This window comes from Dromiciops gliroides, chromosome 5, assembly GCF_019393635.1.
Source record: "Dromiciops gliroides isolate mDroGli1 chromosome 5, mDroGli1.pri, whole genome shotgun sequence".
Classification (NCBI taxonomy): Eukaryota; Metazoa; Chordata; class Mammalia; order Microbiotheria; family Microbiotheriidae; genus Dromiciops; species Dromiciops gliroides.
In genome coordinates, this window is record NC_057865.1 from 197,714,671 (window position 1) to 197,786,759 (window position 72,089).

The window sequence follows — 72,089 nt, forward strand, 5'->3', positions numbered from 1 at the left end:
AGGTAGATGCCTGGGTCAAGGGACAAGGAAAGAGCACCCTGATGAGTTCAAGTAACAAAGTTAAAAAAAAAAACACCAAAAAATCCTACATCACAGTGTACTGAAAGAACTGGCAGATATGGTTAATGAGTCACTGACAGTGATTTTTGAAAGGTCTTGGAAAGTGAGAGAAGTCCTGCAGATCTGGAGAAAGGCAATTATTGCCCCAATATTCAAAGGGATGAGGGTGGAGTGTGCAAATTTTAGGCCAGTGAACTTGGCTTCAACTCCTGGCAAAATTCTAATACATATCATTAAAGGGTTGATGAATTAGCATCTAGAAAAAGAAATGGGACATACGAGCCTAACTTTATTTCCTTATTTATTTAATTTTTTGGACACCAGGGAGCTAATGGATGTGTATAAAGCCCATCCCCTTCTTATTCATGGGCTTTCAGTGAAGTTAACTCATGTTTGAGGAACTCCGTGTATCAGTATCCACTCAAAACCATAGTTCATAAGATCTGATCAACATATTAACATTTATCAGCAAGACATAGGAAACATTAGTTTAAAATAAGACATTTAAGGGGCAGCTAGATGGCGCAGTGGATAGAGCACTGGCCCTGGAGTCAGGAGGACCTGAGTTCAAATCCGGCCTCAGACACTTGACACTTACTAGCTGTGTGACCCTGGGCAAGTCACTTAACCCCAATTGCCTCACTAAAAAAAAAAAAATAAATAAATAAATAAATAAGACATTTAATCAAAGAGCCAAGCAAATAAAGACAATCAGTCACAAACATTTATTAAGCACTTTATGCCAGTGGCAAAAAAGACTATCCCCCCCCCATGCATACATGTGTACATTCTCCCATAAGTTATCACAATGGAGAAAATCACACATGCAGAAAACACATGACTGAGAAACACACATGGAAGACATGTGTAATAAACATTTTCAATAAGTATGCCCAAAGAACATGATGCAGGACCACAAGATAGAAAGCCATTTGGCTAGAACATATGCATGGTTAAAGCCACTCACACCTCTGATGCTCTGAGTTGCTGACAATTTCTAGAAATTGTCTTGCACTGCTCTCTGCTGCTCTCTACTGGATGTCATGCCTCCGCTCTCCAACAAGCATCACATCATCTTCATCTGTTCTTGGAGTAATTGTGTCAGGAGCTCTGAGCACTTCCTGCCTTTCCTCCACCATCTTGGCTCTGCCAAGCACTATTCTTGATATTCAATCTCTGCCCCCCCCCTGCCCCCCCCACCCCCACCTCCGTATCATTTTTTTTTTTTTTTTTTTTTTTTTTTTTGCTGGTTTCATGATCATTGAGTTTCTGAATTATGTCTCTTCAGACTATTTTTCATTCAGCTTCCATCTGCAAAGACAAAGTGGCTAGAAAGCCTACTCCGGACAAGAACAGGTTGATCTCATTCATTTATTCATTCATTTGTTTCTTTATTTGGGGGCATAGATAAGAGCCCCTACACCTATCCTGGGAGTTAATAAAAGCCAGTAGGTTGCACCAAGTTAAGACTAAGTCTGGTGTTTTGACTACTTTTTGACTGGTGCAACTTTTATCGGAACAATATTCTCCTAAAGAGATCTCTTCTTTTTTATTGCTTTTTGTTATTTGAATATTCATTTTAAGAAAATAATTTAATCCATCTGTTTTGTCTCCTATAATTTCATCCCTTTATTAAGCAGCTAAAAATGTCCATTTCCCAAGAAGTGCTTTAAAAATAATTTGTCCCAAAGTAATTTAATATGTTAATCAAGTCATGCAAAGGTGGAGAGAATTGGACCAGATGATCCCCAAATTCCCTTATAGATCTAAATCCTACAATTCTATTCTGTACATGGTGTGTAGGGGTAGAAGGGGAGTGGGGATGATAATAGTGAAGTAAGTAGGTGGGCCTAGACCGAATTCCTAGAATGCGGGAGCCTCAGGGATACAATCCTGACTTTTGCTTATAGTACTACCCCCAAAGCAGATCATGAATGAAAAAGGTTTCCCTGAGATCAGGCTGTCTGGAGGCATCTTTAAATATGTTATGTCCTCTGATGTATCAAAATGGGTAATAGCATAGGATAGGGAGTCAGGAGTCCTGGGTTCTAGATCCTTTTTCCAACTTTTAACCTTCCTTCCCTCCTAATCTCCTTTCCCTCTTATTATATGGTTCACTTTCATAAGAAGTACCACAGAACTTGGAATCAGATTTACAGCATTAAAGATGAATTGCTGAGGTTTATACAGGTAACAGACAGTCAGGTGGTACAGTGGATAGTTATCTTCCTAAGTTCAAATCTCATCTTAGACACTTACTAGCAGTGTGACCTTGGGCAAGTCACTTGACCCTGGTTTTTTTATTTTTCAGTTTCCTCATCTATAAAATGAGCAGGAGAAGGAAATGACAAACCACTACAGTTATATTTGCCAAGATAATTCCAAACCACAGAGTTGGACAAGAGTGAAAAATGACTAACAGCAGCAGCATGCATGTACTAATAAAAATAAAATAATAATAATAATAACTAACACCTAGATAGTACTTTCAGGTTTGTGAAGTATTTTATATATACTATCTCATTTGATAAATATTAAGGAACAGGACTGGGATGCCAAATATGGGTACCCTGACCACAAATGCAATGCTTTCTCCTGGATTTGAGTCCCAAATCTGACACTTACTAATACAATTATGAGTATGTGATCTGTGGGGCTTTTTGTGTGTTTTTTAAAATGCCCTGACCTTTGATTTTTTCTGGGTCATTTAATCATTTTATTAACAAAGCCAGTAGGTTATTAATAAGAGGATGGTCATTTGGCCATCTCTCTTAGAGCAAAGACCCCTAATGGCAGTGGAATCATAGTTTATATGTCCATCTAAGAAGGGGTATTCCTGAGGGGTGCCTACACAACTCTGATTGATTAAGCAAGTGGGAGGTGGGCTATCTTGGGGTACATGACTTAGGTCACTCAGATCTTGCTGACCTTTGATGTTTACTCAATACTTTTCTCATAGCAACCCTGTGAAGTGGTTAATATAAGTATTATTATTTTTACTCACATTTCACAGATAAGGAACCTAAGACTCAGAAAAATAGTCACTAAGGCCACATAGCTAGTAAATGTTGGGAGTGAAAAGTGAATTCAGGTTTAATGTTTCTGAGTCTTCTATATGTTGTAGTCTATAGGATTCTTCCTTGTTATTTTTGTAACTGAAGGCCAGGTATGCTACTCTCTCATTCTTCTCCTCCTAGAGTTCTCCAGCACCCTGAAGGATGTTTGGAGTGTTGATGCTCTCTGTCAATGGCTCCAGCCCTCACTGATGGTTTTTCCCAGATTGTAAGTCTCCACCACCCCAGATCTTTTTATCTGCTAACAGTCAATTTAGGTTTTGCAAAGGAATATTTATCTCAAAAGGTAGAATCACAAGCTTACTCCCCCAACACATGGAAGGAATAATCCCCCTCTGCCCTAGCACCATCTCGGTCTGGGGAAGGGCAGGTTCATAGCTTAGATGTGAATTTAGAGTATGAATGATATTGGTAAATGACCAATGCAAGGTCATACAGGCAATAAGAAGCAGAAGCAGACCCTCTTAACAAGGGTGACAGGGAAGAGGCCAACTAGACATAGGTATCTTTTTTTTTTTTTTTTTGGTGAGGCAATTGGGGTTAAGTGACTTGCCCAGAGTCATACAGCTAGTAAGTGTCAAGGGTCTGAGGCTGGATTTGAACTCAGTTCCTCCTGTATCCAGGGCCGGTGCTCTATCCACTGTGCCACCTAGCTGTCCCTAGACATAGGTATCTTTGAGAATAAGCTAGGTAGCTATCTTGCTGGGGAGAGGCCTAACTAAAGGCAAGAGGTACATGGCATGATTCCCACACCTGGAAAAACTTACATGAACAAAATGAAGTGAACAGAACCAGGAGAATGTTGCACATGGTAACAGCAATATTGTACCATGAAGAACTGTGAACAACTTAGTTATTCTCAACCATGACGATGATCCAAGATAATCCCAAAGGACTAATGATGAAGGAAGCTATCCTTCTCCAGAGAAAGAACTGATACTGTCTGAAGACAAATTGAAGCATGCTACTTTTCACTTTCATTCTTTTGTTTTAAATTTGAGTCTTCTTGTACAAAATGACTAATATAGAAATATTTTACATGATTGCACATGTATAAAAATATATTGGATCACTTACTATTTCAGGGAGGGGAGAAAGGAAAGAGGAGAGATAGAATTTGGAACTCAGAGTTTTCAAAAATGTTTAAAAATGGGTTTGATGTGTAATTGAGGGAAAAATACAATATTATATTAAAAGGGAAAAAAAAGAACCTAAACAGAGGGTTCTGTCATCCAAAGCCTTGTTCCTATCTCCTGAGGGTTTCTCCCTCTCTGGGAAGGGCATCCTGCTTTCTTGCTCCTAGATGGAATAAGGACCCAGGAAAAAAATCCCCATGTGTTTGACGGCAAGCCTGGGAAAACACAAGTATGAACTGCTAAATGTGATTGGTTTTGTTAGCTTCTCATTCAGCAACTAGAGAGAAGGGCAGCACCCCCGGTCCTGTAATTGCTAGAAGACATAGACTCCCCACTCCCCAACCGCAGTGGTATTTGGCTTGTACTCTAACAGGCTCCCTCTGTGCCAAACCCACACCATCCTCCGCCCCCTCACCCCACTCTGCCTCAAGCCTAGCTCACTAGCTGAAGTGCTCAGAAACACCCCACAGGCCTTGCCACAGGGGGAGAAAGACACAATTTTGACACGACAAGGGGCCAAGGGTATGTATGACGTGTGCTGCTGGGGAGTAAGCAAGGCAGATTCCAAGAAACACCAGACGGCTCGCCGCTCCAGGAAGACAGTAAAGAAAAACCGGCCGATGAGCAGGGCAGGCAACTCCTCCCAGACCACAGTGGCTGACTGTTCACCTCTCTTTGGTGCTAGCTGGGACCAGGGGCTGCGTGGAGGAGGGAGGCGACTGAGGCCGGGGCCCCGGGGGAGTGTACAAAGACAAGTTGCAGGCAGCAGGAAGGCAGAGAGGGTGAGGGGCGTAGATGGCTGTTATACCAGTGGCCAATCATGCCCAAACCTAAACCAGAGCAAAGAGGAAGCCTTTTAGAGAATGAGACTCAAGGCAATCAGCCTAGACCCATGGAACTGCTTCTGACCCCAGTAAAGTGACCTCTCCTTCCTCCCTCATCCCCGAGCCCCCATCACCTTCAATTCACTTGATAGGAAAGGGCAAATGATAAAACAAGTCTGTCTGGTTATTTTTCCCCCCTTGTTCCTATGGTCCCTCTCATACCCATATGCCTTTCTTTAATCAAGCTACATCTCTCCCAACACTCTTTACTCTTTACATTAATCAGGACCTGTTTTTTTTGTTTTTTGTTTTTTACCCAAGAGCAGATTTTCTCATGACTCCATCTTTCCACTTTCCACCCCTCCCCTTTCCACCGAGATGCACACACTCCTCTTAAATAAGACACATACAAGGTGATGTCAAAACGCAGTAGGCCAGTGACCAAAATTGGCCCCAGAGAAGAGATGAGAACACTCACGTGCCTCCCTTCATTGTAGAAGAGGGGCACTATGGGTGTGAAACATTGCATTGTGTCGTTTGGTTAGTTTTGTTGAACTGTCTTTTTTTCCTCTATCTTTAAGGAAGTAGCTACATGACTGGCTGGCCCTGGAGTGGAGAAGACTTGAGTTCATATTCATTTTCAGACACTAACTGTGACCCTTGGGCAAGTCACTTACCTTCTGCTTGCCTCAGTTTCCTCATTCGCAAGATGGGGAAAATAGTAGCACCTACCTCCCAGGGTTGTTTTGAGGATCAAATGAGATAATATTTGATGAGCGCTTCACAAACCTCAAAGCTCTATTAAAAATGCTAGCTATTATTATGATCGGTTGGGTAGAGAATGGGGGAGAAATATATTAGGAAATGAAGGTGATAGAAAAATGAAAGGTATTTTAAAAATACTTTTTAAAAGGGTAATAGGTCTTTCTCCAAGGAACATAAACACTCCATTTGTTCTTTTCCTACGAAATAAGAGGGGATTTATGGATATCTGCCCTCCTGGTCCAGACATTAATAGGGAGGTGCTCAGAATTCTTTGTAGAGTTCCTCTGAAGGAACACAATGTGGTGGAAGGAACACTGGGCTTGGATTCTAGATAGCTGGGTTTGAATCTCACCTTGTCATCTTGGTCAAGTCACTTTCCCTTTGGGGTTTCAATTTTCTCATTTGTAAAATGAATAAAAATTGGAGTAGTTGATAAAGAGGATGCCTTTGATCACTAATGACTTATGAGAATGGGGAGGGAGGGGGAAAGGAGCAAGGGTCTTAGTATGCTGTCTCCCATCGGATCTAAAGTAAAGAATCCTTTTCCTTTCAGAGCTCTACCACTCCTATGGAAAGAATTCCTGAATTTCATCACTTCTTCCCAGCTCCTACCTTCTTCCCCTACCTTTCTTTATGTCACAGGGGACTGCCTACTGAGAGCCAAGTTCTGGGACCACATGAGACTGCTTCCAGGATCTGGCTCTTATTGGCCAATCTCCTCTAATACCTATCTCTCCCCCTCAACCCTTTCAGCCATTCAATAAGGGTCTCTCTGAATTGCTATTCTGTAGGTCTACCCTCCAAATCTATGTCCCCCATAAGGAATGAATGAATGAATGAAAAAGCATTTATTAAGCAAAGAGCATGCTAACTGCTGGGGATATGGGAAGCAGACAGCCCCTGTGTTCAAGAAGCTTCCATTATAACAGGGGAAGACAACACATATGGGGTGGCAGCTGCAAGTATTTTAGTTTAGAAAGTTATAGCAATAGTGAGTAGAGCTGCAGGGAAGGAGAGAGAGACTGATATGTCCTTCCCAGTTGAAAAAAAAGTATCGATTGGATTATGGTTCCAAAACTGGAAAGGGGAGGGAGAGAAAGAGGCAGAGTTAAGAAGATGGACGGGGAATAAAGTGAAGCCTGGCCTAGATAGAGAGGCCATTTGAGGCCATATCATCAGCCATGATGGGGATGGGGTGCCTATGGTTAGACACCTAATGTAACAGTTTTCAAGACTTCAAGGCATGCCATCCACCCACCCCCTACCTGTGGAGTGGGTGTGAAGCTTTGGGGAGCAGGGCAGAAGTAATGACCAACATCCACTTTTCTAAATGACAAGTTCAAATCCAACTTAAGGTTAAAATGATGTCTACAACATATGAGGAATGGCAGAAGGGGAGCAGCAGAAGGAAAGCAATGAACCCAGGTTTGGGTGCTGGAGGCACAGGTGCCATTACTGCCTAACCTCTCCTTACCCATAAAAGTACCAATATCTGGCATTTGTCTCCTTTTCCCACTCTTGGCAGAGGCCACAGCAGCATAGGGGAAAGGATTCCATTTCTCTGCTAAAAGGGAGGGAGTGGGTGCTTATGGCAGCAAAGCACTCTATGACAACTCGATGCTGATGCTAGCCCTGCCCTGTGACGGGTGGGGTGGAGACAATGTCAACCTTGGTGAACATGAAGATTTTCTCCCTGCTTCCAGATTGCGGCTTTCTCTCTACTTCCAAAATATGGACTTTCCACTGCACTAAGCTGCCAGGAGAAAATCTATGAATAAAATTTACCACTACCACCCCACCCCCCTTGCAAAGGTTTTCTCCTTAGCATTTTGAATTAGCCCACAGACTCCTAACTCATAATTTGAGGGACCTTTGAGCATGCTCAGTTTGCCCAGCTTGGAGCTCACTATGTGAGTAGGGATAGCCTCCTTTGATTGACCACTTGTACCTCTAAAACTTCCGCCATCTTTCAGCTTGGCACTTTTTGTCAGTTCCTATCTGCTGCACTCCATATGTAAACCATGTAACTGAAACAGTAAGAATTGAGGGATTTCCCTTCCCCTGCTTACCTTTCTCTTACCCCAGCTCTGAGAAATGGGTGTGGGGACTTTTGTTTCTGTTCAGCGTCATTTGTCCTCAGTTTTAGTTACCCAAGGTGAACGTCATGGGACAGGTTTCGAGCTATGGTGATCTTGGAGCCAAGATTGCAAGTGGAGTGGTAGAGCTAGCCAGATTCTGAGCTAAGGTATGAACCTAATTCCTTTCCCTTCCCCAGAAATAGGTGGGAAGGAAGATTATTGTTCCCATGCCTTGGGATAGTGAGTTATATATTTGTGATTAGTGTTACACATATTTATAGGAAGAGCCAGAATTTGGTCAGTAAAATGACTTGTCAATAGTCCAAGTGATTAATAAGCCAGACATAGATTGACCAGTAAGTGTCTGAGGCTGGATTTGAACTTAGGTCTTCCTGACTGTGGCTCCAGCACTCTATTCATTGAGTCACTTAGCTGGCTCAGTGGTATGATTCATCAGTAGCAAGCATGGCCAGTAAGCCAAATACAGACCGACAAAGATCAATAAATAGAGAATCACTTATTGCAAACGCACTAGACTTCATTACCTTTACTTGGAAGATAACATCTTTTCACACACCCCACCAAAACCCTGAAGGATAAATTAATTGTTCATATTTACATTGTGATAGCCTCACCATAAGTCTATTGGGGTAATGCAGTGGAAGTAAGATTATTCCCATTTCACAGATGGGGAAGCAGAGGCTCAGGGAGGGAAAGTGATTTGTTCATGGTCACACAACTGGAGCAGGAACTAGAACTGGAACCCAGAATTTCTGTCAACAAAATCCAGTGTTCTCCAAACTAGGTGCTGAGAATTATACTAAGTGCTAGATATACAAATATAATTCTCACTCTCAAAGATTTTACTTTACATTCTACTCAGTGGATTTCCAAATTACATCCAAATGCTTGTAATTATCCAATATTTCTGTAAGTGGAAGGAAGAAAGGAAGGAAGAAAGGAAAGAAAGAAGAAAACAAAGGAGGAAGGATGGAAGGGAAAAATAAAGAATGGAAGGAAGGAAGGAAGGGAGAAAGGAAGAAAGGAAGGTAGGAAAGGGAAAAAGAAAGAATGAAAGTGTCATGAGGGAAATGGGTTGTTAGTGGGGGTCCTTAGGTATTCCTTTTTTAAAGAATTACACCCTCACACACACAAATCCAATTAGAATAAAATAATATTTTATTTGGGTGCTAGAGAAAGGAACCAAAAGAGAAATCAAACTTCTCTCAAGGGAGATAGCACAGAGACACATGATTCTCTGAGATACCTAGCTCCTCCAACAGGAGAAAGGCCATAGCTTTTAGAGATGGTCATGGGGTGATCACCTGAGCCCTTATTGTGGGCTGGGAGAAGTCAGGTGAGAGGTGGTTGCTCCAATCTCTGGAGCCATCTCAGTCCCCCCCCCCCCCCCCCCCCCCCCCCCCCCCCCCCGCACCACTCAGGCAGATGATACGCCTAATGGGCTTATCTCTCTTGCTTCTCAAGGTGTGTTTGTCTTCTCAAGGAAAGTTACTCCAAACCTGTGTCCTTTAGTTTAGCTTGGCCCATTTAAACTTTAACAGTCCTAATCCCATAACAAAAAGACAAAATAAGAAAAGAAAGGAGGAAGGATGGAAGGGAGAAAGAAAGAAAGAAAAAGGGAATAAAGAAAGAAGAAAAAAAGAAAGAGAAAAAGAAGGAAAGAAAAGAGAAAGCTGGGAAACCAAACAGACTTACTCCATTTTAAGTTGATATCCAACTTAAGTTTGCTTGTAATACAGAAGAAAATTGCTTTCTTCAGAGGTTTATGGGGCTAGAAAGGCGTTTGCATGCTTCTCTTTGGATCTGCTCCCTTCTACTTTCCTAGAGCCTACTTTCCATTCTTTCTAGAAAAAATATTGTTTATTCTTATTGTGCTTAGTTTACCTCAATATTTAGAAAATGTCAGTTTCTTGGGTGACCCCAAGGTGTGAACCTTCCTTTCCAGGCACCCAGTCACTTCCTGAGTATTCTTTCACACCTTGTCTATTAGTTGAGAGATGATGGGGAGTGGGGCCTGTGGGCTAAGAAGTATTTAATCTATTTGTAAAGTTCTTTCACTTCATTCATCTCTGTAGTCTAGCCTCTGAGCTTTTACAGATTTAATCCCCAGGGTACTCCCTAGCACAGTTTCAATTGTGCCCACACAGAAAGTAGGGAGGGAGAGAGAAGCAAGTCCATTCCTCCATCTGGTATAACAGGAAGTCCTTTCTTGTCCACTGTGTATTTTGGTCACTTTGTGCAAAATATGTTAAGATTAAAGAAGAAAAGCCGCCTTTACTCCCAGTCCTAGGGTACAAGGGATGGATGGCTGGGAAACTGAATCAACACATTAGTTACTGGTCCACAGAAAAGAGTGAACTTCCTCAGTATCAATCCTCATTTCTTTCCTCCCCACTTATACTGACTCCTCCTATCCCCTATTAAGGTGCCACGGGGCTATGGCAATAAACAGGGCAAGTACAAGGTTCCTTGGAAATTTCAAATCTTGGCTAACTTTCTGTTGGCATGGAAATGGCTTGGGTCAAAGATTTTCAATTAAGGCAAATTCTGGCCTTTGGATTTCTCTTTAAGCAGAGATGATTGGTTAGTTTGGATAATTAATACCTTTGTTTGACAGGCAGACACCTGTCAGATGAGAAGAGTACTGTGTTTTTCTTCCATGAAGGGAGCACAAAGTTCATTTGGGCTGACTGGTCCATCATGAATGCATCAATTCCACTGCTTGAATTCCACTTGAAGATTCCGAAAAATTTAACCCTTTTGTTTCTTTTCTTGCTTACAACGTTATTCCTCCCATTAGACTGTGAGCTCCATGAAAGCAAAGGTTTTCTTTTAACTTTCTTTATATCCCCATAGTGCCTGGCACAAAATTGATGCTGCATAAATGGTTATTGACTAATTGACTAATTGACAATGAAGGTGAGCTCATTACTTTCAGAGATGGCACCTTACATGTTCCATAGTTCTGTTTGGAAATTGTTTTTTTTTTTTTTCCTGTATTTGAATTCAGAATCTACCTCTTTGTGACTTTCATTCTGGGACCAATCAGCACATGTCTTTTTATTCCTCTTCCACATGGAAGTCCTTTAAATATTTAGTGAAACTGAGCAAGTTCCCCCTTGAAAAGTTCTCTCTTATTTAAGGGAGTTCTTACTTAACTTCTTAATTTTATTTGGCTCTTTCGACCAAATCTTTCAAACAACAGATTGCAGTCCCCTCATCATCAACCTTTTAAAAGAATTTGTCAGGGGCAGTTAGGTGGCTCAGTGGATGAAGCACTGGCCCTGGATTCAGGAGGACCTGAGTTCAAATCTGGCCTCAGACACTCAACACTTATGAAGCTGGGCAAATGACTTAATCCTCATTGGCCTTCCCCCCCAATAATAATAATAATTAATAATAATAATTTGTCAACAATGAGCCTGTGAATTCTTCCTTGTAAGTACCTCCAATAACAGTGCAGACCAAGCTTTCTCCTTGGAGCCACAAGCCAGATTGCCCCACTGGCACTGTGAACAAGGGAAGAGCCTTCCAGATAGTTCCAGGACTCTTCATTTGGCAGACAAGCACACAGAATGTTTCTCTCTGATTTTTACTAGTGATAGCATGGCACACAGATCAAAGAAAAGAGATGCTCCAAAAAGGGGGGAAGTGTGTCTGCCTCCGGCTCAAATCATATGAAAAGTAACATAATCAACTTTTTTAAAAAAGCTTTAAGAGGCAGCAGGATGTCGTGGGAAGAACTTGGATTCTAGCTAGCTCTGTAATTTGGGCAAGTAGTTTAATTTCTTGTTCTCTGTTTCTCCATCTGAAAAAAATGGGAGCGGGGCAGGGATGGGATGAGATGATTTCTAAATTTCCTCCCAGATTGGAGAATTGGTGAATCAAAGATTCAACTACTCATCTGGAGAAGTCTGTGGAGGCCCTGAGAGAGGGGATGAGCTTTTCTCAATCTCTGCTTAAAAACAAGTACTAAAAAATGCACTAAATTTTTTTTTTAAATGCACTAGATTCAGCAACTCTTGGAGAAGAATTGCCATAGGGGTAACAACGATGAATTTAGAGCCAAGAGACCTGGGTTTGATCCCTGGCTCCATGACACTGGGAAAATCACTTCACTTCTAACTCATGGGGAAAACAAAACATACACGACCTTTCTCAGATCTGTTGTGGAAGCCAGCTGAAATCAGACAGGCAAGATGGTTTGTGAGCTCCAAAATGCTATATAAATGACAGTTTTTTGTTGTGTTATTCAGTCATTTCAGTTGGGTCTGACTCTCTGTGACCTCATTTGGGGTTTTCTTAGCAAAGACACTTGAGTGATTTGCCATTTCTTTCTCTAGTTCATTTTACAGATGAGGAAACTGAGGCAAACAGGGTTAAGTTATTTGCCCAGGGTCACATTCAAACTCAGGAAGATGAGTCTTCCTGACTTCAGGCCTGGCACTCTATCCATTATACCACCTAGCTACCCATAAATGCAAGTTATCATCATAATGATCATTACTTATAAGTGGACTCGAATAATGAATTAAAACCTGAAACAGGCTGCAGAAAGTAACTGTGAGATGTTGTGCTTCAAGAGCTCTTGCCCAGACTTTCATTGGTCCGTGGTGAGGACAATGGGACTGTGGGATCCTAGATTTAGAAATGGAAAGGACTTCAGTGTCAATCTAGTCCAATGTTCCCATTTTCCTTTTGAAGAAACTGAGATACTGGGAGATTTAGTAGCAGAGATGGGATTAGAACTGGTCTCACACTGGAGACAATGTTCTTTCTTCTGTGCCACAGGGTGAACCAAATAATGCTTTTTAAAAATTTTTGCAAAACATATTTATATAAATTATCTCATTGACTAGTTACAACAATCCTGTAAAGTATTGTCTCCATTACACAAAGGAAGAAATTGAGGAAGTTACTTGCCCATATGGGGTCATTTAATAATTTGTTGAAGATGAAATGTTAGCCCACACCTTCTTTTTTTTTTTTTTTTTAGTGAGGCAATTGGGGTTAAGTGACTTGCCCAGGGTCACATAGCTAGTAAGTGTTAAGTGTCTGAGGCCGGATTTGAACTCAGGCACTCCTGACTCCAGGGCCGGTGCTCTATCCACTGCGCCATCTAGCTGCCCCATAGCCCACACCTTCTTAACTCTAACTAAACATGATTTTCACCACATCACTTTACCTCTCATGGCTTTTGAGGGGACTCCAGACCCCTAAGGGAATTTGATATCACTATTAATAAAAAGTTAGATTAAACTATAGTCAGGGGATGATATTAGAGATAGTTACTTTTCGTTTTCTTTCATTTTTTCTTTTAATCAAGTTTTCTTGTACAAAATGATAAAAAAATGACAAAAAAGTGATTGTTTGCTGCTTCAGGGAGAGGGGGGAAGGGGAAGAAGGGAAAGAAGGACGAAAATTGGAACCCAAAACTATAAATAAAAATGTTTATTATTTTAAAAAAAGAATTAAGGGAGCTGTTACAATTAGGAGTGATTTCCACTCAGTTTTGTGCCGTACCTCTTAATTCAGATGGACTTCTAAGATACAGACAATTTCTGAGTAGTTGATGGGTCTGTGTACTTGTGGATAAAAACCTATCTCCAGAGCTGTGGGTAAAGGATTTAGGAAAAGATATGGGAAAGCACTGCAACAGAATAGGAGGCACTTTTGGAGACAATACCCCCATGAATAAGATCCGTGGAGGTATTGAAGTAGTGAAGAAGTCACAGGGGAACAGCCAACCTTGAGTTTGGCTCTTGACAAGATATAATAAGAATAGTGTGCCCTTGACAAATTATTTGTCTGAGAAATAGCACTTCCAGCCCTCAAATTATATCGTAAAGCAATAAATATCATATTATTTGGTACTGGTTGAAAAATAGAAAGGTCCATCAGTGGAGCAGACTAGATAAGGATGAATCAGGAAAAAAATCAAATCCAATAACTCAAGATTTGATAAATCTGAGAATTTATGTAACATACATGGGAAAGAAATTATTTTTTGACAACAATTGATGGGAAAACTGGAAAGTAGTTTGGCAGAAATTAGCTTTAGACTAATATTTATACCACATATCATAATAAACTCAACATAGATACACAATCTGAATACAAAGGGTCATATCATTAAAAAAAAAACAGGAGAAGAGGTATCTAGGTACCTTTCACAATTATAGGGAGGAGAAAAATTCTTAATCAAAATAAGGAATGGAGGAGATCACAAAAGATAAAGTAGATAATTTTCATCGGATAAAGCCAAAAACCTGTTGTATGAGCAAAATTGATAGATAATTATAAAGGAAAACTTTATTTGGGAAAAATCTTTGCATAAACATTTCTGAAAAGGGTCCAATATTTAAGATACATAAGGAGATAACACAAATATAAAACTAAGATTCATTTCCCCATGGATAAATAATTAAAGGATATGCTTTAAAGCAGAACAATTTAATACCATGCTAGAGAAACTATGACTTCTCTCAGGTTCTAACCATTAGACTGCATTGCATTTTATAGCTGAAGTCTTAGTACCTGAAGGTAGATTTTCAAGCCACTACTTAAAAGTTACCTCAGTACTCAGAAAATTATACTTTTTGGCCTTTTCTAATAGGAAGAAAAACAGTAATATTTCAGCCTCTGGATACTGTCTAGTAATTAATTGGTTTATCACAAAAATTTGCTCAATCTTTTACATAGAGATTATTAAGCTTGCCAGGGAGAAGAAACAAAGTCATGTAAAATATTTTTGTCTCTTATGAGTCTTTTGGTGTGAATTCATTGAGATACATACTGTAGCTATTTTATGGGGTTGGGTTTGCCCACATTAAAAAAAATTTTATTGATTTTTTTGTGTTTGCATCATTTCTGGATATACCATCACTGACTCCATATTATGTCTTCACCTGGAACTGAACCCTCTCTCATATATTGTAAAATAGTTAACCAACCTATATGGTAACTGCATTTGACAATGTAAACAACATACTTTCCTCTCATCACCCCTACCTCTCTGCAAAGAAAGAGAGGTCAAATAAGTTTTGGCAGTAATAAAGTTCTATCATGGTGAAGACCTTCCTTCATCGCCATATGTAAGTGAGCACTTTGTCCTTCTCTCCTTCAGGGTTCTAAGGGTAAAGGGGTTCTTTCTGTTCATCTCCATTCCAGTGTGTCCCTTCTATTGTTAAATGACCAGACACTCACTTCCATTTAAATAATTAATATCAATTAGCTTTTCCAAAGGGATATTTATTTTGAAGATATAGCAAGGGGGCAGTTAGGTGGCACAGTGGATAGAGCACCGGCCCTGGATTCAGGAGTACCTGAGTTCAAATCCGGCCTCAGACACTTAACACTTACTAGCTGTGTGACCCTGGGCAAGTCACTTAACCCCAACTGCCTCACCAAAAAAAAAAGAAGATATAGCAAGAAAGAAGTACCAAAATTCACCTCACCCTAATACATTAGAAGTATACTCTCCCCTGTACCACCTTGATTACCAGAGAGATTAGGATCTAACTTAATATAGTTTCTACATAGCATTAGTTCCACAAAGTTCATGTCCAGATGCAGCATTGATAATGGATGAGGTCTTCTCAGCTATTGCTAGGGTGAGTCTCAATGGTTTACTTTTCACTTCCCTAGATCTCAAAACCAGACTTCCTGGGAAGACTTGCCAGGATATCCATCTGTCTGGGTATCCCCCATTATCAAACTGATGACCACTGAGGTCCTGTTGTTCATGGTGTAGAGGGTGGAGACCTTGGTAAATCAGGAAAACGGTGATCCTTGGAAAGCAGGTCCTTGCGAATAGGCTCGTTGTGCTAATGGCAGAGCAAGGTTTTCCCCCAAATTTAATTGAGCAGGTTAGACCATAGATTTCCTAGGACGATCTCTCCTACTTCGTCTCTCAGATGGGTCACTATCCAATATAGGGTCTCTGCCACTGGGGCCTCTGAACTGTCTTCTTGGGTGCCAAATAGGTAAAACTGGAAGTTAGATGGCAAAATAGACATAGGCATATGGTGACTTGGGTAGTCCAAGAAGCACAAGGAGGTGAAGAAGTGGGCAAGCTTCAGCAAATGACAACCTTGGAGGCATAGCTACCAGAGAAGTGTCCCTTCTACCTTTAATACCTGAGAAGGGAAAGGAGATGGATGGAGTGGGGGTGAAAGAGAGAGGGAATAAATTGTTCTTTGTCCCCTTGGGCTTGTGAGTAATTGCTCTCATTTGTTTAAGGGGGGCAAGAATGATCATTATTTGTTTTCCTAATAGTTTCAATTAAGTGCTTTCTTATTTGTTGTTTGATTCCTGAGTGGTTTGTATCATCCATACTCTATGGGGATATGTCACCTGTGTCCACAGAAATCAAGGGAAACATTTAATATGAAATTCCAACAGATAAATGGAGGAGTCTCATTGAACCCAAGGAAAGAGGAAATACTGAGATTTGAATGGAGAGCCATTTATATGCATCTGAGGTAGTATGAGGAAGGAGAGAGAAGCATGAGCTGAGAGAATCGGGGACACCCAACTTGGGAGGAAACTAGGGAGTAAGAGAAAGGAGAGAAGAGTACACTGAAAGACAAGGGAACACCTGCCTAAGGACACACAGAAAGAAGTGAGCTTCTGGGGGCAGGTAGGAGGCGCAGTGGATAAAGCACTGGCCCTGGATTCAGGAGGAACTGAGTTCAAATCCAGCCTCAGACACTTAACACTTACTAGCTGTGTGACCCTGGGCAAGTCACTTAACCCTCATTGCTCTGCAAAAAAAGAGGAAGAAGAAGAAGAAGAAGAAGAAGAAGAAGAAGAAGAAGAAGAAGAAGAAGAAGAAGAAGAAGAAGAAGAAGAAGTGAGCTTCTCAGCCTGGCTGCCACTGATGTGTAGCATTGGGGAGGTCTCTTTTCCCCTCTAGGCCTCAATTTCCTACTCCCCCAAATGAAGGACTTGACCTCCTTGATATCAAAGCCCCTTTCTTTCACTAGCATTCTGAGACCCTGTGATACTAAGGCTGTAGTTTTTGTCAAAAGTGAGCAAAAGAGAGTCCAAGCTGGACCACAGCTGCACTTGGGACACTTGGGCCAGATCCATCTGTAGAGGTCGGCCCCATGGTGACCTTGGCCTCTCCAAAGCCTGTTCAGTCCAGTCAGTGTGTTGGATGTTGGACTGATGGCGGGAGACCAGATGGCAGGGGACAGAAAGCCAGGGCATTATGGGTGATGTATCCAGGGCCCCTTGCTGGACTTTTGTGTGGACCACAGTGCATTGTAGTCATTCCAGTTCCCCAAACCCCCTCCTTGTGGCCTGCAGGGGAGAAATGGGAGTTGGGAGGGTGGGGGACTGGCAGAGATTAGTAATGGGATAGGGAACCATTCACCTCTGGGTCAGAAGTTCAATTTCAGGTCACCCAGTGAGTCAAATTTCCCATCCAGAGGTGACATGGTAGTGGTTTTATTTGAGTTGCTGGAAGGCAGGCCTTTGCCCTCAGCAGAAGTTAGTTCAGGCAGGTCAGACTGATCCAGACCAGAAAAGGAGGTGCATCCTTTTATTACGGGCAGAGCCCAGAAACTCGTCCACAGGGGGCATGCCCTTATGGCCTCATTATATGCAAGGTCCTGCTTTCACAGCCTTCCTCCATCCCCCTTGATCTAGCTCTGAACGGTACACACCTGCTCTGCTCTTCAGGAGAAATCAGAGATTTCTAGGCTGAAAGAAAAACTGCAATACCTCAAGTCATCTAGTATGTAAATATCTGACCTGGGCTATGCTCCAAACTGTCCAGAAGAGAGAGTTAATTTTGCCCCCTCAAAATCTCTGGTAAAAGAGACATCTCCCCAATTAACATAATTCTCATAAACAGCCTCCTCCCTAATTTAATTCAATAGTTCATAGCCAAAAGCAATATGAATGTCTTTCTGTTATCTTAACCTCATTTTCCCAAGACAGAGATGGTACATGAGCCCTGTAGGAAGAAGCAGGCTACAGGTATGTGGAGACAGAGTATTTATTTATTGTCTTTGTCCCCAAATGAGGGCACTCTAGAATACATATTTGATTCTAAAATTATGTCCTTTTTGAAAGGAAAATAATACATATGTATATGCCATAAAATAACATCACATTTTATACAAGCCATATTTGGGGTGGGGGGAAGTGTGGCCTCTATTTTGAATAATCTGCTAAGTCAGCTGGGGGACAGGCTAGTTATACCAGTCCTGCAGTTTCTACAATGAAATATGAATGCAAGTAGGTGTAATAGCTATGCACCTTTGCAGGTAATAGGGAAAGGGAATGTTCCTTCCTACTCCATCCTAAAGGGATGCCTATAGACAAGAAATAGCAAATCTGTGTAGCTGGGAGTGTCGTGGCTCCCTTCACAGAAAGAGGGAAGGCAGGATGAGAAGCTGGAATTGGTGTAAGGGGAAGATGATCAGCTTAGTTATGGACATGTTGAATGTTAAGATGTCAGGCCTTTCCCCAGGAGCTCTGGGCATGTCATTTCCACAGATCTTAACTCCTATCACTACCCAGGTGCAAACTGAACCTGGCCATCTGTCCTTGAATCACCTTTGCCTATGTTTTATTTAAACGCTCTGTGGCCCAGTCACTTAATAATAATAGTTCACATTGGATTAGAAAGCACTTTTAAAACAACAGTATGAGATGGGTAATAGAAAACCATAGGTAGAATGTTAGAGCTGAAGGGGGCCGTGGAAGTCCAGCTAGTCCAGTCTATTCCTTTAACAGGAGAGGATTTTAAGACAGAGATGGGGGAAATGACTTGTCCTGGTCCACACAGATAGTAAGTGGCAGAACCAGGACTCAAACTCAGGAATCCTGGATCCTAATTTCAGCTGTTCTATGATGACTTGTATGTAGTAGCTTAGTGTCTTTATACAGCTGGCATAATATCCTATATCTGTGGCACCTTAGGGCAGCTAGATGGCAGAGTGGATGGAGAGCTGGACCTGGACTCAGGTTTTCTCCTGAGTTCAAATCTGGCCTCAGATACACTTATTAGCTGTGTGACCCTGGGCAAGTCACTTTACCCTGTTTGTAAAAATGAGCTGGGGAAGGAAATGGCAAACCATTATAGTATCTTTGCCAAGAAAACCTCCAATGGGGTCACAAAGAGTCAGACATGACTGAAATGACTGAACAACAACAACAACAACAACAACAACACATAGTTGTCTGACCAGAAGGATTTGTTCTAGGTCATTCTTTTTGTATCGTGCCTCACTCAGGATAATGTGCAATTAGACACCTAATGAAGGTTTTTCTATATTGAGGAATGTTTTTTAAAGTAATGAAAGTGGGGGCAGCTAGGTGGTACAGTGGATAGAACACTGGCCCTGGAGTGAGGAGTACCTGAGTTCAAATCCAGCCTCAGACACTTAACACTTACTAGCTGTGTGACCCTGGGCAAGTCACTTAACCCCAATTGTCTCACACACACACACAAAAAGTAATGAAAGTGGGGGCACCTAGGTGGTGAAGTGGATAAAGCACTGGCCCTGGATTCAGGAGGACCTGAGTTTAAGTCTGGCCTTAGACACTTGAGACTTACTAGCTTTGTGACCCTGGGCAAGTCACTTAACCCTCATTGCCCTGCAAAACAACAACAACAACAACAACAACAACAAAAAATTAATGAAAGATGTTATCATTCAGATCATTTAGCCCAAGCCAGGCATCAGGAAACCATTCCCTCTAAGAGAAAAATGAGGGGAAAAAAAACTTGAAGAGTCACTGGAGCTGAATAATAACAAAAGCAGTAAAAATTAGTCTATAAAATGAAGAGTTTATGGATCATGACTTGGCTCCAGGGTGATGAAACTCCTTTCAGCAGTTTAGAAACAACTGAGCAAAAAACAATGAGTTAAAAAAGGAATCTGTCACATATCCTGTGCATTTCATTCCTCCCCAGTGATGTAGCCTAGGGAAGCTCTCTACCCCTCATGGCTGAGTGGTCTCACCATCTCCCATGGTCTCTATCTCCCCACCTGAATTGACTTTGTCTTAAAAAAAGTTCGGTTGAGGATTCTTTAGAAGCTGGTTTGTCCTAGGTCCATTTGCAAAGATAACCTCAGGCCCATTTTGTGATGCTTGTGCAAACCACAAATAATGCTATTTGTAGGTTTAGACTAGACGGCTTTTTAAGTTCCTTCTGACTCCAGCGCTATGATCATAGGGTCACCCTTGCATAGAAGAAACTCTAGAAAGGAGCACTCAGATCTATCAGGGTGCAGGCTTAGATGTTAAATGGGACAGGACCAAAGGAAGCCAGGGTAGCTGGTCCAGCAACATCTGCATGGATTACAGAACATCGAAACAACCACTGATCCCCATGTCCTGTGAATGAAACCAGGCTATCTAATGAGGTAAAGTCTGTGACCTGAGAGGGGAGGCCCAAGAGTAAAAGAAGGCGAGGAAGAAGGGGACATGGCTCCCTTTGGGAGTTCCTAAATTAGATGGCAGATCTACCAAGCTTCCTGGTGTGTGGTGAGAGTGGACAACTGAATCCTCAGCCACCCAGAGTCCATTTCTTCCCTACCCTGCTCCCCAAAGTCCCGACCTGTAGAATGCAGAAAAGTTATCTTTTTCCATTTATGCTGGGGTTGGGGGAAGGAGGCAGAAATTGAGAGAAGATAACCACACGCACCACAGCTCAGAGATCAAAGACCACATTTAAAAGGAGCTTCAAAAAGTCTTTTTAGAGATAGGCTTCGTCACTGACTCGAGCCTGTTGAAAATGGGGCTATATTTGCAATCACCAGATCTAAAATAAGAAGACAGCAGTGAGCTCGACTCTTGTCAACACTGATTTGTGAAAATGATTGCTCTTTGATTCACTGGGGAGGTGGGGAGGGCGGAGGAAAGGACTGTGTGTCAATGGTAAATGCAAGACAAAACAAAAGAAAAAACAAAATGCCTCGCCTGGGCTTCCTTTCCTATTTAATATTTGGTCATTTTTTGTATTTTAATAGGTGTGTTTAGATGGCCACCATATACTTGGAAGATCCTCAACTAAACCATTAGAATCATTGGATTTATCACTTGGAAGGGATCTTTTGCCCAATTCCCTCTTTTTCTAAATGAGGAAAGTGCAGCTTTGAACACAAAGTGAAATGACTTGTCCTAAACTTAGAAAAAAAAGCTAACATTTATACAACTCCTAACATGTGCCATGCACTGTGCTAAATACTTTACAATTGTTATCTCATTTGATCCTCACAACAATCCTCAGATTAGTCGCTATCATTATCCTCATTTTACAGATGAGGAAACTGAGACAGAGACTAAGACTTGTCCAGGGTCATACTGTTAGTAAGTTTCTGAAGCCTCATTTGAACTCAGGTCTTCCTGACTGCAGGCTCATGCACTATGGCATCACCTAGTAGCCCCAATCACACAGCTAGTAAATAACAGAGTAGCAGATTCATTTTAAATCTTCTAATCCCAAATTCTGTGCTCCTTCCATTGGAGGAAAAGTACAGAATTTCAATTAATTATACATTGTACAATTTTTAAAAATTACCTTACAGACTGACCATCCCTGAGGCGGATGTAAAAACAGGAAAGATAGGCCATTTGCTTAGACATACAGTGTAATGGAGTGGGAAAAAAATTCCACCGGTTTAAGAGAAAGAAAACCAGAATTTGAGTTTGGATTCTGCCACTAAATAGTAGTATTACTTTGGGCAATCAATAAGCAGTGTCAGGAACTGTACTAGGCACTGGGGGGGTCACCTTCCTTCTCTATCTTTGGTTTTCTCATAGAACGAATGAAGGAGCTGCTCTACATGCCCTCCAAGGCTTGACAATATGGTGCAATGGAAGGGATGCTGGGTTTGGAAACAATTTCCATTCCCAGCCCTGTCACTTGTTTCCTTGTGACCTTGAGTAAGTCATTTAGCCTCTCTGGGCCTCAGTTTCGTGAGGAGATTGAATCAAATGTTCTCCAATGTCCTTTCTAACTCTAAATCTATGATCTTTCCAGCTCTAACATTCTACCCTCCCCGTATGCCCCTTCCTGTTTAGAGATTGGAGGTGAAACAGATTTATTTTGGGCAGGATTTAAGCCATATTCTGATTTTAAGGATTTTTGTACTGTCTCTCCCAACCCACACCCAATCAAGATGCACAGTAATTTGTCTGTAATGTAGATGATTGGTTTATGTGGTTGTATCCTGTTAAACTCTCTCTGAAATTGTGTATTGTGAGAAAATTATTAATAATGGGGTGTGTGGGGAGACTCAGAGACCCCACCCCCACCCCCACCCCCGCGCGCGCGCACACACACACACACACACACACACACACACACACACACACACACATACAGAAACTCTGGCTGGTTTTGCAGGGACAGCCCAGAGTCAGTAAAGTTGGACTCTGAATAAATACAGTAGAGATTAAAACCACACCTACCTGAAAGCCTTCCTCCCCAGAGGGTCTGTCCTCTGGACTCTGACCTCAGCAATACTGCTCATGGACCACCCAATGGATTTGAATGATGCCAGCCAATTAGCTTGGAGCAGTGTGTAAGGACTGCCTCTCCTCTGGACCACAGGGAGCTTACACTTGCTCAGATGCTCTCTTGGCCTGGGACACTGAAGGAGGTAGCTATGTGGCCCATTCTCTTTCCCCTCTATCCTGGGTATGTAGGGCTTCTGAACTTTTTGGGCTTAATGCCCCAAACTGATGCTAAAGTCTCTAATTTATAAGTAGCAATATATTAGAACCCCCAGCTAATTTTCCCTAAAACCTAGAACAGAGACAGGCACCCCCATAAATTTTCAAATGACACAGAACAAATAGATCTTTAATTCTGTCAGGGGATGTGTTTGTGAGGTAAGTAGTAAAGAAATATAGTAACGCTAGGAGTCAGACATGGAGAATAAAAGAAAGTTCCATGTTTATATTGCCTCCTATTGGTTCAAATCTTCCTCCTGAATGACTTTTCCTTTCTTAAATGAAGTACAAAGAGCTCCTTCTTTTCTTTGAAAAGAGAAAGACAGATGGAAGGATAAAAGTGAAGCTGATGTGAATTTTCAATGAATTTAGAGCTGAAAGGAACTATCTAATGCAGTCTCTTAATTTTTCAGATAGGGAAACTAAGGTATAGGCTTAGGAAGTGACTTACCTAAAATCATGCAGACAATTATCAGCAGAGCTTGGATTCAAATCCTAAGCCCTTGTCCTCTGACTCCAAATACTGGTCTTTGCAGTACACCACAGAACTCCCACATACTCTGAGTCAGAAGTGCCTTTGACATTTGGTGTTTTTGTCTTTCTGTCTGTATGTGTTTCGCCTGAGCTGAATCTCACAGGCTCCCTAATGCCAAGCCTATTTGGACAGCTCCAGGAGGAGGATCAGAGGGAGAAGGACCTAGTAATTTCATACTCAATGGGGGTGAAGGGTAGAGGCAGTGGGAAGACCAGGAACATCTGTTGCATTTGGCATGTACCACATCCCCTTCTGTGTCCTGTATAAACACTTTACCTCCTAAGAATGGGGAAAGTCAGTGGAAAGATTTCTAGAGGGTTCATTTAAAGGGTCTTTGTCTATCAAAATCAACCTTACCTAGGACCTTTCTACAAGGAACTGAAAGATTCCTTGCAACGTTCTTTTGAAATATTAATGTAATTTTATATATGAATAGTGCTTAATAATTTTTCAAGGCTTTAAAATAAATCTACAATTTGATTTGATACTTATAACAGTTCTGTGATGGAAGCAGAACAGGAAATAGTAGTGTGAATGGGGAGAGTACATTGTATTTTGAAGTCAAACAGATCTTAGCTATAATCCTAGCTCTGTCATACTACTTTGATACCATTTTCATGACACTGTTAGGTATAGATACTATCATAATAGGGGACCCAACAATTATTTCACATGAGTTCCCACAGTACCCTCTCTCACCCTCTCCAGGCTACTCTTCCAACTTGTACTCATATTTACCAGTGGGGTCTTGAGAGAAGCAACTAGGGCCCTAAGGGTAAACATCCTTGAGGCTTCTCCTACTAGTAGTTTGCAAGCCCCTACCAGTGTGCTTCCCTTTAATATTCAGACAGTTGACTTGATTCGCTTTCAATAAAGCCGTTTACTAAATTGATATAGTAAGAAGAGTTAGTAGAAAAAGATCTCCAGAGTTTGGGATGCACTCTTCTATGAATACATACAATGGTTATATAAAGAGTGAGCCCAAGTTTAGCAGAATGGAGTCCAGTGGGAGAGACAATCTGCAAACAACTGCAAACAAATAAGATATACACAGGATAAATTGTAGACCTCCAGTGATAGGAAACCCATTATCTTCCCTGCCATTATCTGGTCTTTCTTTGTAATTCCAAGGTTTAACACAGCGCTTGGCACATAGTAGGTGCTTAATAAATTCTTGTTGACTAATTACCTAGTGCTTAATGTTCTTACTACCTTAATAATAGCTTACACTGGGCAGCTAGGTGGCACAGTGGATAGAGCACTCACCCTGGAGTCAGGAGTACCTGAGTTCAAATCCGGCCTCAGACACTTAACAGTTACTAGCTGTGTGACCCTGGGCAGGTCATTTAACTCCAATTGCCTCACTAAAATAATAATAATAATAATAATAATAATAATAATAGCTGACATTTACATTTCAGTTTACAAAGAGCTATCCTCATAAGAATCTAGGAAGTCAGACATGCAAGTACTATGGTATCTCCATAGATAGATAGACAAAAGAGAAAACTAAAAGTCAAGAGAAGTTAGTTTGCCTAATTATTTTTCCTCCAAGGTCATAGTTAGTAATAGGACTAGGACTCAAAACTAGTCTTCTCATTACAAGTCCGAGGTTTTCAATTCACCTTTCTGCCTCTGCAAATAGCAGTAATAGCTTATATTTGCATAATTCTTTAGAGTTTGCAATATGTACATGTGTTTTATATATACATATGACATATAATAACTGTGCATCAAATGCCACATTGTGAGGAAATGTGGAATAGTTTCCTCTCAATAAGAATATAATAGTCACCATTCAAATTACACTCCTCTAGACCTGTTTAAGGAAAAAGGTCTCTTTTCCCTGCCTCACCCTCTGGCAAACAAAATCACATGGTTCAGGGAAGCCCTGAGCTGGTCTCAATTAGGTCTGTTCCTGAGATATGTCCATATAAGGGAGGATTGAAGAATTGTCTCTGTATTACCTCCCCCATTGGCTAAGATCACAAAGAATAATTATGGAAATTAGGGTTAGGAATATTGTGTTCTGGTTAGCTAGTTTTTGCATGTAGATTGTAACTCTTGAGCAATAGGACCAGTGATGAAAAAGGGGAGGGTCCATTCACATTAGGGACTAGGGTTTAAAATGGGGCTTTCTAGCCCCCATTCTTTGCACCCACCAGCTGCACAATTGGTTGCCCATTCTCATGAGAATGACAATAAATGAGCCTTTGACACATCACCGCCATTGAGTTCCAGAGAATTATTGAGCAGGAGTCATTTTCCTCTCACACACATATATATATATATATACATACATGTTACATATGTATATTATGCATGTGTGTGTGATTGTGCCCTCCTGGAAACTTAGCTTATATGTGTGGGTTTTTTTTTTTTTTTTTTAGTGAGGCAATTGGGGTTAAGTGACTTGCCTAGGGTCACACAGCTAGTAAGTGTTAAATGTCTGAGGCCGGATTTGAACTCAGGTACTCCTGACTCCAGGGCCGGTGCTCTATCCACTGCGCCATCTAGCTGCCCCATATGTGTGTTTTTTAAAATTGTGCTAAACTATGTTTTCTTAAATTATTGCTATTTATATATTAATGGCTATTGCATCCGTTTTGGCAGTAAGCATTTATTATTAATTAATATCATATATACCAGTAAAGAATTGACCACATCTCCCTAACTTCCTCATAGTTTTAAGCCTTCAGAACTCCGTACCTAAGAGCATGCATCTAGCAAGAGCATTCAGAGCCAAGGGAGTGGGTCCAGGAAACCGAGAGAAAAAGAGAAAGAGAAAGAGAAAGAGAAAGAGAAAGAGAAAGAGAAAGAGAAAGAGAAAGAGAAAGAGAAAGAGAAAGAGAAAGAGAAAGAGAAAGAGAAAGAGAAAGAGAAAGAGAAAGAGAAAGAGAAAGAGAAAGAGAAAGAGAAAGAGAAAGAGAAAGAGAGAGAGAAAGAGAGAGAGAGAGAGAGAGAGAGAGAGAGAGAGAGAGAGAGAGAGAGAGAGAGTGAGCAAGTGCAAGAAGAGAGCAAAAGAGGCTGACCCTGGTGTGGCCAGGGGTTTTATACTCCTTAGATAGAGGTGGGTCATTATACATCGATCATAGCTAATTGGTTAGTATCATTCAATTACATCAACTGAGGGTGGTCTAAAGAGGGCAAATTCCCCTAGTTAACAAAAGAATCAATCTGCATTTCCTTTGTTCCCCTGAGCTCATCTGGGGCGAGGGGGAGAGAGTAACTAAATCGATCTCTGGAATTCCCCATGAAATCCAGTATTAATAATTATTTTCTCACATATGCTTACAGGCACTCATAATAAGGTTTAATGTGTGAGTTGCAAACCAATTTGGGTCAAGAAGGAAACAGTATGACTGGCTATATAAAAAAGTTAGCCACAATTCTGGGAGTGCTAAAGAGCTTGATGAATCTCAGAGGTTCCAGTTCAAGAGCTGAAGAAAATCCAGGCTTGGGAAGCTTTGCGGGGAGACTCTTCTGTGGTAGAGAAGAGTATCTCCTCCTCCTTTCCCTTCCAAGGGCTATGACTTTAGAAATAGTAGACCAGTAGGAAACCATGAATTCAGTCAAGAGCAGAGATTCACACCTAACAACAGAGATACAGAAACACTTAAGGAGTAAGTAAGTAAGTAAGTAAGTAAGTAAGTAAGTAAGTAAGTAAGTAAGTAAGTAAGTAAGTAAGTAAGTAAGTAAAGTAAGTAAGAAACAATCTTAAGGAGTGAGTCACTAAAGAGGAAACAGTGCCAGCTATGGATTCAAGAAAGGAGCAGAGCCTAAGAGCCCAGTCAAGATGCTGTATCTAAGGGCACTGTAGGAGGACTTGCTAAGTAGAGTAGGGACTTCTAGGCCAGGCAGTACCAGAAGCTGTAAATTAGCTTTTGCTGCAGGTGTATTCTGCACATGTATTCCATTTTGGGGGCACCTCTAATTGTTAAGTTTTTTGTTGTTGTTACATATAGACTTTCTCCAGAGGCAAGACCTATTTTTTTGCAACTTTTACTCTATTGTTCCTAGTTCTGCTTTCTGGGGCCAAACAATGATATAGATTCTAATCTGCAGGACAGCCTTTCAAAGGGAAGACATCTAGGAGGTGTAAGGGATAAGATCATTATTCATGGAGTCAGAAAGACCTTAGTTCAAATCCTCCCTGCACACTTACTAAGTATGTGACCCTGGGCAATTCAGCTTTAGTTTCAAGGATATGCTGGAGCCAGCTTGAACCGGCTTTTCCATTGATTTGTTAAATTCACAGCATGAGAATTTACATCTGAGAAATCCAAATGCCAAAAATCAGGGATTGATCTACACTAGAAGTAATGGAGAAAATGTTAATTCAGATTAAAGTACATATGTACATGTGTAGAGAATTGGTTGTGAAACATTTACCAGCACACCCCTGCCAGTTTCCTCATCTGTAAAATGAAAATAAAGAACTCTCAACTCAAAGGCTTGTTCTGAGCATCAAATGAGATAATATACGTAAAGAGCTTTGCAAATTTTAGCTATGTAAATTAAAATACTTAAACATATCTATCATTCTATCTTAATTCTCCCTCCATTTTATATATCAAGAAACTGAGACCCAAGGAAGTTCAGTGACTTATGTAATGTAATACAAATAGTGATAGTCAATGGTCTAGACCCAAGTATTCTGGGTCCAAGAAGAAATCCAAAAAAGTGATATAGAACAAAAAAAATATGGGGAGTTATTTTGTGGTTGGCCACCAACTAACTAGAAGGGGTTGGTTATTCTATAGGTTAGACAAAACAAAGCAATTTTTGATTCCCAGGTTAGAAAACCAGAAAAAAAAGAATTGTGCTAGACAATTGTCATCCTCATCCCTAGGAAGGATCATTTAAGCCAATAATTCCCTTCTAAGCCCTTTAGGCCTTTGTTTCTAGTCCTCAGAGCTCCCTCTGAGATAGAATAAGAGTTGAGAACTGGACTTGCAGTTCCAAAGAGAGCTATTCATGAGCACTTCAGAGAAATACTACCATCCTACTGCAGATTTCCCTTAACTCTCCAAAGCATCAGGGGTAAATTCCTGTGATGCCAGGTCACTAAGCAGAGTCTCCAGGGGCAACAGGGTTCACCAGATCTTTTCCTAAATTCCATTGCATGGTGTCTCCCGACAGTCAATAGCCATTTGACCCACTCCCCTCTGGATTATTCCAATTCTGGCCAGGCCATATTTTGGATTGTCAGTGAGACATTAATTTTGTTGAACAGAATAACCTACTCATTAACTCAGTAATAAAGCAGCCTAAGAATTTGTCTAAAATAGTTAAAAGATAGTTGTAACTGACATGCAAAATGTTGATACCTATAACTCCTGAATGTCAGTTAGAAAGGACCTTAGATATCATCTAGTACCAACCCCTCACTTTATTTTTTTTCTTTTTGTGGGGCAATTGGGGTTAAGTGACTTGCCCAGGGTCACACAGCTAATAAGTCTCAAGTGTCTAAGGCCGGATTTGAACTCAGGTCCTCCTGAATCCAGGGCCAGTGCTTTATCTACTGTGCCACCTAGCTGCCCCAGACCCCCTCATTTTAAAAATAAAGGACTTTACAAACCTGGGGACCTGAAGTCCAGACATGGAAAATGACTTTCTAAAATTCACAAAATTATTAGAGCTTGGCCTGGAACTCCTCTTTTGCCTTCTCATCTAATACACTGCTTTCTATACCACAACTTCAGTTGCCACAGTGATGTGTTCCAATCTGTGACTTAAACCTAGATACAGGATTTCAAGTAAAAATGACCTCAGGGAACATTTTAGCCCCTGTATTTAATAGACAAGAAGTCTGGGGAGATAGTTACTGAGGGTCTTGCCCAGAGAATAAGGAGCAAATCCAAGTACAAAAATGAAATTATCCTTGCCCTCAAATAGCTCCCATTCTACTGAGGGAGAAAACAGGTTCAAAAGTAAGTAAACATAACACACGGACTTGAAATACATTGAATCCCAAAGGTCTTAGTGTCATTCCAGGTGGGAGGCATTAGTTGTTGGAGGCATCAGGAAGGGCCTCACATATAGTAGGTAGTGTTTTTGCTGAGTTTCCATGGATACCGTAGCCATAAATTGCTGAGACACAAGGGACTGGAATTCTTTGACAAAAGAAGACAGGATGAATGATGCAAACGAAAAGGAGGAAGCACTGGACTAGGGGAAAGGACTGGGTTCTAGTTACCATGAAGCCACAACTGATTCGTTGTGTGACCTTAAATATGTCACTTTTTTCTTATCCTCAGTTTCCTTATCAGTCAAGTAAGGAGGTAAGATGAGAGGAATCATGGGGGAGATGATATAGTAGTAAGAGATTTGGAATGAGAGTTGGGTTCAAATCCTGGCTCTGTCACTATCTCAGACAAATAACTTGACCTCTATGGGCCTCAGCTTTTCCATCTGTAAAAATAAAGGTGTTGTACCCACCTAAGGTTGCTAAGGTCCTTCACAGCTCTAAATCTGTTTTCCAGTGACTATGTGACCTCAAGAGCTACTTCCAGTCATCATGATTTGTGAATTTTACAGTAAAACTCATAAATACAAAGTCATTAATTCCTCAGATTAATGAGGCCTTTTGCTTTCAGGAATGCTAGAGGGCCATATGAAAAACATTTCCTTAAAGATTATATCCTCATTCTACATAGTGAAGGGAGTTGTCCTTATTCTACAAAAATGCAGGTGAAAAATGTCTAAGGTAACAGAGTAACATTTGACAATGTGATGGTAACATCCTGATTTGGAGGCAAACAGTATTTTTTCTCAAGATACCACTTGTATCAGCACCACTTGTCTCATATCAAATCCAGACTTATCACCATATTCGTTAAAATCTTCCACCAATCACTGCCCCGTTCTGGTTTCGGGATGGGAAAAAACGAACAAACAAACCCATGAACTAGAATGTTCCCACTGTCTTCTCCAGGAAATTTAATATTGTTTCAATTTCAAAACCTTAATCCAAATCTACCTCCTCCACAAAGCTTTCTCTGATGAACTCCAGTCTCTTACCCCAACTATCCTTCTTCCTCCCAGCATTTCTATGCTCAGTATATGCTAATTAGGTTTTTTTGCAGAGCAATGAGGGTTAAATGACTTGCCCAGGGTCACACAGCTAGTAAGTGTCAAGTGTCTGGGGCCAGATTTGAACTCAGGTAGGTTCTCCTGAATCCAGGGCCGGTGCTTTATGCACTGTGCAATCTAGCTGCCCCAATGCTAATTAGTTTTACATTGATTTTGCAGGTGTACCTTTTTGCCTTTCATAGGATTATTGCTCATGGTTGGAAAGGCCCATATGAATTGTTCAAGTTTCTATAGCTCTCTAGGGTTTGAAAAATACTTTCCTCATAGCAACTCTGAATTGCAGATATCAATATTATTATCACCTCCATTTTGCAGATGAAGAAACAGAGTCAGAAAGGTCATGTGCCCATACTCATAAACTTGTAAAGGTAAGAATCAGGCTTTGCAATCAGATGTCCTGTCCCAGTACTTTTTTTTTTTTTTTTTTGCGGGGCAATGGGGGTCAAGCGACCTGCCCAGGATCACACAGCTAGTAAGTGTCAAGTGTCTGAGGCCGGATTTGAACTCAGGTCCTCCTGAATTCAGGGCCGGTGCTTTAACCACTGTGCCACCTAGCCGCCCCCCTGTCCCAGTACTTTTTCCCAGGATTTTGGACTGTTTGTCCTTTGCCAATGTATACCAAATACTTGAATCTCTGTCATTTATTCTGAGTTTACCAAAGGTTCACATTCCTCTGCAGACTCTGGACTTTTTCTACCACATCCAGCTCTCTATCCTTGAAGCTCACTCTAGCCATGGAATCCACACCTCAGAAATACCTTTTCCCCATGCTTCTCCTCCCTCTAATTGGACAGGTAATCCCTAAACCTTGAGTGCCTCCTCTCCACTCTCCCTTCCCCCTTTACAGCTTCCTTTTATGTAATTGTCTTCTTTAGAACATAAGCTCCTTGAGGGCAAAGGCTATCTTTCTTTCTTGTATTTGTATTCCCAGCATGCTTGGCATATAGTAGGCCCTTAATAAATGCTAGCTGACTGATGGTGTTACCTACAGTGCTCACTAAAGAGCTATTTACATAGTGGACATTCAGTCTATGGTTGATATCATCCTTCAGAAATGCTTCTGCCTCATGTAAGGGAGACTTCTTCAGTTCCATCTTTTGTTTTGTTTTGTTTTGTTTTGTTTTTGTTGTTTTTTTTTTTAGTGAGGCAATTGGGGTTAAGTGACTTGCCCAGGGTCACACGGCTAGTAAGTGTTAAGTGTCTGAGGTCGGATTTGAACTCAGGTACTCCTGACTCCAGGGCTGGTGCTTTATCCACTGCGCCACCTAGCCGCCCCAGTTCCATCTTTACAGTTATCATATAAACACCATGACGTTTCAATGCTAACACACTCAATTCCTAGAACTGTCCACTCACCAGTATTCCTATGGGGGGAAAAGCACCTATAGTTTACATAATTCTTGGCAAATAGAAACCTATTGATCTACAGTTTACAATCTAATTGACCTATATCCTTTTGTGAAACTCAACCAATTTCTTTCAAAATAAAATAGTGGCAAATCTAGAACCAAGCTCTTGACTTTTTGTTCAGTTTTCTCTTTACTAAATTAGGCCTATGTGCACTTTACCATAATGGATAACTCATTAATTGTTTTTCTCTAAACCTATGCTATATTTTCTAAATTTTAAATACTGGGCTTGGATCTCAGTCCTTCTATTCACTGCATGTGATGAAAATCTCTTTATCTTTTTGGGATTAATTTTCCCCAACTGTAAAATGAGAATGCTGAATTAGATGAGTTCTAAGGTCTTGTCCAGCCTTAAGTCTTATGGTCCTACAATTTCTTCTGATTCTCCCAGCTGGAAGTATCTTCTCTGTCATCTGAGCTTTTAGCATCTTTATTCCTCTTATGAACTCATATTAAAAGTTATATTATATTTATCATCTGTCCAAGGGCACAAAGAAACATCATTTCATGAGACACTTGGTCCTCCCATATCGCAGTACTCATAACTATTTGCTGAAGGAACACCATGAAAATAATTGCAGCTTATGCACTGATTGAATGGTCTTATCTCCCCAATGGAAATGGCCCCAGACTCTGAGCCCAAGAAGCACCCCCAGACCAACAAGCCTGCTGTTAACCCAGCCCTAATCCAGGTAATCTACTCTTTTTTTTTTTTTGGTGAGGCAATTGGGGTTAAATGACTTGCCCAGGGTCACACAGCTAGTAAGTGTTGTGTCTGAGGCCAGATTTGAACTCAGGTCCTCCTGACTCCAGGGCTAGTGCTCTATCCACTGCACCACCTAGGTAATCTACTCTTGTGGAGATTTGACCTGGCAACTGACTCTGTTACAGCCTTTCCCCTCCCACTAGCAGTCATAGCTACTGAGGACCAGGAAAAGAATGTTATCATTACATAGGTCTTTGATCCCATTAGATGGTTTGACATCAGATTTGGAAATGAAAGTAGCATTAGAGAAGATTTGATGCCATCTGCTAAGCACCATAAAGACCAAGGGCCTTTCCATCTGACTTGCAGCTGAAGCCTCTCCCTATTAGAATGTGAGTTGTTTGAATTGTAGTCTTGCTTTTGTATTCCTGTGCCCAATGTTCAATATAGTATTTTACACACAGTGCTAAACAGATGCTTCCCCCCCCCCATTCCTTCTTTCATCTGTTACACAGAATTAGGAGGTAGAGAACTGGGATTAATAAATTAATAAAAATATACACATTAATTTGACATAAGCTTCCATGCTGGGTGACTGATACAAAGGTTGACACAAGGCAGTAAAAATACATGAGAAAATATGATAGGATACAAAAGTGATCAAAAACCTGTAAACTATGCAAAAGCTTCATATCTAAATAGGAATGCTTTGTATTTTCCACATTTTCATATTTGTGAATGTTTCATATTTTCATGGAGACCCAGGAAGCATTAGATAGAACAAGTATGAAATAACCTTATAGAAAATGAAATGGATTCTATTTTAAAAGGCAGAAAATGGTAGGTTACTAATGTGGAAACCATTTCCTGGTCTGTTTGTTTTCTGTGTACAGACAATTGACTTGTTAAGATAAAGATTAAAATTAATATCAACCTGGAAGAAATAATAAAAAATTTTAAAATATGGTGTATAATTGAGGCAGCTCTAACCCAGCCTATTAATGCTAAGTCATCCCCCCACCCCCAAATGAGAAATGGATAAAAAGATAAATACTAAGAGACTATTACCATTTCCTAAGAAAATTTAACCAATATAAATCAACAGCCACAAAGAAAACAAACAAACAAAACTCTACAAATTGGCCAGGTCACCAAATGCTAGATCTCTTTGATGAAATGAGAGATGTGGCATGTAAGGGTCAAACTAGTTTTGAAATAAACTTATATATCACATCCATCACAGGGAGAAGGATAGTGGGATTTAAAAAAAATTTCTTTTAAAATGTCCTATTAATTTTTTCATTGTTCTCATTTCCCAGTAACTCCCCTTTCAACCCACAATGGAACATTTCCTTAAAACAAAGAAATACAATTAAGAATAATATGTCAACTGATTGGCCATGCATGAAAATATGCCTCATTCCACACATATAGACCTCTAACTCTCTAATGAGAGGAATCAGGCACACTTAACTGTCTTCTCATATCATGATTAGACTCTGCAGTGATTGGAATTCTGAAATCTTTCAGTTATTTTCATCATCAAGTAAATTGTTCTCCTGGCTCTCCTTGATTTGGTCTTTAATAATTCATGCCAGTCTTCCTTAGTTTTTCTAAGTTTTTCATATTCATTCTTTCATATAGAGCAGTTATATTACATTATATTCATATGCCACCATTTGTTGTCACCCAATTGACACTCTTTTGCTTATATTTCTTTGCTACCACAAAAGTGCTGTTACATACACAGATAATATACATACACATATATGGGAAACTTTTCCCTCTTTTTGATCTCTGATAGTAGGTCAAAGTATATTTGCAGTTCAATAACTTTTTTAAGAATAGTTTGATTTGTTTTCCTGAATAATGAAATAATTCAGTTTCACCAACTGTGGCTTACCCCATTATGCCTTCAATATTTATAATTTATTTCTTCTCTTTAAAAATACTATGTGTATGAGGTAAAATCTGAGTTATTTTAATTTTCAGGTTTTATTTTTAATTATTGTGAATAATCTTTCATATGTTTATTGATAATTTGAATTTTTCTTTTGAAAGTTTTTTCATATTCCTTGATCATTTTATCTGTAAAAGACTGGCTTTTGTTCTTATGTATTTCTATTAATTCTCTATATATCTTGCTTATCAGAAATTCCACAGGGGTATTTATATGAAGAAATTTTTGGAAGTATTTTATTTTATTTTCCACTTACACATAAAGATTGCTTTCAATATATATATTTATGTAAGATTTTTGAGTTCCAAATTTTTTTCTCTCTCCCTTTCCCACCCTTCCCCCTCCCCAAGATGGCAAGCTATCAGATATATATATATATATATATATGTATGTATGTATGTATGTATATGTATATATATGCATGTATGTGTGTACACACATATATGATATGACTTCCCCCAAATTAATCTATTTTCTTCTTATTCTAGCTATACTGTCATATGCTTTTCAATTTTGTATAATCCAAATTATCCATTTCATCTCTCATGATCAATGTTGTAATTTAACTTCATAAAACAATGAGAAGCAGTGAATGGGAAAGCATGTTTAAAGAAAGTTTGATGACAGGTCAAATGAAGCAAAAATCAACCCAAGGAATATAACAATTAAATGGGAAAGAAGACAACAAAGTTGAAAAATGCCTGTAAACACACACACAATATGTATATGCATGTGTGTGTATATGCATGTGTATGTGTATGTATGTGTATATGTGTATATATATGTATATACACAGACACACACATACAATTCCAATGTGTTTCCCTCACTCAGTCATCAATGACTGAAACCCCACTTCCAGTTAAATAATTTACATAAATTAGCTTTTACAAAGGCATATTTATTTTGCAGATAAAATAAGAACAAAAATACAAACATTTGCCCTCCAAATTTCAGGGGCCGATTCTCCACTTAGTCTCTAACGAGAGTGGGATCAGATTTCACACAGTTTCTACATAGTATTGGTCACATCAAATTCATGTCCAAATGAGACATCACTGCTGGATGAGTCCCTGTCTCAGCTTCTGATGGACTCAGTCCCAAAGGTTTCTCCTTGTTCCTGGGGACCTCCAAGCAGCACTGGCTGGCTATAAATCCCAGCAAGGACTCCACTTCCAGACCTCCTGGTGGCTCATTCTCTTGACCTTTTGAAACCCACAAGGTCATAACCTCTAATCTCCTTCACCTAAAATGAAAGAACAAATGCTAAAACAAAGGACTGGGGCCCATATTCATGAGCCATGTGTCAGCCTTATATAGCAAAGTCCCAAGGCCTCTCCCCTTACAGCATTGTCTCTCACCAGAAGGCAGCCAGACTGCAATAAGTCAAATCAAGACAAGAGGTGAGGTTGACTAATGCCTTTTGAATATACTCTCAGTTCCAACTACATAGCCAAAGGAAAAAAAAAAAGCTCCTATTTACCATGTGGTCAGCAATCTAACATCACTTGTGAGCATTTCATCAGTCACCATGTATTCTCAGCTTCATGCTGTCTCAGGATGAAAGTTTCTCATTACATATATCTACACACAAACCTATCTATCTATCCATCTATCTATCTATCTATCTATCTATCTATCTATCTATCTATCTATCTATCTATCTATCTAATGTTGTCTCCTCTAGTAGAATGTAATCTTCCTGAAGTTCATTTTTATTTGCCAAGGGGGCAGCTAGGTGATACAGTGGATAAAGCACTATCCCTGGATTCAGTAGGACCTGAGTTCAAATCCGGCCTCAGACACTTGACACTTCCTAGCTGTGTGACATTGGGCAAGTCATTTAACTCTCATTGCCCTACAAAACAAAACAGAAAACAAAGCATTTTTCTTTGCCAAAGTGATTTTCCTTAAGCCCAAATATGACAATGTCACTTTCCTACTCAATAAACTCCAGTGGTTTTCTGTTACCTCTAGGATACTTGGCTTAGATTTTAAAGCCTTTTATAATCCAAACTCAACCTATCTTTTCATCTTCATTGTATCTTAACCGCCCCCCCCTCACTCTGTGGTCCAGTCAAACTGACCTCTGTGTTCCTCAAAGGGAATGCTCTATCTCCCATCACTATCCCTTCCCACTGAACAACCCCATATCTAAAATGCACTCCTAGTTCACCCCTGCCCCATAGAGTTTCTCTCTTTTTAAAAAATGCAGCTCAAAGACCAACTTCTATATGAAGGCTTTCCTGATCTTTTTTTTTTTTGTGAGGCAATTGGAGTTAAGTGACTTGCCCAGGGTCACACAGCTAGTAAGTGTTAAGAGTCTGAGCCCAGATTTGAACTCAGGTCTCCTGAATCCAGGGCTGGTGCTCTATCCATTGTGCCATCTAGCTGCCCCTTTCCTGATCTTCTTAAAAGGCAGTACCCTCCTCAAATAACCAGGTATTTAATTATTTTGTATTTATTCCACAGATACTCATCTACTTGTTGTCTTCCCCATTAGAATGTAAGATCTTTTCGAAGTAAAGATTTTCATTCTTTGTATTTGTAACTCTAGTGCCTGGTACAATGCCTCTGTGCTTTAAATAATAGGTCCTTTAAAAATGCTTGATTATTAATGTGTTGATTTCTATCTTTGCACCCCCAGTACTTAGAAAAGCTCCTGGCATACAATAGTTGCTTAGTAAATCCTTGCTGATGGATTTATCCATCACTATAGAGATATTGGACAGACATTGGACAAACAGACCCTCAGCTATTCTCTGAAATTAACATACACGTATATCAACAATAGTCTTCTGGTTATAATATAAGACTGTGAGTCTTAGAATAAGAGTCTCTGAAGAATTGAAGCTGAGAGAGTTACCCAGAGTGCAATGGACATGTGTATGGTGAACTTTGGTGGACTGTGACACATGATTGGTTCAGAATTGTATTTGAGAAGCAGTATAATGAACCTATCACCAGAAAAGAGATGACTAGTAGTGGGATGAGAGTGTTATTTCACTGGTATCCATGCAATACCAAGATATCAAGGAGAAGGTCCCTGGCATAGTGAATGGATGCTTTAGGGAGGTTTTATGCAATAGTATGGATGAAAAGCACAAGCTTGGACGTAAGAAAGCATGAATTGATAGTTATCCATACTTAGCAATGAGATCACGTCTATCATGTTGTAAGTCTTATTTCCTTTTCTTTTATTGCAAATTACTTGAGTAGAAATTGTGCTTCACTCATGTTTTCACTTTCCCCATCTCCTTGTACAACATTATAAACAGATTAAGTACTTGGTACATGTTTATTGAATTGTGCTGAATCTTGATGACTCTCTTCTGACAGCTCTCAGAGCACTACCATCCCTTGTAATAAAAAAAGAAGGGCAAAAATTACCGTGATATATGAAAGAAGTCTGACATATGCAGTGTTTCACACTCAAATTGCCTGTATCTTCTTCTTCTTCTTGGTGGGGCAAGTTAGTAAGTGTCAAGTGTCTGAGGCCAGATTTGAACTCAGGTCCTCCTGAATCCAGGGCCAGTGCTTTATCCACCGTGCCACCTAGCTTCCCCCTCCCCTGCATCTTCAAAACAGGAGGAGGGATACCTTCTCATACCTCTTTTTTCAAGTATAAGTTTAGTTTCTATAATTTTATAACATTATATTTATTGCAATATGATGACAGCTAATATTTATTTGCAAAGTACTTTATAAATATTATCTCATTCTATTCTCACAAACACCTTGGGAGGTAAGTGTTATTATTACCTCCATTTTACAGAGGAGGAAACTGAGGTAGACAAAGGTTAAGTGACTTGCTGAGCATCACTAAACTAGTATCTGAGGCTTGGTTTGAACTCAGCTCTTCCTAACTCCAGGTCCAGGGCTCTATCCATTCATTGCATCACCATTCAGTTTCTATTTTGTTATAGTAGCAGTTTTGCTTCTATTGTTGTAGCCATACTAAATGTTATTTCCCTGGGTTTGATTACTTCATTTAGCATAAACTAATGTTATGTTTCTCTGCATTCATCACATTTGCTATTTTTTGTAGCATAGTAATATTTCATCATATTGACATACCAAGACTTATTTAATCATTCTCTAATCAATGGGCACATATCTTGTTTCTGGCTCTTCATTAATGCAAGAAGTGATTTTCTGAAAATTTTGTTGTATATAGACATTTTATTTTTATTTTTCATTTCTTTGGGGGTATTAGCAAGTGGAACTCTGAATGATTTTTGCAATGGTATCTTCTCTCTCTGGCTCACTTTTACTCCATACTAGTAATAAAAAAACAACATCTGAGGTTAAATCAAGCCTGAATATTAAATTACTTATCATACTAATAAACTCAAGCAATAGTTTTGACACAGTAAAAACATTAATCTGAATAGAAAAGAAGAGCAATAGCAACAACGGAAATCAGTACACATTCCCCCAAACAGATGGAAATGCATCTTCCTGAGTGTCATTTCCATTGATAAAACCATATTGTTATTGATGTTGAGACACCCTCTTTTATGGGTCTTTGGTAGTGATACACAGTGAGGAAAAGAGGCAGAGGTTACAGTACCTGCAAAGGCAACTGCCAGGTCACATCTTCACAGGGGCTATCCCCTTGGGAACCAGTGACTGACCAGTGACCTGAGCAATAAGCATTTATTAAGCACCTACTCTGGGGTAAGCACTATTCAAAGAGCTAAGGATAAAAAGAAAGACAAAAGACAGTCCCTGCCCTTGAGGATCTCACAATCTAATGGATAATCTGGTGGAAGAGGAAGGAATTTGGAAGTGATGCTATTGCTTGGGCTCTTGGGTTTACCTGCCATCTCCTGGTAGCTCCCTGCTTACCTTGTCTAAGCTTTCTATAACACCCAGAATGTTTTATCTCCTTGCTCTTTGTCAGTGAGAAACTCTTCATGTTAAGCTTTAACACCCAAATACCTGCTATTTCCACATCTTTCTAGGAAGTGTCCTCTACTCCTTGGGGTCACAAACCATTCAATGGGCTCTACTGCTCCTCCATTGCATCAGAAACCTCAACACCTATGAATACAGCTTCATGGGAAATGGAGTCCTTGTTCTCTTTCAATGAGTGTTTGTACTCTGGTCTGAGGAATCCTGAGAAATGTGTAGCCTTTTCCCTAAAAGACATATCGGTTAGGGCAGCTAGGTGGCGCAGTGGATAGAGCACCGGCTCTGGAGTCAGGAGGACCTGAGTTCAAATCCGGCCTCAGACACTTAACACTTACTAGCTGTGTGACCCTGGGCAAGTTACTTAACCCCAATTGCCTCACTAAACAAACAAACAAACAAAACGAAGACATATTTGTTATGTACAGATGAAGAAATTGTGGTTTAGAGGCTTTTCCAAGGTTACTGCATTCTTAAGTTTCCTACAACAGTCTTTTTATTGTAAAACTAGATGTCTTTGTGGAGGAGGGTCTATGCTATCCTTATTTCCCCTTCCCTTCAAGTAAGGGTCAGACTATGGCTTATTCTTCCAGAGGAAATCTAAGTGATTCTCAAGTTCAAGGTTTAGACTTCTGACTGGAAGAATCAATATGCTTGGGAGAATAAATCAATCATAAAATTAAATAGTACCCCAACAGCTCACAGAGCAGGTTTTGTTTTGTTTTGTTTTGTTTTGCTTTGTTTGTTTGTTTGTTTGTGCTACGGAACAGTTCTTTTAACCTTTGATACCAGATCTGAAGAATTCTAGCATAGTCTATAAAATACAGAACCCCTCAAGGACATCTCTCCACAAACACTATGAATTCAAGTGATGACATATCCTTAGACAATGGGAACAAACTAATTTATAAAAAGAGAATCAAGCAAAGTAGGATAACTAGTTTTTTTCAACTACACAAATAGAAAGAGGGAGAAGAAAGAAAGGAGAGGAGAAGATGCCCCTTAGCCACTGTGCTTTGAAACTGAAGGGGAGAAGAGTATACTCCTGATCAGCATACTTCTCTTCTGCTCATTCCTGATCTCCCTTTTTTTTTTTTGCAGGGCAATGAGGGTTAAGTGCTTTGCCCAGGGTCACACAGCTAGTAAGTGTCAAGTATCTGAGGCTGGACCTGAACTCAGGTCCTCCTGAATCCAGGGCCCGTGCCCTATCCACTGCATCACCAAGCTACCCCTCTCCCATATTTTTCTTAACCCAAACTCCACAGAGCCTTGATCTTGAATTCCCCTCCCCCAGGGAGATAACATATTAGTCTCTGGAAGTTTGCAGTAGGAGCTACAATCTTGTTGATTACAGGCCAAAAAGGTGGAAAGGTTATAGTGTCTGTGGCAAGGTGACCTGGAGCTGCTTACAATTAGTGAAGTAATGATGCTTAATAAACAATTATTTATCGATTGATTGCTAAGTAGGGAATCCGGGTTCTTTTGCTCCCTGAATTCCTAAGAGTGAAACATGGGAATGGTTAAAACATCATGCAATCTGTTCTCAAATTGTCATGGTACTTGATATGAAGCATGGAAGGAAGATAGACTTAGGAATCTCAGGGAGATTTCAGTAGGCATGCATCAAGCCTTTCACAAGATCATCATTGATAACCTCTTCCTATTATGGCTTATAGTGACATCATTGGCTGTGTCCCTTTTCCCCATCTTTTTTTTTTTTTCAGGGCAATGAGGGTTAAGTGACTTGCCCAGGGTCACACAGCTAGTAAGTGTCAAGTGTCTGAGGCTGGATTTGAACTCAGGTCTTCCTGAATCCAGGGCCAGTGCTTTTATCCACTGCGCCACCTAGCTGCCCCCTTGTGTCTCTTTTCTGTGCCACCTATGAGGTATATGCCCTGGTCCTCATGTCGAGTATAAAGCTGTTTTGGAGCTGTTTGGAGTATGAGACTCCCCAGTTTGGGAGTTGGCATCTGCTGCTCCAGTAAGAGGCCTAGATTCTATCTTTCCCTTGGATGTCTTTAAGCCATGTAGTTTTTCCTTTAATGTGCCAAATAAAAGAACCTAGTACTTTTAGCATTGCTTGGCTGATGTGATTTTTTTTACAGTGATCCTTTTGTTCTACTAATGCACCTCATTTCTGGGACAGATTTCTTGACAGATTATTCACCCTGCCCCAGTGACATAAACAGACTCTGGAAAAGGAGTCACCACCACCCAGCCAAAGGAAAAGGCCCCCATGGAGAAAGGCAAGAAACTTCCTTTATTTAGAGCTCTGCTTTGTGAATAGCTGGTAGTCTAGTCACAGGGCAAGTCAAGAATAGCAGCTAGATGCCCTTTCACTACCTAGCACCACTGAATCCTAGACTCAGAGATGGAAGGGACCTGGACCCTAAACAAAAGAATGTGACTTGTTCAAGGGCACACAATGCACAATGGCAGAGGCAGGGCTAGAGCTGACTCCTAGCTCAATGTTCTACTCCATCATCCCCTCACTCCATCATCTCACAGATACCCACAGAAAAAGAAAGAATTCCTCCCCTAATGTTTTACTGTAATGCTTTATCATGACATGAAGGTGACCCTTTGGTCTTTCTTTTTAAAATATTTATTTGCAATTTAAAATTCTTTCCCTTCTTCTATCCCTATGTGATACCTATTATACATATGAAGTCATGCAAAACATTTCCATATTAGCCAAATTACAAAAAAGCAAGAAAAATAAAGATAGTGAAAAAACCTCCTTTCATTTGTACTAAGAGTCCATTGGTTATCTTTCTGGAAGTGGGTAGCATTTTTCATCATGAATCCTTTGGAGTTGTGGATCATTGTATTGATCAGAATAGTTAAGTCTTTCACAGTACTATTGTTACACTATTGCTATTACTGTGCACAACATTACTCTGCCCACTTCACTTTTATCAGCTTCCCAGTTTTTTTCTGAAATCACCCCATTTGTCATTTCTTTTTTCCCCTTTTTCTTTTATGTTTTTTCCTATTTGTCATTTCTTATACAACAAAAGTATTTCATTACAATTGTTTATCATAACTTGTTTAGCCATTCTGCAATAGATGGGCATTCCCTTGATTTCTAATTCTTGCTACCACAAAAGAGCATCTATCGATATTTTTGCATATATGGGTGCTTTTACTTTTTCTTTGACCATGAGCCCTTGTTCTTGAGGCCTCTGGCAGTAGAGCACAATCACTAGAAGGAATCAACTGAAAAGACTTCCAGGATGGGCTGGATGATTGACTTTGTATACAGAGTACCCTGAGCCCTGACAGTTCAACTTTTGACTGTGAAAAATTTAGTCACTCTGAGCAATATAGAAACAAGGTAACTAATCTCTCTGAGATACAGTTTTATACCTGTAAGGTGAGTATAAAAATACTGGTATGGCTCACTTCGCAGGATCACTGCAAAGTAATCATTGATTTAAGGTTCTATAGAAATACAAAGTATTATTATATAATGAGACATTTTAATTTTCCCCTAGAAACTCATTGAAGACCCTGGTGGAGAGGTAGAGAGGATTTTTGATTAGCATCAGAGAAGAGTGCACTCTTGATGATATTATAGCTTTTTTTGAAAAACTGCTAATGAAGAATGGTCCAAAACACTACTCAAAAGGCAAATGAAAAAAGCTTGGCAATTTCGCTTCATCCCCATAAAATTGGCAAAGATGACAAAAGACAGAAATGGCAAATGTTGAAGGAGTAATGGGAGAGCAGGTATGGTAAGGCACTGTTGATGGAATTGTGAATTGGTCCAACTGTTCTTAAAAACAATTTGAGCTTATTTTAGAAAAAGCACTCTATTACACATATAATTTCTTTTCTTTTTTTCTTTATTTTTCTTTTCTTTTTTTCACATATCATTTTACTCAAGGAGACCATTGTTAAATATATGCTCCATGGAAGTCAATGACGAAAGGAGAGGTTCCATATGTAGAAAAACATTTATAACCAGGGGCATGTGCTAGGGTCATCTTGAAACAGCTCATAAAAGCAGATTATTAAATTTCAGTGTGACCATTTATACCTCAGAAATAGGAAAATGCTACAAATCTGTTTTATTGTTTAACTGATTGTCTAGATTTAAGAAAGTGAAGGAGAAAATGTTAATAATGTAGAGTAAATTTAAAAGTGTGTTGTGCATTGTACATATCTATCTATAGATAGATAGATAGGTATAGATATAGATATATCAAGCCAGCATTTATCAGCACAATCTTGTTTATAAGATTTCTTTTTGTGGTAGCAAAGAACTGAAAGTAAAATGAGTGTCCAATAATTGGGGGATTAAGTTTGACATATGCATGTAATGGCATATTATTGTTCCAGTAAAATCATTGAATAGGAAAAATTCAGAGAAACTTAGGAAGACTTGTATGAATTGATGCAAAGCAAAGTAAGCAGAAAGAGAACAATTGAAAGCATGACCACAATAATATAAGGGAAAACAGCATAAAAAGATGTCAGAACTTTGATCATGACTTCAGAAGACTAAGGGTAAAACATACCTGTCTCCTCTTATTAGAGAGGTAGAGGACTATAGATATCAAATGAGGCATATTTTTGTACACGGCAAATGTATTGGTGTTTTTTGCTTAAAATATGTTTCTTTGTCACAAGGGAATTTTCTCTTGGTTTTGAGATGGGAGGTTTTTGGAAATGACAGCAATGTTGAGAGAGAGAGAGAGAGCATCAGCAAAGCATTTTAATAGTGCTGAAGTCATAGAGGAAATTATACGATAATATATAAATAATTCAAAAGTCCTTTGTATTTGGTATTGAGATTTGTTAAGTATATATGTGTATAACCATATCTATCTATGAAATGTGTGTACATATGTGTATACTGTATATGTCTATGTATGTATACATGTGTATATATGCAGTATACGCATATATGTATACACATGCATATATATAGCATCCATATTCTACATAGATACATTCTACAAAGATATTTAGTTATAGAAACATATCTATAGAGACATATATAGATCAATATACACATTGCATGTATTTATGGAAACATATAGATATACACATAGTGTGTTTGTTTTTGAATCTCTGACTACATCTGTGTAGAATATTGGTGCCATATTTACTATTTCATTATTAATCAGCCAAAAACATTGTTTAATAAGTATTAGAGAAATATTAACGATAATATTTATTTCTATAATAATAAAAGCTAGCGACTAAAATACAGGGTTCATTTATCCTAAAAAAGGGAAAGCTTAGAAGCAGGAATTTTATGTTACAAGTAAATAGGGGAGAAGGGGCTGGTTTTGGGTTACAGTCCTACTGGGAAGTCTCAAGGATATAGCAATATCTTTTGTTGTTCTTTTCTACCAAGAAGTGATATTAAGCCATTATAGATTTATATAGAGTTTAAAGGTTCTTAAAGTTCTTTTCATATGTTAACTTTTTACATATGTCAACTCTGTGTTCTTTCCCTAGACTAATAGCATGATCAAAACTCAGCTGATAGCAAAATTAGTTCTTATTTTATGGTTACAACCCAACTACCACCATGAGAGAATGCCAAAGCATGTTCAAAGGATGAATGAGACCAGAAAGAAACCAGCAATTTGGCAGTCAATCCACAGTGTCATAGACTCAAAGAGTCATTGGGTTAGAGCTAGAGGGAATCTACAGAGACCGTCTAGTCCAACCCAGTAATTTTACAGATACAGAAATTAAGGACCAAGAAAGTGAAGCGTTTTGTCCAAATTAACAAAGTAATTTCATGGCATAGTTAGAACCAGAGGATAATCTATCGACGTATTATATTACCCTTCAGAGGTGGGATGGAGTGGGAAATTGTTCAGTCATTTCAGTTGTGTCTAGCTCTTCGTGACACCATTTGGGGTTTTCTTGGCAAGGATACTGAGGTGTTTTGCTATTTCATTCCTTCTCCAACTCCTTTTATAGATGAGGAAACTAAAGCAAACAGGATTAAGTGATTTGCCCAAGGTCACACAGCTAGTAAGTATCTGAGGCCAGATTTGAATTCAGGGAGATGAGTCTTCCTGATTTCAAGTCCAGCTCTCTATCCACTGCACCAACTACTTGCCCTGGAGTGAGGGATAGAGGTTTAGAAAATAGATGTGGAGGGGAATTCTTTAAGTATTCTTGTGGATAGTGACTATAAATAGTTTGGAGTTCTTATTTTCAAAATGTGTATGATGTATTAGACTTTTACAAGAAGGTAGAGAGAATATCAAAAGTGATTTTTTTTTTTGGTTCAGACTTGTGATTTCATCTCTTTGTGAAATGGAAGCTCCTTTCACCCAGGCAGATCAACAACTATAGTCTATGAATACTAAGACATTAAATGACTTCTCTATGATAATTCAGTTAGCATATATTAGAAGTAGGATTTGAACCCAGCTCATCCTAAATGTCAAAGCCATTCCTCTATTTACTACACTATGCTGCCTCTCAATGAAAGGATAAAAGTAGGAAAATAAGGAAATTTAGGAAGAAGGACTAATATACAGGGTTTATATATCCTGAAAAAGAGAAAGCTCAGGGGCAGGAATTTTGGTGATGGGTCATAGCCCTCCTGAGAAGTCTCAACGATATAGTTGGGTTTTTTCCCACAAACTATTGATATCAAGTCATTCTAGACATCTATAGCTTTCTGAGAACAGAACAAGAGGAAACAAATTTTATTTGAAGTGATAGGGATTTGGGGGAGACTTTTCTACTGGGATAGTTGATAAACACTGATTTTATTGAGAGATTGTAGAATATGCTACTGAATCATGAAGGGTCATGAAGGATTACAATAGGATTTACAACAGGAAGGATAGAGCTTATATTTTTCTGCTTATGATAGTAGTAGCTAAGGTAAATTATGCAATCCATCAAAGTTGGTTTGTTTCCCCATAAAAAAACATCACTCCCATTGCTCTAATAATATTGACTAGAATTTCTACATCATTCCTTCTCTCCCCATTGACAGGAATTACATGTTTAAAGGTAAATGTGGAGAGCAGTACCAAAGTATTATGTCCTCAATATTAATCAGCCATTAGAATCTAAATAGATTAATAGGCCCTTGAGGAAACACAAATATATTATCTGAGGGACATCAGATTCAACTTATTAGTACCCGTTTCTACTTCAGTACCAATTAATTTATCAAATTTACTAGCTTGGATTATGGAAAATGAAGAACATGGTCCTGGAAAGTGTGTTAGTCTAGGACTTTATGTTATAATTGAGGTCTGATCCAAGATCAGAGTCAGCACTCACCACTCAGTTGATCGAAGTTGTTTATAGGCCCCAAGAAAAAACATATTGTACACTTCAACCTGTAGTCACTTCAGGCACCCAGAACTCTCAGGCACACTCATTTAGATGACTGAAGAATGCAATGTTGCTACTCTTGGTGGTGTTACATCTCTCAGTTGTGCTACAGATGGCTGCCATTGGAGAGTCTTCTCTTACCTTAACCTTGCTTAAGACCTCCTTTGAGACAAAGCAAGAAGGTGACTGTGAGTGTGGGTTTTTATACAGTTGTATACTGTAGTAGCATGAGTCAGAAAACTCATATCTTGAACCAATCAACTTTCAATATTACACAGCCATCCAATCATAAGCAAGTATTACAGAATGTTTTGAGGTCATTAAGATTAGGGTGTTCTCTTGAGCTAAATGTTCCCAAAAAACCCAATCAACATTAAGGCAGAACAAACAATTAATGTACAAAATTAGGAAGTAACTGAGTTAGAAAATTATAACTAATCATATGAGAGGCTGGGCAAACACCATTTTTCTTGGAGTGGTAGTCTTATCAGGATTGGATATATATTTTTTTATATTCTACAAGCACTGAAAGAAATAATTCTAGGAAGACAAGATAGAGTAGGGTGATTAAAGTCAAAAGAAAAATTCTGAGAATTGGCAAGGCGGGTAGGCATGAGTGGGGCATGGCCAAGTCAGGAAATAGATGATCTGACTTTAAAGCAAGTTCCATAGGCCTCCGTGGGCACCACTATCCTTCCAGGCACCCAGATTTGCAACCTCAGTATAATCGTCAACTACTCCCTCTCATTCACCTCACATATATGATCAATTGCCAGATCCTATTGTCTCTACCATCTCCTGCATTCATCCTCATCTCACTATCCATAGAGGCACTATTTCACTTCAGGTACTTCTCATCATGACTCAGGGGAACTACTAAAATTATCTCCTAATTTTCCTAAAGCACAGGTCTGAGCATGCTGCTTCACTACTCAATAAGTTCTAGTGACTTCCTATTACCTCTAGGATCAAGTATAAACTCTTTTGTTTGTCATTTAAAGCCCAGTCCCAAACTACCTTTATGGTATTTTTACACATTATTCTCCTTCACACACACACCGGTCCACCCAGATTTAACTACTCCTCATAGGCAACATTCTTTCTTCCATCTCTATCTTTGCCCAGAATGCATTTGTTCCTCACCTCATTCTCTTAGAAATCATAATTTCCTTCAAGTCTCTGCTCTTGTGCCACCTTCTATAAATGAAGCTTTTTCTAACACCCCCAAATTCTAGTGCCTCTTTAAAAAACTGGCCCACATTTCCTAGAAGGTTTCACCTCAACCCCAGAGTCCTCTTGTACTCTTAAGGGAGTTAATAGGTATCTACATTCTCTGACAGTGGTTCCAGCCCCTACTGATACTGTTTCTTCAGTTTTCGGGATAAAACCCTACACCCCAGTTCCATTTAGCCACCAATAGTCAGATTGGCTTTTACAAAATAAGAGTTACTTCAAAGGCATAATCATAAATATATAACCTCACTCCCACAATCCCTGGGAAGCATAATCTTTTCCCCCTCAGTCTCTGGGAAAGAGATAAGATTTACAACTTAGCTATATTCTTATAGAGCTTAATTTATAGAATAAAACAATCTGCATGGCATAGTATAACAAAAAAGATGATTGCACATGAAACTTCAAATCTATTATGTACAACTTGCTATTCCTTTTAAATATATAATAAAATTATCGTGTAAATTTCTTTTTTCCCTCGTCCCCAACCTAAGAGATGGCTATCATTAGACATTAGTATGTGTAAAATTATACAGACATTAGTATGTATAAAATTATTATTTTATACATACTTCTTTTTATCAGTTCTTTCTCTGGATGCAGACAGCATCTTCCTTCATATGTCATTTTGTAGTTAATTTGGGTATTTATAATAGTCAAAATTATTTATTTGTTCAAAGTTGTTCTTAAAACAATATTGATGTTACTGTATACAATGTTCTCTTAGTTCTTCTTATGTTATTCTTCATTATTTTGTGGGTCTATCCAAGTTTTTCTAAGATCATCAAGCTCCTTATTTCTTATAGCACAGTATGATTCCATCACAATAATATATCACAACTTGTTCAACCATTCCCCAATTGATGAGCATCCCAGCAATTTCTAGTTTTTTTGCCATCGTTAAGAGAGCTACTATAAATATTTTAGAAAATAAAGGTTCTTTTCCTTTTCCCTAATCATCCTTGGAAACAGACCTAGTAGTGGTACTGCTGTGTCTAAGGGTATAGGTAGTTTAGTAATTCTTTGGACATTATTACAGATTGCTCTTCAAAATGGTTGGATTATTTCAAAATTCCACCAACAATGAATTAGTGCTCTGATTTTTCCATATCCCCTCTAACATTTGTCACTTTCCCCTTCAATAAGTTTAGCCAATATGATAGGTATAAATAAAATGACATCTCAAAGTTGTTTTAATTTGCATTTCTCTAATCAATAATTATTTAGAGCATTTTTATATGACTATAAATTGTTTTGATTTCTTCATTGGAAAACTGACTTATATCCTTTGACTATTTATCAGTTGTGGAATAACTTGTATTCTTATAGATTTGACTCACAGTCCTACCAGTTTTAAAGATGCAACATGTTTCAGTTAGGCAGCCAATCCAAGGAAGCTCCTCCCATCCATGTGGTAGGGAAAGCAGAGCACCTCCATGTTAGGCAATCTGGGCATGCTTCAAAGACTCTGTCATATCGTGTATGTATTTTGTATTTATTTAGTTTTTGGCAGACTCTTTGGCAATTTCTATGAGGTTCTCTTAATTGGTCGAGAAAACAATGACATAAAGTACAACTGTGTGAGATCAGGACTTTGTGCAAGAGCTGACTTTGAGAGGACATAAGTGATACCAGACTCCCTTGCGACATGTTTGGGAGATATAAATGTTTAACAACCAGCTCTCTGGAGGGATGTTTTAAAATTCAATCTACATAGGGGCAGCTAGGTGCCGCAGTGGATAGATCACTGGCCATGGAGTCAGGAGTACCTGAGTTCAAATCCAGCCTCAGACACTTAACACTTACTAGCTGTGTGACCCTGGGCAAGTCACTTAACCCCAATTGCCTCACTTTAAAAAAAATTCAATCTATATGACCAACATTTTCTCCATCACCTTCTTAAGTCTGGACAATGAATAAAACAATAAATTAAGCTGTGATTTTTAGCCTTTACTGATTTCTGAAGTGGAAATACTCACATTGAAAATTTAACAATAGGATCTCAAGAGCCAGTTTGAGTTTGCTCTTCATACCCCTGCCTCTCTCCCAAACTACCTTGAAACCATTTTTTATGTTTGTATCTATTTGTTTTATATTTTACTAATGCATTTGTTGTCTTTCCCATTAAAATGTCATTCCTTGAGAGTTGGGATTATTTCATTCTTTGTTGTATTCCCAGCATCCAGCACAGAGTCTGCCTGGTATAGAGTAGGCACTTTGTTAATTGATTGGCATTCATGAGTTGCACAGAATGGCAAATACAATTGGGCTGTGATCTGCTTCTTTGGAGGAATTGTTTACATTGAGTTCACAGATTCAGTTGATTATTACAGCACTTCCCAGGCTGTCCTTGAGTTTACCCTGATGTCAAAAGGGTCCAAATTAAAGGTGTCCAATATAGGAAGGCTTCCTTCCTCCTTTCCTAATGGCCAACCAACCAGTTACAGAGAATAAACATGCAGTAGACGCCTGCTTTTGCATTCCTGATTTCCTCACGCCCTCTTGTGGCCATCTGTTTTCATACAATGAAGGCTAAAAAGCCTTTCCCACTTTTCAACCAAATATTTAGGGTCTATTCTATCTTTTCTGTAACGCTAAGGCTTGTTTACAAAGTATTTTCATTTTATCAACTCTGTGAACTAGCCAGAGCAAGTATTTTCATCTCCATTTTGCAAAAGAGGAAATGGAGGGTCAAAGAGGTAAATCGCTTTTGAGTATACATTTTGATTTTAGTTAGTATTAAATAAAATCCTTACCTATCATCAATACTGTGATGTTTGGGGGGGGGTTGAGGGGCACTGAGAGTAAAGCGACTTGCCTAGGGTCACACTAGTAAGTGTCTGAGGCCAGATTTGAACTCAGGTCCTCCTGAATCCAGGCCCAGTGCTTTATCCAATGCACCACCTAGCTGCCCCAATACTGAGATATTTCAAGAGATGAGTACCTTCTGCAACCTTACCTGCTTCTCTTCTAATGCTTTTTTTTTTTTTTGGTGAGACAATTGGGGTTAAGTGACTTGCCCAGGGTCACACAGCTGGTAAGCATTAAGTGTCTAAGGGCCGATTTGAACTCAGGTCCTTCTGAATCCAGGGCCAGTGCTCTATCCACTGTGCCACCTAGCTGCCCCTATCTTCTAATGCTCTTTTATGCTCTATTGTGGCACATATCCAGAGATGGAGCCCAGAAAAAAAATTTTTTTCTTGAGTGTCTAAAAATCTGCTCCTCTGGTGTTCTCAGGAATACTTTTCTGTCTTCTCTGAGAATTGTTTACGTACAAGGTAACAGTGTAACCAGTTGCAGGTGTGTTGCAAGTGTGGAAACAGGCAAATAATTCAACAATAAAGAATCTCTAAGTGGTGGTAGAAGAATAAGGGAAGGGAGGAATTGTAATAATCAAGTCTGAAGATGAGTAGTGGAATGCCTAAATGCACTCAAGTGACACAGTGGATAGAGTGCTAGATCTGGACTCAGGAAGATCTATATTCAAATCCAGCCTCAGACACTTACTAGCTATGTGACCCTGGGCTTGTCACTTAAACTCTGTCTGCCTCAGTTTCCTCAACTGCAAAATTAGGATGACAAAAGAACTTCCTTCACAGTTTTGTTGTGAGGATCCAATGAGATAATATTTGTAAAGCAATTAGCATAGTGCTTGGTACATAGTAGGTGCTTAATAAGTGGTAATTCCCTTTCTTCAACATTTTAACATTTGATAAAATATCAAATCAGAGGGCCATGGAAGAACACAAATACAAGCCGGAGGGGGGGATGTATGGCTGGACAACCATTTGTGGGGGAAAAGATAGGGTTTTTTTATTGGACTGCAACTTCCATGTGGGTCAAATATGTAACACTGCAGCCAATGGCTAATATTATCTTAGTTTATTTTCAGAGAGGTATTAGTCCACAGAAAATGGGAATGATGCCTGTGCTGACCTCTCTCTTGGCCAGACCAAATCTAGAGTATAGGCTTTGGTTCTGAGGACTGTTTTAGGAAGGACAATGGCAAGCTGGACAGACTCCAAGGGAGATAGACCAAGATGAGATCTGAACTATCCCATCAGATTGAAGGAATTGGGAGAAGAGAAAACTTGGGATAAGGGGACAGAGTGGGATCTGTGATAGTTATTCTCAAGTGTAACTTGTGTTCTGCTTGTTTTCTATGAATGATTGCTTTCCTCTGGGCCTCAGGAGACAATTCAGAGAGAGAGAAATATTGGCAAAACAATGCCTAATGCTCTTGGGGAGGGAAATTGCTTACTGTTCCCCTTTTTGTATGAGGATCACAATCAGAAGTCACAGAATAAGATAAGTATGACATATGTGTGCTGTGGCATCCTCTTTTTGCTTCCTGTCTTCCTATTGACCTCATTTGGCTTCTGGGAGGAGACAGAAACAGGAACAACTGGGAGAGATTGAAGTTGCAACATGGAGAGTTGCTATGTCCAGAAGGCTCAAGGCCATTAGGAGACTTTTGGAGCCTGGAGCAGAAAGCAAGGTGATTGGAGGCTAGCACAATCAGGATTCTATCAGCTATTGCCAATCCTTTTTGGGCTGGTGATCTGGGAAGTGTTGTTTTTTTTCCATCCATGATTCAGAGAATGAAGGTAGCTGCCCCTTCCCTGATTCCTTTTCCATGAATTGGAGATGAGTATGATTGGCAACTGAGAAAAGATGATTAGAGATAAATGATTCCATACACAAGCAGTTGATTCAATATTTTTTCAGTTTATTCTATGAACATGCATACCTCGTAGATGCTGTAGGTTTGGTTCCAGACTATCACAATAAGGTGAATATTGTGATAAAGTACATTGCATGAATTATTTTATTTCTCAATAGATATAAAAGTTGTTTATACTAAACTATAACCTATTAAGTGTACAATATTATTATATACTTAAAAATCAATGTGTATACCTTAACTAAAAATACTTTTTCCCCTCTGTGGGGTAATGAGGGTTAAATGACTTGCCCAGGGTCACATAGCTAGTAAGTGTCAAGTGTCTGAGGCCAGATCTGAACTAAGGGCCTCTTGAATTCAGGGCTGGTGCTTTACCCACTGCACCACCTAGCTGCCCTTCTCTAAAATACTTAGATTACTAAAAACGCTAACCATCATCTGAGCCTTCAAAGATTCACAACCTTTTTGCTGGTGGAGGGTCTTGATGTTACTGGTCATTGACCGATCAGGGTGGTGGTTGCTGAATTTTGGAGTGGCTGTGGCAATTTCTTAAAATAAGACAACAATGAAGTTTGCCACATTGATTGACTTCCTTTCATCAAAGATTTCTCTGTAGCCTGTGATGCTGTCTGATAGTATTTTACTCATGGTAGAACTTCTTTCAAAATTGGAGTCAATTCTCTCAAACGCTGCCACTGCTTTATCAACTAAGTTTATGTAATATTCTTCAATATTGTTGTGTCTCAGGGAATAGAGAAGCCCAAGGAGAAGGAGAAAGACAGATTAGTAGAGAAGTCAGAACAGATGTACAACATTTATCTATTAAGTTTACCATATTATATGGGCATAGTTCATGATGCCCCAAAACAATTACAGCAGTAGCATCAAAGCTCACTGATCACAGATTACTGTAACAGATATAATCACAATGAAAATGTTTGAAACGTTGCAAGAATTACCGAAATGTAACACAGAGACATGATGTGAGCTCATGCTGTTGGAAAAGAAGTGCTGCTAGACTCGCTCTATTCAGGTTGGCTACAAACCTTCAATTTGTAAAAGCAAACAAACAAAAACCAAAAGCATAATCTCTGCAAAGTGTAATAAAGTGAAGTGCAATAAAAAAATGTGCTTGTACAAGAAGCTATGTGATGACAACATGCTAAGTCACGGAATATATGAATACAATGGGCAGTGAACTGAGAGAGTGAAAACCAAGAGGGATGTGCTCTTATTAGCTAGGTACATAGAGTAGATTTCATATTTTAATATTTGAGCAAGATTCCATTTATCTCCTAGATTAATTTTAGACCCAGTCAATAAGTGATTAATCCAAACTACTTACAGCTGCTACTGCCATGCCATCTTCACTGTCTGGTGACCAATGTAGAAACTGAAAACTTTTAGGAAAGGGCTATCTCAAAAACTATCAGATAAAGAAACTTGTAAGGCTGAATAGGCGGCTCAAGTAGAGTGCCACCTTGTGGGCAATTCATTAATTGTGCACAACTAGTTAATTTTCCTTGATTGTCATTTAATGTAGTGACACTGTGTACATGCTTAAGGAAGGCAGCACTTTAGTCACACAGAAAGAGAGGCTAGTGTCATACCAGTATTTGAAAAGGTGTAGGAGGGTTAGACTTGTTCTGCCAGGCTTTGGAGGAAAGAACTAGGAGGAGTAGAAAGAAGGAAGCAGGAAGACAGATTTAATCTTGATACAAGGAAAAATTCCCCCAAATTGGAGCTATTAAAAAATAGAATGGAATGCTTTAGAGGTTAGCTGGGGTCACCACATTAGATGTCTTTAAAGAAACAAAGGATATTATATATTTCAGATACTATGGCTAATGGCTTCTTGACATGTCTCAGTGATAATGAAATCCTTCAAAAGGAAAAGGCAGTCAGTAAAGGTAGAACAAATTAGCCTCTAGGGTTACTTTTAGCTCTCACATTCTAGTAAATATTGGAGGTGGTGCATGAACCTAAGACTGGCCCTAAGTCTAGTACTCAAACACATGATCCATATATTCCTTTCCCCCTACATTATAAAACCTAACACTGCCCAAGTAGAAAATCCCAAAGAGTTTTCAAAGAGAAGTTAAAGACCTTATTGGAGTATTTAGCAAAAGTTCTTGTCAGTTTTGTCTTCCAGGAGAGAGAGCTCTCTCTCTGTCTCTCTCTGTCTCTGTCTTTGTCTCTCTCTGTGTTAACTTTTATAACTACTGCTCAGGATTTCTTTGAGAGATACACAACATAGTCCTAGTGAACTTGCTGTTTGAACTTCTGGGAGAAGGATGAGAAGATTAGAAAAGATTTCCTATGCCTGGGAGTGAAGAGAATATGTGTTATCTCCTCTCTGACAATCTAGGATTATAGATTTAGAGGTGGAAAGGACCTTAGAAATCAACTAAACCAACCTCCCTCATCTTATGAAGCCCAGAGGGTCTACCCCAAGATCACATGGGTTAGAATTAGAGTAGTTGGGGTTTGCAACCAGGTCCTATGACTCTAAAATCCAGTGTTATTTCCATTCTATGACTTCAAGCAAGTTGCTTGTCCTGAGCATCTGTAAAATAAGAGGATTGGATTAGATCAGTTATGTGCTGGTAAAAGTTTAGAAACTGGCTCTCAAAATCAAATGTAAGTGAAGTATAAAGTGTGCACAACATACTTTTAAGTATAACCTGCACTATTAACATTTTCTTCATCATTTTCTTAAGTCTGGACAATCAACAAAACAACAATAAGTCAAGCCCTTATTTGTGGCATCTACTGATTTTCTAGAGACATAAATGCTCACACCAAAAGTTTAACAATCAGCTCTTGAGAGCTGATATGAGTCAACTGTAGCACATTCCCACACTAGAAGGTTTAGCATGATGGAAGATAGCTCAGAAATCATTTTCTCGGGGGCGGCTAGGTGGCACAGTGGTTAAAAGCACCGGCCCTGGATTCAGGAGTACCTGAGTTCAAATCTGGCCTCAGACACTTGACACTTACTAGCTGTGTGACCCTGGGCAAGTCATTTAACCCCCATTGCCCTGCAAAAAAAAAATCATCTTCTCCCATCTCTATCTGAATACAGATCCCCTTCTATAATATCCCAGACAAGTGGTAATATGATCCCTAATGAGGTGGTTTGTTTTCTTTTTGGACAGTTCTAATGGTGAGGAAGTCATTCCTTTAGTAAAGCCCCTGTTCTCACTACCTAGCATTCTGTAATTCTCTAAAGCCTGGGAGGGAGAAGAGAAACAAAAGTGATCAAAAGCCAATCTAAAAACCCCAAAGGCACAATATTTGGGGTCCATTTAGTATAGAGCCAAAAATACTACTCAGTGAGAGTGAAGGACATTTGAGTCATAATCAATGAAGGGAAATCAGCCCATACCATGAACCATTTGGACCAAAGAGGAAGTAGATGGGTTTGAGAAATATCACAAAACTGGCACAGATATATGATGGGTAGAAATACTGGGAGACTTCAGTTATGCAAATGTCTGCTGGAAATTTTTCTCTGCCAAAAACAGAGTGGCTAATAATTTCTTGACTTGCCTCAATGAAAATGAAATCCTCCAAAAGGTAAAGGATACCATAAAGGGAAATTATCACCTGGATCTGATTCTCAATAACAAGGAAGAATTGGTCAGCAGAGTGGAAATGATGGAAATCTTGGGAGGTGGGGCTGGAACGACCATTCCCTCCCAGTTTTTGTGCTGTAAGAAAGGAGAAAAGTGGGGCAGCTAGGTGGCACAGTGGATAGAGCACCAGCCCTGGAGTCAGGAGTACCTGAGTTCCAGCCTCAGACACTTGAAACTTACTAGCTGTGTGACCCTGGGCAAGTCACTTAACCCCAATTGCCCTGAAAAAGAAAAAAAGAAAGGATAAAAGTGGGTGCAGTTTGGCATGCACATTTGATTTGGGGAAAGTGGAATTCAAAGGGTTAAGAGAAAGCATAAAAAAGAACCTAAGTTTCTAAATGCTACAGGGGAAGTGAGTCCAGGAGGGACTTAAGAGATTTCATTCTCTTAAGAATTAAATTGTGAAGAAATAAAGGGAAATAGTTCTGATAAGGAGGAACAGGGAACTCACCAACATAGATTTTGAAAAGATAGGAATTAAAGCTGAAAGCAAGCTCAGCTAACACAGGATGCTGATGAGAGCATGGCCTGATCCTTTAAAAAAACTTTGTCAGAAGGACTTAAGTTGAATCTGAGCTAAGACTGTTAGGAAAAATTAAGGTAAATCAAAAAGGGTTTTTAAAAAGCTGTATTGGAGGACAAAGGAGGATCAAAGGAGAGCAAGGAGTTTTGCTTGGGTAAATGGGATTGTTGATAAGCAAGAGAAAAAAAGGCAAAGGTGTTCATTTCTTGTGGTGCACCCACTCTGTTATTCCCCCAACTTGCTTTCACATTCATGGATTGGGTCACAGAGAGCAGCTGCTACTCTCAGGTAAAAATATGCTAGACATCTAAGAAGCACCCAATATAGTAAGTAGAGTGTGGGATCGGGAATTAGGAAGATCTGTATTTAAGTCATACCTCTAATACTTAACAGTTGTGGGGCAAATCACTTCAGTTCTCTGGGGCTGTTTCCTCATCTTTAAAGTGAGGGGTTGACCTCTAAAATCTTTTCAAACTCTAAATATATGACTTTATGATCTTATGGATTCAAAAGTCCCCATCAGTGTGTGTGGGGGGGGAGGAGTGGAGCTGGGTAGCTAGTACACACAAGTAGCTCAAAGCAAATCTATTTACTATGATAGCATAGCAGGAGCAGTATTTACAAGAAGCTCCCCTTTCCCCTATAAACCTGGGACACACTATACTCTCCTAAAAATACACAACATGTGGGAAGAGGAGGCACTAACTTAGAAAACAATGATACTGGGGCACCTAGGTGGCACAGTGGATAAAGCACTGCCCTGGATTCTGGAGGACCTGAGTTCAAATCTGGCCTCAGACACTTGACACTTACTATCTGTGTGACCCTGGGCAAGTCACTTAACCCTTATTGCCCCACCAAAACAAACAAACAAAAAGAATACAATGATAGTGAAGGAATGAAAGGACATGTATGTGGCCAAGACAACTCTCAGCTCTAGTATTCCAGGCTCCTGATGCCCTTTCTCTCTTTGTGGAGTTCCTGTGAAGCTCTCTGCTGATCAGCTTTGCTTAACGGGACTCCCAGGTGAGACCTAATTCAGTCCTGAGTCCATAATTGGCTTTCTTTTCTACTACAAGAGATCCTCATCCTAGAAGCTGCATCTGGTACTGAGTGACTGCCTTGCCATAAAAATGTCTCTCTAGAAAGTCTTTAGGTATGCTTCCTGCTGGACACAATCTGTAGGTATGTTTCATCGAGCTTTTGGTCTGCTGGTTTAAAGTTGAAGGTGAGCATGGCAGAAGACAAGAATTATATGTCTGATTTCTTTATTAATACGAAAGAAGCCAGACCATGATTGCCAATGTTGAGGGAAATCAGAGAGGTTCATCAGAAACAAGAAAAGCAACAAGAAGCAAATCTAAAAAAATAGGCAAAAGAGTCTGAAAGAAGAGGAAAAAGAAAGACAAAGATGTAATAACATTTTAAAGCATGCTTTGGGTAGTGAAAACAAAGGATTTGCTTTGCTTCAAAACATGAAATATTAAAGTCTCCAGGCTCTTGGTCATGTGATAGTCATGTACAACCGATATCAGATTACTTGCTATCTTGGGGAAGAGGTAAAGGAGAGAGGGAGGGAAAAATGTGGAACTCAAAATCTTTTAAAAATAAATGTTGAAAATTATCTTTACATGTTACAGGAAAAAAATACCATTAAATTTTTTAAAATGGTGATGGTATTGTCGAAACTATCCCTCTGAGCAACAAAACAGGAAGAAGTGACATTTGTCATGAGACATTAATCAGAAGCAAAGCTGAGGAAGAACTGGAAAATTACAGAAGACTCATTTGAGAAACTAAACTGAATTCAAAGCTGTAGATCAGTTTCATTCATGACTCAAATGTAAACAAGAACTTAAGCTAGAAGATGATCTCATAAGAAGGCAGTGAGTCTGACACTACATAGATATACAGAAGGCTGTCAAAAACACAGGGAGCCACGGCATTGTTTCATGTCTGAAAAAGAGGAATGAAAGGATGAATACAGATAAAGGACAAGAGAAGCAAAGGGAAGCACATGGAACATGGCAAATACTATTATTAGTTATTTAAGGGAAGAACATTGCTATTGTATTTGGTGGGCAATAACTTATAAAAATGAAGATTTATCTTTCAACTGCCTTGAGCCAAATTCTATAGACCATTTCTAATTTTTTTCTCTATTAAAAGAGAACCAAAAAAGAGATGTATCCAGGTATTAGTGTTAACATATTAACATCTTGTCATCTATGACTGTATAAACTCAGGATCAGGGGAATCAAATCTGAAACTTCATCCACTTATTTTGCTTGCAATAAAAAAACAGAAATGACTACCATATCTAAATAAATGCTACAAGACAAAGGGAACTGAACAAACACCTGATAAAACACATGACTGAAGAGCATACAAACAACAGGATATTCCAAAATGTTTCAAGAGCAATATTAAAATTTTGCAAGAAGTTAGAAAGGAAAAAATGGCATAATTTATCATCTCTACAATGGAAATAATTAGTAGAATAGGTGGTGAGTCTCTCCATTTGTTATAAAATTTCCTCTCTGGGTCTATACCCTCCCATTCTTCCCCTATCTGAGAGTTCTTCACTGAATCACTGAAACAAGATTTCCCTTTCCCCCCCTCTGTTTCAATCCTTCCCTTTCCATCCTAACTCATTTTCCTGTAGTCTCTTCTCTTTTAGGGAGGTTACAGGAGCTATTCTCTGTTGTCAATCTTTGAGCTCCCTTCTACCTTCTTCCTCCCCTTTAATGTACCCTCAAATGTTTATTCACTTGTTAGGTGGGGTGTTATGATGAGGTTTGGTCCATCATGTTTTAGGCCTCTTTCTCCACCATTATTTCTATTTGATTTCTGCTTTCATCCTTTCCTCTTTGTGTACTTATAGAAGGAGTTTCTTAAGTGTCTCTGTTGTTAATGTTACTGTAGAGAGCTAGGTGGCACAGAGAATAGAGTGATGGACTTCAAGGCAGGAATATCTGATTTCATATCCTGCCTCCAATCCTGATACTTATTAGCTGTGTGACACATTTAACCTCTTTATGAACTTCAGTTTCCTCACCAGAAGATGAGTGTAATAGTAACAAATACCTTACAGTTCATTGTTTTTAAAATTTTCTTTATTTATTTTCTCCATAAGTAATGTATGTAAAGCATCTTGCAAACTTAATAATCTAATTATATTATATATTAAATATATTATATAATTATAAACATTAACTAGCTACTCTTATCCTCGGTGCATTTGCTTGTATTTCTGTTGCCTGGGATGGTTGAAAGAAAAGAATTTGTTCAGATTTGTTTTTCTTTGTAGTAATATATAGGAAACCTCTTTTTAATGAACATCTATCTTCTTTTTATTAATGGTTAGGCTTAGGTTTACAGAATATGTCACCTTGCATTGTATCTTGAGTTCTTTCTCTCTTTAGAAAATGTTGTCCCATTACCTTCTGCAGTTTCTGGTGGATATTATGTAGTCTTGTATTATTTGACTTTCCCTTTCTTTGTATTTGAAGGCCTTTCTCCTGATCACCTGTACAGCATGGGGTTGGTTTTTTTTTTTTTCTAGAGATGATCTGTTTCAATTAGTATTCTGTTTTCTGTGTTTGGAAGAGCTGTGCAGTTTTATTATATTATTTATTGCATTATGGTATTTGGATTTTTTTTTTACTTGCCATGTTTTCCTTAGAGTTCTAAAATGCTTAAATTGCTTCTATACAACCTAATTTCAGGATCAATATGTTTTGCTTATATAGATATTATATTGTCACAATGTTTTTGCCTTTTGCTTCTCTTCTTCCAGATTGTCCTTCACTTTTATTTATTTGTATCCCTAATCAGTTGCTCTGTCTCTTTTGATTCTTTGAGGAGACTCACCATCATGGATTAAAGTTTTTTTGTTCTGCCAATTATTTCTGCTGTGTAGGCCATAAATTCTACTTTCACAATTCTTATTTCTTTTTCAAATTATTCATGAATGCTCTCTTTGGGAATCTACAGGGTTTTCTACCTCATTAGGTGTTAATTAATTTTCCTTTTTCTTACATTTATTTATATAGATGTCTGGACTCACTTGGCTGATCTGGAGATCTGGAACTGATATTCCCTTCTGTGACTAATATCTTTGGTGTCATTTTACTTGCTTGTGCTAAAGGTCTTTAACTGCATTTTCTTTCTCTTGTCTGACTTGCAGCCGGAATTTTTACTATGTTTTGGCTACCCTATTGGAATGTGAGCTCCTTGAAAGAAAAAACTGCCTAAACTTTCTATTTTAGTAGCCAGAACTTAGAATACTAGTTCACATAGTAAGTGCTTAGTAAGTATTTTATTAATTCATTCAATATATATTTATGAAGGATTCCGTAATATAGCAAATATTCATCAATGAATCAACAAATTCAAAAGTCCACAAAACTCATCTCAAAGGGAACTGACATAATAGAAATACACACTGGGAAAAAATGGCTTTTTGGTCCTAAAACAAGCTAGTAAGTGTCTTTACTAGATTTGAACTCAGGACTTAATGACTTCAGGCTTGGCACTCTATCCCATTATATCACTAGTCATTCCTAAGCTAGAGTATTCAGAGAAGGTGAAGGGACTTTAATACACACCATGAGGATAGGTTGAAGAAAATGGTGAGAGTTAACTTCCCTTTCATGCAATCTATGATCCATCCAAACTGGTCTTTTTTACCTTTATCACACACAAGACTCCATCTCTCACCTTTGCATCTTTGCACAGGTCACCTAGAATGCAATCTCTCCTCATCTCTACTTCTTAGAATCACTAGTTTCCTCTGAAGGGAAATTCAAATGCCTTCTCCCTCATGAGACTTTTCCTGATGTCCCTAGCTTCTAGTACTTAATGTTACCTAATTACATTAATTTTAATATATTTCAGATATAGCTATATACTTACTTGTTTTTTTTCCTTCAACAGAAGAAAAAGTTTAAAGAATGCTTGAAAAAATGACCTAATTAACCCACAACATCTCAAGAGCCTTTTAAGATGAAAATGGAAAGAAGATCTTTTTTTAATTAAGTAAGAGGGATCCTTTAATTTCACTAATAACACACTATTCTCTGAATCACTGGAAGGGGAGTCAAAACATTTAGACCCTAACATCACGATCCTCAGTGTGCTTCTTGAGAAAATGAACATGACACCAAAAAAAAATAATAATAAAGGTGGGAACAGTAGCTGGACAAGCCAAGTATACACAGAGGATGTTCATCTTCTAAGGGACATGATTCTGAAGACATTGAGAGACTGTCAATGTGTTTGAAAGAGAGCAGAATACTAAACAAAATGTTATCACTCTAGAAAAAAAATTATCAGGAAAACATAAGTAATTAATGTTTCATATGCCTACTCTTGTATCACTACAGAATCTTTATGAGACTAATCCACATATGTTAAGGGCATCCTTCATAAAGGTATGAGAAGATAATAAGGAGTTTTTTAAATTATTTAGAAGACCCACAAACTTTATAGTCACATTGTTGAGTGAAAAGTACATGTTGCTTCTTGACTATAAGAAATCTTGGATTAGGTAGAGCAAAATGTGTCATTAAAGGCTCTCTTCCAAAAGATGGAACATCAACCTTCCTTGAGTGGAATCCTACCCAAATCAGTATTGTAAACCATGGAAATTATGAAGATCTCCGGAGAAGGGTTTCATTGAAGAGGCAGGGAGTGGGCATCGTTGGTTTCTATGGGCTTTATCATCAATTCTACTTACTGGCCAACTTACTGTTCCTTGCACATGAAACTCCATTTCCAATTTCTGTGCCCTTGAACAGACTGTTGTCCATTCCTGAAAGGCACTACCTCCAACTCTTAGAAGCCCTTAGAATCACTTCATATAGGAGGCCTTTCCTGGGTACCTTCTATCTACTCAGTATTCATTTTCTATGTTCTGATTTATTTATATTGTTTCCCCCATTAGATTGTGAGCCTCTTGAAAGCAGGGACTATTTTGGCTTTTCTCCTTGTATCCACTGTGGCACAGTGCCTGGTGTATAGTAAGTGCTTAATAAATGAACGTTTTTTGGGTGATTCCGAAAAAGAAAAACAAGCCATAATTTATATTGTTTCATTCGTTTGACTTTCTTTGTACTTACATGGGGGGAAAGTCTGAAAATTTTGTGTGACCCAATTCATTCTCAATATTTCAGTTCAAATCATTTCAATGCAATTCATTAAATGATCATCACACTTCTATGAGCAGGGCACAATGCTCATCATAGGCAATACAAAGAAGGATATGATATTTCAGCAGATCTATAGGTGGAGCAAATCTTTAAAAAATTGCTATAATATGATCCCTGCCCTGAAGGAGCTTGAAGTGTAACAATGGAATCAATGTCAGGAACTTTCCTCTAATTATGAGGCAGAATGACATAATTGCTTTAAGAGTGAGAGTAGCAAAGAGTTATGGGATGAGAAAAGATAGAGAATTGACCTCTAGCTAGGATACCTGGAAGAAACTTAATGGAGGAAGTGACTGCCATTCAAGTTCAGCTTAAAAGGATGGGCATGAATTTGACAGGTGATGAAGGTCATTGTAGGAAATGTTTTCAGTCATATCCGACTCTTTGTGACCCTATTTAGAATTTTCTTGGCAAAGATACTGGAGTGGTTTGCCATTTCCTTCTCCAGCTCATTTTGAGCTGGAGATGAGCAAACTGAGACAAACAGGCCTAAGTGACATACCCAGGGTCACACAGCTAGTAAGTGTCTAAGACTGGATTTTAACTCATGAAAACGAGCTTTCCTTTTTCCAAGCCTGGTGCTCTATCCACTGTGCCACCTCGATGCCCCTTACTGAAGGAAATATGAGCAGCATTAAAAAATAGTAAAACCAGCTCACATTAATTCAGCACTTTCTCATAGCACTCCTACAAGGTAGGTTGGGCAAGCATTATCTGGAATAAAAAGGAAAGGGAGATGAACAATACAGGCAGTGTCTTAACATCGCCTGTATCATGATGTCTTATGGAAGACACCTCAGCAGCACTCAGGAGAAACGGAGAAACTTGTGGCTTGAGGGATGTGGTTTATCTCTACTCAAGGAACAATTTATAAGAACTGAGGGTGAATGATCCCTTTTCCTGTCACACTGGGGATTCTGAGTCAGTCTGTAGAGTTCTAAGCTTCCTCAGCCCATAGATGTATATTGAGCTCTCACCATATGACTCAAGTTGTCCCCTGTTATTAATTCAGTTTCTTTCTGAGCCACTGAATTCTAGCCCTACCCCTCATCTCCAGCATCATCTTCTCTGATCCATCCTTTTTCTTTAGTGTAATTTTGTAATTCAGTGCTTATTATTGTGTTGTTGATTAAACATTTATTTGTGTATCCCTTGTTTGACTCTAAACTTTCTAAGGGCAAGTACTGTATCTAAATTGTGTCTAGATCTGGGTACCACATTTTAAAAAGGTAACTGTCTAATTTATCCAGAAGAGGGGTAAGAATGTAAGGGATCTTAAAACTATGTCATCCTAGATTTGGTTTGAAGGAGCCAGGAGTATTTAGCTTAGATGTAGATGGGGACATGATTTCTATCTTCAAATATCTGAGGGGTTGTCATACAGAAAAGGGATTATTGGACTAGCTCTGCTTGACCATCTAGGGCAGAACTAGAATGGATGAGCAGAAGTTAACAGGGAAGTAGTTTGTTTGTTGGTTTGGTTTTTCAATACATAGAGAAATGTCTTAACCATTGGAGCTCTCCAAAAATGGAATGGAGATTCTAAATTCTTATCACCACAAGTCTGCAAATGGAATCTGGGATGTGGTAGAAGAAATTTAGGCTTCAGACAGAATTTGAAATAGGTGACCCCTTTGACATGCTGATGCTCTGATTGGGTGTCATAAATATCTGATAGAGTGCTGTTTCTGCATTGTGAATACTGAGACCTATTTCAATAACTAAAACATTTGTACTTGAGATTTTTAAGACATGAGCTTTGGAGGTAATTTACCAACATGAAAGTGGATAGCAACACAACCCGAATGTCCCACTTTCCATCCATACAGTCTGCTAGTCTCTCTGTCAGCTTTAATAAGTTTTGATAGTGATAATGACCTATCCCTCAATATCCTGAATGCTGGACATTATCAAGCAATTCATCTCTTAGATGCTACATACATTAGACTAAAGAGTGGGTGTGTTTTTCCCCCCTTCCTTTTTCCCATTTCTTTGTAAGAAAGCAATTTGCTCCTTTGTGATTCACAACGAGATCTGGCAAGTGAATGTTTGCCTTCCATCCTTTCCCTCTCCTCTCCCACCCCTTCCTCCTTCCCTCATCACCCTTCAGTTTAAAACAAAGGTCTTGAAAAGGAGTGGAAGTAAGGATCTATGTCAAGGAAAACTATTTGCATAAGCTAAACACTTGGTTCTCAGAGCCAGGACTGTTCTAACTTATGACAAATTCCACTGTCTCGGCCACCTTCCAGCCTCATTTTCACTGAGGTTGGCAAGACAAGTGAAGTCTACATTCTGTATTAATTAACAACCTTCCAGGGAGAAAACCACCAGTTGCAATGCCAGCACACCACTTGCAAAAGGGGACAGCAAGGCCCCAGTCCTTTTCTTTGGTCTAGCAGGAGGAGAGAGGTGGGGGCGAGGTGAACTTTACAGAGGTAATGAACCAGAAATAGAAACTTCAGGTTAAAGTTACTGCCCGGGGTTTTCCATGGCAAGCTGTGGGAATGAATACTACTGAATAGGCAGAACAACCTGGCATGCAGCAATCAGGAATGAAGTACTTGGGGGAAGAAGAGTCTCTTCATGATTAACGGCTTCATCTCACCTCTAATCTAAAACCAGAACCACAAACAGAACTAGGGTTTGCAGAAAAGCACCTGCAGCCTAGTATCAAATGACTTTCTTCTCAAATGTGCGTGATCTGGAAGGAGAACATTGATCTTTCATTTGGCAATAGTTAATACTTACATATAGTTGCCTCTGGAGGCCAGGGGTAGCTTTCAAGTATAAAGGTCAGAGAAATGCTATGATAAGTCCTACAAGGTAAAAACCTCTATTCCACTTGGATCCTACTCTCATTTATTAATTTTTAATTTCAGAGATTACATTGGGGAGGGTCACAGAATCAAAGCATTTTAGGACTAGAAGATAATGTAAGGTTATTTTGTCAATCTTTCTGTTCCCCCAAAATGATACTGTACCAATTCAGTCATTCTGTTGTCTGGAAAATGTCAGTATTATTATTTTTTTTTTTGGAAGAGGGATAGCAAGAATTGGGTTGGGAGCATGTTGGGGCCACCTTGGATTAGCTTCTGAGAGCTGATGGTTAAATTTTCAGTGTGACCATTTATACCTTGTAAAGGGCAAATGATGCAACTCAGGGCTTGATTTATTATCTTGTTGACTGTATAGCTGTAATAAAATAATGGATAAAAGGTTGATAATGAAGATTAAACTTAAATGTATATCTTGTGTACACTTTTTTCCTAGAGAGCTGTTGTCAAATATTTACCAGTACATCACATGATGTTACTGTCTTTGAAAAGAGGAGAGGGCCTGGTCCTGTCTTCTTGGTCACCCTATTTCTTCTTCTTCTTTTTTTTTTTTTGTGAGGCAGTTGGGGTTAAGTGACTTGCCCAGGGTCACACAGCTAGTAAGTGTTAAGTGTCTGAGGCCGGATTTGAACTCAGGTACTCCTGACTCCAGGGTCGGTGCTCTATCCACTGCGCCACCTAGCTGTCCCCCACCCTATTCCTTCTTGAAGGTAGGTCTTTCAGAGATTTATCCCAGGTTAGTGGTAGTCTGTGGGAGCATCACATTGCCACTCCCTCTTTTCTTCCATTCCCCCACAGGTTTGATTTTATCCTCCACCCACAAGACCCATTCATTCAAACAAAAGACATTTAATTAAGAAGGATAACAAATTAAATGACAAGAGATGGTTTCTCCTCTCTCTCCTGACATGTACTCATGGCCAAGGTCTTCCACTGCATCTGGAGCCATCTCCAGTCATCCTGATATGTATCTTGCCACTGGACCCAGATGGTGCTGAAGGAATGAGGTTGGGGACCTTTCCCAGCCCTCCTTCCCTTAAATCCAATTCACTGCAAGTCATGGCATCACCCCAATGTCTTGGTATCCTTCAAGAATGAAGGACAGGGGGACAGCTAGGTGGCGCAGTGGATAGAGCACCGGCCCTGGAGTCAGGAGTACCTGGGTTCAAATCCGGCCTCAGACACTTAACACTTACTAACTGTGTGACCCTGGGCAAGTCACTTAACCCCAATTGCCTCACTAAAAAAAGAAAGAAAGAAAGAAAGAATGAAGGACAGGGGGAGCTAGGTAGCTCAGTGGATGGAGCGCCGGTCCTGGAATAGAGGACCTAAGTTCAAATCCGACCTCAGATATATAACACTATCTTGTGTGACCCTGGGCAAGTAACTTAACCCCAATTGCCTCACCAAAAGAAATAAAAGAATGAAGGACAAACAACAACAACCCAGAAGTTGCCATATCACCAGTGGGTGAGGTTGTACATACACACAGAAAACATTAAAGACAACAAACATGTATTGAGGGCATGTAATTAGGAACAAGTGTGATCAGGGGCTATTTGTGAAGAGGCTCCTGTCAGGATCCCATATGGCTAGAGAATATGTGTGGAAAATATACAATGGGTTAATCAACAAACATTAATGTGCCTACCATGTGACAGGCTGGGTTCTAGGGATATCAACATAGACATGAGATGCTCCCTTCAAGATGCTCACATTCGACTGAGGGATAGAACACATACAAAATTAAACAGAAGTAAAATATATATAAAACGATTTGAGGGAGAGGAGTATCCAATGGATGTATGAGGAAAGGTCTCTTGAAGCAGCTTGAGGTGAACTTTGAAGCAAAGTAGTGGCTCCATGAGGAGTAGGTAAAAAAGGAGATCATTCTAGGAAATAGACCACAGCCTATGTATGCAAAGGTATGAACATGGAATATGAAATATTATTTGCAAGGGATAACAAGTAGATGAATTTGGCTGGAGCACAAAATATTTGAGTGGGAGTAAATGTGTAATTAGCCTGAAAAAATGGGCTTTAAATGCCAAACAAAGAAGGTAGAATACACTCAAGTTAAAGTTAAGTATCCTTTACCCCATTTATCTGAAACCCATTGCCATCCATTGTAGCAAACAACTAACTAGTTTAGGATTAAAAATTCCTCCTAATTCCTGTTTAATTCTTCATGGGGATCCTGAGCCACCAAAACCCTCTTCAGGGTCAAAGAAACACCATTGATATGTGTTAGTTGGACTGCCTAAGGCTTTCTCATGTCACTTCTAAGGTTGTTATTGGCTTGGCATGAAAAACAAACTGAGCCAGAAGAAAAGTGAAGTGAAGGAAGCAAGGCTCTTTTCTCCCACTTTCCTAATCCACATTCTTCCCTTCATTATGTATGTATATTAGCAGCAGAAAATGCTGGTTTTGACACTATATTTTGACCAGAAAACAACAACAACTCGACATTCCTACACATTCACCAAACGACAATTATTAAATTAATTGCATGGCTCTGTGCTGGGCACTGAGGATAATGCTATATGACATGGACCCTGTACTCAAGATCCTTTCAATCCAATGGGGAAGAGGGGGGGTGACATGTACGAATAATCATGATACAAAAGAGGGTGTAATAAATGCAAAAGAGAGGTTCAGGCAAAGTGCTATGAGAAATCTGATATGGGTGTAGGAGAACACTGTCACCTGGTGGGCTCAGCAATAGCTTCAATGGTGATACCTGAAGGATCTTTCTCACACTAGTTAATCTGGTTAGTCTATGCCACCCTGGAATGAAAATGAATGAGAATTAAACTTGTCTGAAAAACTCACCCTGGGCTTCAAAGTCCAGGCCTTTGGAACCTGGCCTTTTCTTCCAATCACATCCCATCAGACCAAATTGTGGTGAATGAGGCGCTCTCCTAATGCATGGTCTCCTAAGGATAGCCCCAAGAATGATTATGGGGTGTCCCTTCCTTCCACCTGCCCCCCGAAGACATCCAACCACAATCATGTCAGCAGACACATGGTTCATTAAGGGAACACAATATGTCCCAGTGGTTGGCAGATAGCTGGGATGTCCCGTGTGACAGCAGATGCAAAAAGAATGAGCCGGGCAGCTGAAAGAGTCAGGGACAAAAAGAACACATTGTTCGGGACTATGAAAGGCTCAGCCTGGGAGGGGACATATGCATCTATTTAGAAAAACAACAAAAACAAAAACAAAAAACCACCAGTGGGTCTACTCCAAGCTAGTCTTTACCCAGCCACCCTCACCCAAAGCCCCAGCAGAAACAGTACAACAGTCTCAAACACAAGAAGAGATTGAGTCAGCTCCATGCTGATAATGGGCGTCAGGGCCTAGAGACACTAGTGTTTCAAAGGCTCAGGTGATACAAATGGGAATTAGTTGATGAAGAGAGAGGTACTTATAATCTTCCCTCCTGCATCCACATCACCTGGTATATTCAGTTATTCCAAAATCACCAATTCATAGAATGAGAGAGCTAGAAAGAACCTCAGGAATCATGTAATCCAAGTCCTTCATTCTAGAAACTGTTGGTCAGAGGGGAAGTAAGTTATCCAAGGTCATACAGCAAGTTAGCAGCAGAAATGGTACAAGAACCTAGGTATCCTGACTCTTAGTCCAATGTTCTTTCTTATGAAATGATGACACTATATAGGGGGCTTTGAAATGATAGTCTTAGGAGGTCTTAGGAGAACATTTCTTCAAGAGACCTTCTTTGTTCCTGTGTCTCCAATTCAATTTACCCTTCAGAGAAGACAATAATTTATGAGTTCAACCCTGAAAGATATTGAATGAATTTCTAATCAATTGATATCATTATTGAATATCAATCCAAATGATACTTCCTAAACCATATACATAATAGATATAGAATAGTCATCTTGTATGAAAACATTCTGTTCTACATAAAAATGTTATGACTTGGGTTTGAAGTGGTGGGCTCTACAATAGGAGTAGAAGCAAAAAATCATTGATCTTTCATGAATAAGGTTGAAGTTATGAAATAGGACTGGCAGTGAAATTGTACAATACACTGGCTATAGTGTTAATGCCCAGAGATTGATGAGCAGCATTAGGGTGTTTCCAACTTAAAGAGGCTGGACTAAATGATTTCTTGAGATCCTTTTTAGTTTCAGTTTTACATAATTCTCTATTTTGTTTGATGAAAGAGCAGCTCTGTATGCCCTAACTTGAGTTTAGTTTTTTTTTTCTTTAAGGAAGACAAGGGTCTTAAGGTAATACTTTGTATCCCCAGTGCTCAGCAGAGTATTAAGCACAAAGTGGGTGCTTAATAAATGTTTATTGACTAAATTGCTAATAGCTATTTCTATGAGAATATCAACTTTTAACTTTCATTAAGGAAAATAGCTGCCTCCCTCAATGAAGGTGAAAGAGAAGGACTGGGGAGCTACTGTCCCAGCTTATCTTGGTACAGGATGGCAGATCTAGGTCACTAAGACAATTTTTTTCTCTCCTCTTCTATTGTGGCTCCCTCCCCTATCCCCACCCTCTCTTAAGGTGTGAATTAGTGGACCTAGCAGACAAAAATTTCCTCTTACAGGGAAATGAACGCACCAGCTGTGCTCTAGCAGAAGTGGGAAAATCTGTGTGGCCTTTCTTGATACAGATGTTTAGCATTATTTCCCCCACAAGTTTCCATTTTATGTGGGGGCGGGGAGGGGGAAATGAGAGTGTAAGGAGAAGAATGACTACTTTCTAATTTGTTTCTGGGCGCTCCTCCACTACTTTTAATGTGTCAGTATTTAGGAAACATTATACATGTTGTCACAGAAGAAAGATTCGTGGTAGGGGTAAAAGGATAAATTTAAGTTAATGGCCACAAATGACTTCCTTCTCCAATCATGTAACTCATAGAACAGGATGAATCCAGTTAAACACTGCAAGTGTGTGCCATGTCAGTAAATAATTCTATATGCATTTATAGAATACCTTCTTTATGTCCCCAGATAACATACATTTATTAGACACCTACTATATGATAAACACTACGGTGGAGAGTGAGTAAGATACAAAGTTTATAGGAAAGAATGTTGTCCTTGTGCAAATCTAGTTGGAGAGTCAAGACTAACTCACATATTAGTAGAGAGCAATCAAGCTCCAAACTTTTTGTAGCTACTGTCAGCATTTTCAGTGAGGTGTTTGCCACTACTGTTCATCACTTAATTGTAGGAGCAGAATTTGGAGCTGGGGGAAAGAGAGGGGATTCACTGGGCCAGAATTGTTGGAGGAAGCTTCATCTTGAAGGTGGGGCTTGAGCTAGGCCTTGAAGGATGACTAGGATTTGAAAAGATGGAGAAAAGAGATTGGACATTATGAGTAGAAGGAGCATCATGAATGAACAAAGGTTCAGAAGTAGGAATGCACACATCCTCAATAACCTCTTATTTTTGTCTCAAATCAGACTTTTAGGAACTGGTGTGAAACAAGTGAACAACAAGAAAAACAAAGGGAAAAGGAATGATTTTACAATTAAAGCATCTTTTACCTAAATGGAATGAAATGTAAAAATAAAGACTTCACAATAAATTTACATTTTTGACCACTCAAATTTTTTTATTTTAGCCTTCCTTCGTATATTGTTTTTCCTCTCAAAAAGGTCTCATTTTAGAAGTATAGCTTATATTAGTGCTTTCCCTCTGCTGATTATTTCCCATTGTAATGATTGGAATGACGCCACCTGCTGGAGACTTACTGTAGGAACCCTCCACCATGAGGAGAAGGCGCCTGAGGGCAAGACATGTGGCTTTTCTTTGGCATCAGGAAGTGACATTTGCTTGTGGGAGGAAGAAGGGGCAAGGATGGCTTGCTCTCTCTCTTTCGTCAGGACTCTGATGGAGAGTGGAACTAAAAATGCGCTCTCCCTTTGATAGATAGAGGAATCTACTCCTTTTTCTCTTCACTAAATTCTTATTCTCCTTAATAAATACTTAAAAGTCTAAACTCTTGCTAAAGCTTATAATTTATTGGCAACCACTCATTAGAGATTTTAGATAGTATAACTAGAATTTTAGCCCCTTACACCATGTATCTTGTATAGAGCTTGAAGTTCTTAGCATGTTGTCTCCCCTAATAGACAGTGAGCTTCTGGAGAGCAGGAGATAACTATCTTTTGACCTTCTTTGTGTCTATCCCCGCTGCTCAGCACAGAGCCTGACACATAGTAGTGCAAAACTAAAAATAAAAAGTCTTCCAACCTATTTTTCCAGTTTGTTTCACATTTCAGACTCAATGCCTCAGACCAATTGAGCTACTTGCCTTTTTTTTAACCAGCACAAGACATTCCATCTCCTACCTCTTCTTTTCCATGGGC

The 72,089-nt window shown here is 39.3% G+C and overlaps 1 pseudogene; it reads left to right on the forward strand.

The window, feature by feature from the left end:
• Positions 1 to 17,399: 17,399 nt before the first annotated feature.
• Positions 17,400 to 58,834, forward strand: LOC122728910 (annotated as a pseudogene).
• The last annotated feature ends 13,255 nt before the right edge of the window (positions 58,835 to 72,089 follow it).